This window comes from Phocoena sinus, chromosome 3 (genome assembly GCF_008692025.1).
Source record: "Phocoena sinus isolate mPhoSin1 chromosome 3, mPhoSin1.pri, whole genome shotgun sequence".
NCBI classification, from domain to species: domain Eukaryota; kingdom Metazoa; phylum Chordata; class Mammalia; order Artiodactyla; family Phocoenidae; genus Phocoena; species Phocoena sinus.
The window spans coordinates 163,464,759-163,536,847 of NC_045765.1; positions in this window are offsets into that span (position 1 = coordinate 163,464,759).

Consider the following 72,089-nt stretch of genomic DNA (forward strand, 5'->3'; position numbering starts at 1 on the left):
ATATCAGTGAGGAAGTTCAGAGATGAGGAGATTGAACACATTAGTTTCTGTGGGTAAGATAAAGGGAAAGTATTTTCCCTCTGAAGACTGCATCATTAGGGCAACTTAAATATTAGTAACTACAAAAATAGAAACTGAGCAACAATCAAAAGAGAAGAGTTTCTTTCACCCATGAGTCAATTCCTCTTATAAAATTTTTAAGTTTAAAATAATTATTTAAAATTTTAAATTGTGTATTTCATCAGAAAACTAAAATTCTGCATTTTTATTGCATAAATATCCAAATATATTCTAATACAGTGGTCCCCACCCTTTCTGGCACAAGGGACTGGTTTCATGGAAGATAATTTTTCCACAACAGTGGGCAATGGTTTCGGATGATTCAAGCGCATCACATTTATTATGCACTTTATTTCTACTATTATTACATTGTAATATGTAATGAAATAATTATGCAACTCACCGTAATGCAGAAACAGTGGGAGCCTTGAACTTGTTTTCACTTCCCACTCACTGATAGTGTTTTCACTTGCCCCTCACTGATAGGGTTTTGAAATGAGGCTGTAAGCAATTGATTTATTATGGTCTCTGTGCAGTCACACCTCTCTGCTAATGATAATCTGTATTTGCAGCCACTCCCCAGCACTAGCATCACCTCTTCAGCTCCACCTCAGATCAAAAGGTATTAGATTCTCACAAGGAGTGCACAACCTAGATCCCTCGCATGCACAGTTCACAGTTGGGTTCACACTCCTATGAGAATCTAATGCCACCACTGATCTGACAGGAGGCCAAGCTCAGGTGATAATGCATGTGATGGGGAGCGGCTGTAAATACAGATGAAGCTTCCCTTGCTCACCCACCGCTCACCTCCTGCTGTGCAGCCCAATTCCTAACAGGCCACAGAACTGTACCAGTCCATGGCCCAGGGGTTGGGGACCCCTGTTCTAATAGCAAACACTGATTTTCAAAAGAATTTATCCTAGTCATCCACACAGGAACAAAAACCTTTTTAATACATCCTCAGTAGTTGTTGATTAGTTCTGTACTAATGAATTAACCATTATCACACCTAAATTAAAAAGATGTACAAAATATCTAGTATATTTTGATAAAACATTTCATTTGATTGCAATTGAACAGAAAGTCAGATTAAGAATGTGGTGTTTATCAGAACCGCTATGGTGGTAAAATAACTCAAAATAAGATCAGACTAAAGATAGATCTTCTTCCCATTTCTTGCTTAATATAGTTAGACAATAGCCAACACAAGGATATGGGGAAAAGAAAAGGAATGACAAAACAAGGAGATAGAAAGATAACTTTATCTAAAAAAAACATTTAATTTATTTACTGGTACCCAGAATTTACCTGAGCCAAATAGATAAGAAGTTTACTATTCATTTGATAGAAATGTATTACCAATAAAACCTTAAGACTACCTTCACTGCTCAAGAATCAAAACAAAAATGCACCCCTACTTTATTCAAGTAAGAAGAGGTCTAAGAAACTTGTGCATATTCACCAACATCCACAACATTTTTGACCAAGGACAATAATGAGGAGACAAAAGTACCACCCAGATCAAAATACCCTCCCAGAAGTAAGAGAGAATAAGACAAAGGAATTTCCACTGCAAATTAGAATTAGGGCTAACTGCAGCCAGGATAGAGAGCTTTCCAATTCTCTGCCCTGGGCAAGCAACTTATGTGTTTTCTTTATTTCTTCTGTGCAAAGAAGAATTTAATTTGTTATCTATCCCACTTACCACATTCTTCCGTGTGTGTGAGAATGTGTGTGTGTGTGTGCGTGTGTGTGTTTCAGGGATATGTCTTGTCTTTTTAACTCATAGGTATGCAAACTAAAAGTTGTTAATGTTCAGATTTAATGGTAGGTTACAGCAAGTGACCCAGGGGAATGAAACTATGTAGGACATGGTGGATTGAATGAAGTTCTATGATGTCTTCCTTCAAGAGGGCATGAGTATGTGCTCTGGCTGTGTGTAGTTGGGGGAAAGTGAGTCAAATAGTTGATGTTGAGTTTGTTATTGCCTTTACTGTATGCACCTATGATCTCTCCATCATAGGTGCATACGAAAACCACATTTCTAAGGGCTTTTGAATTTAGAAAAGACCACATGACTAACTGTGACCTCTGCTTTTGACAGTAGTGCCACATGAAACTTCCAGGCTGAAGAATTTAAAGTCCCACACACACCCTTCCAATTCCCTCTGAACTTGAAGGTCAAATCTTTGAAGATTGAAGCCAAGACGGAGTCAGCCTGATTCATCATTTAGAAGGGAACTCTGTACCCAGTGGGAAATTTGTCCATGTGGTAATGAACTTGTAGATGTTAAGCAAATAAGTTTCTGGGTTTGTTTGTTATGACAGCATATCAAACCCAGACCTGTCTAATGCAATGCTATTTCTAAAATATATTTTAACAAGGCATGGCTACTAAATCCTCATAGATATTCTATGAAAACAGGTTTGGGAACTTTAATTTTATGTATAGAAAAGAGTTTATTAGATGAGGAAAAGGTTGATTTTTCAAGTGCTACATGAAGGAAGATATGAATATTTGGTTAAGTTTGTCTTGTCTTGTATCATTTTGTTCCCAGACCTTCAAACACCTGAGGATACTAGTAAACAGGAATTCTACATTGAGAAAATCATAGCTGATGGTTTCCCAGACTGAGAGAAAGAATTTTGGCTAAATTTAATTTGAACATCTAAAACTGGATTTGAGTTTTCATTGAAGTACAATCTCACAACCTTATTATCCAATGAAAAGTTTGATATCCCAGGGATAAATACATAATTTCCCTTGAGAAAGCAAGTATCCATTTAACAAAAGAGAGCAGAATACTAGTGCTGATCCACTTCCTCTGAAGCTGGCATCAGGTTTTTCACAACAATAGGAATCTCTATTCCTTGTTTTTAAATTAACTTTCCTACCAGGGTGAAATGAAAGTGACAGGAACAGGGATTCCCCCTCCTGTACATTAGACATGAATATTAAGGGCTACTATTAAATGGCATTAACTTAACCTCAGCTTACCTAATAAATACCAGAGAATGTAGCCAAGTTTGTGACCTCTTCAATCTTCTTCTCAATTTCAGGATAGTTTAAAGCCAGCGCTGTATTTGATGTGATACACACTTTCATAAGACTCATTCTCTACGTGCTGTACCTCAATAGCTATCTCTTCTCTTGAGTGAGTGGATGTTTCCTGCATGCTGGTCTCTTGAGAAAGACTGAGCTCACCAGAAATGATTAAATTTCCTCTCCTGTAACAGGGGCTTCAACAACTGCAATATTAAATTCTGGAAATTTAGCAGTCCTGGTTCCACCCTGACTGACCCTGAAATCAAAGTATCATACTTTCATGCTTTTAAGTGAACTTCCATTTTAGATGTTGACAGGAGCCAGTCTGTACTTTTCTGCTGAATAAGTTTATAAGATGTAAGTGCTCTGCAGTACAGTAGATATAAAGTATGCTCAAGGATTATGATCACAGATATACGATTTATAACTAATATTCTGGGGCTAAAATAGTCATGGACATTATTTAAAATCAACCAAAACTCCATAAATGTAATTTTTGACACTTTGGGAGGACTTGACCTCTGCATTAATAAAATCCAGATTTTTATTACATTATTTGTAATATGGAAGAATTCAATGAATATCTCAATTGTGTATCCATTTAATTGAATTAATCTAATTGAATATCATACAAATAAATTCATGAATGTAGCCAACATAATGCTTAGCAAAATTGAAAATGAAGTCTATGTTGCACTGTGTTTTTATTTACATAAAGTTGAAAAGAATATAAACCAATATTATGCATTATTATCATATACATTCCCATGTAGAAGTATAAATGCATGAGGATCACTCATATTACCCTTCTATGACTACTCATTCCCTCACCCCGTCCTTAACATCTGGTAACCATGAATCTGTTATATATTTCTATAATTTTTTACGTAAATGGATCCATACAGGATGTAACATTTTGGATTTGAATTCCTTTCCTCAGCAGAATTTCCCAGAGTTTCATCCAAATTGTTGGATTTATCCATCCTTTATCATTCTTTGATAATACTCTACTGTTTGTACCACACTTGTTTGTTTAATCATTCATCTGTTGTGGGACATCTGGGTTCATTCAAATTTTGGACTATTACAAATAAAAGTGCTTTAAACATTTGTGTAAACATAAATTTCCATTTCTTTGGATCTATATCCATGAGCAATCTATGAAGTTTCTCTGCATTTCACCCTGCATTTGGGGTTCTTATCATATTTTTAAAATTGTAGTCATTCTAATAAATGTGTAGGTGCTGTATTAATGTAGATTTACTTTCATTTCCCTAACAGCTCTGGGGTTGAACATTATGTTGCCATTTCTACAACCTCTTCAGAGAAATGTCTGTTTACATTATTTGACATTTTCTAATTGGGTTGTTTGCTTTTTATTCTTAAGTTTAGAAAGTTCTTTATAGATATTAGTCTTCTGCCACATAAGCATTTTAAAATATTTTCTCCAAGTCTATAGTTTATATTTCCATCCTCTTCACAAAGCACAAGTGTTCAATTTTGATGAAATCCAATATGTCAAATTTTCTTTCATGGAATAAGTTTTTGTTGTCAAGTTTAAGGAATGTTTGCTTAGCCCTAGATTCTGCAGACTTTTCCTATGTTTTAAATCTGAAAGTTTTAGAATTTTATATTTTATTTTTACATCTGTAATGTAGTTTGAATTTTTTGTGTAAGTTATGAGGCTTGTTTCAAGTTTCACTTTTTTTTTTCCTATAAATGTTCAATTGCTCCAGCACTATCTTTCCTCCATTGAATTGCTTTTTCACCTTTGTCAAAAATCAGGTTGGCATATTTTTGAGTCTATTTGTAAGATTTCTATTTTTTCATTGATCTATAGGTCTAAACCTTTGCCAATACTACACTGTTTTGATTACTGTAACATACATTACTATCGCATACCCCTTAATGAGGGGTAGACAAATTCCTCACACTTTATTATTATTTTCAAGATTGTTCTGGCTATTTTAGGGCTTGTGCCTTTTCACATAAATTTTAGAATAAGCATGACTACACCTACAAAAACCTCACTGGAATTTTGATAAGAATTGCCTTAAACCTATGGATCAATTTGGGAAGTATTGACATCTTTCTTATGATGAGTAATCCTATTCCTAAACATGGCTTAGCATTCCATTTATACATCTTCTTTGATTTATTACATAAGTATATTACAGCATAAATTATTAAATGTATTTATATCTACATGGTTCATTTTTTGGAAACAAATAAAAGCGGTATTAGGTATTTTTAAGTTTCATTTCTACAATGTTAATGTTAGCATATAGAATGTGATTAATTTTTGTCTGGTGATCTTGTACTCTGTGGCCATACTGAACTTAATTATAAGTTCAAGAGGTAGAAACCTTGGATTTCTCATGTAGACAGCTGTGTCATTAGTAAATGGGCGCATATTATTTCATTATTTCCAATCTGTACTTAATTTTTTTTTTCATTTGACAAGTTAGGATCTCCAGCACAATATTAAAAAGAAATGTTGAGAGAGAACATTCTTGCCTTGTTTCTGACTATATGGGGGAAAGTACTGCATATTTTCCCATTAAGTATGATGTTAGCTATAGGGTTTTTCGGGGTCTGTTTGTTTGTTTTTTCTTGTTTTTTATGACCCAGAGTATGGTCTATCATGGTAAATGGGCCATGTGTGCATGAACAGTACATATATTCTGGACTGCTGCTTTGAAATTTTTGCCAAATATTTCCAGTATCTATTTAATCTCAGTACTGAATAAGTTGTCTTTTTCTCCTTACAGTTGAGATTTTCCTGGTTCTTGGTATGAGTGATAGTTGAATATATCCTGGACATATTGAATATCATGATAGGGCATTCCTGATCACATTTAAATTTTCTATTTAATAGTCTGTCAACCTATTTAGACTTAGAATGTAGATTCTGGCAGTCTTCACTGTCTCCATTGACATCACCATTGGAGGGAGAAGGGCATTCCCATTACCACTGGGTGTGATTCAAAGGATAAGTTGTTCTGCCCATGCTCTCCTGGCAAAGATGCAATAGGTAGACTGGGCCACCACTGCCACTGGGTGTGGATAACCCCATTAAATCTTACCGGGCTTCTCCTTTAACAGTCCTTTGACCAAAGGGAGGAATTTTCTTTATTTTTCTTTATTTAATTTAAAGAATTATTTAAAGAAATTATAGGTTATTCATACAATGGAACACTTATAAAACCCTTTAAAAGTTGAAGTAGATTATGTATTGTTAGATGAACATTGTATGGCTTTACTTATGCAAAGTAAGTACATATATGTCATCTTCATGCATACATAAATGCACCTGCATAGAATAGCTCTAAAAATGTATTACATAATTGTGATGATATTTAACTCTATGGATTGAAATTAGAGTATAATTTAGGAGAGAACTATCATTTGTTATATGACTCCTGGAATTCTCACCAACTCTTAGTCAATTTGCATATTAATTAACATATACATAGATTCAGAAAATATTTATAGAATGACTTCTTCATAGCTGGCATGGGAGACAAAATGATGATACAATTGACATAACTATTGTTTTCATGAAACTAAGACATTTTGGGGAAAGAGAGCTGAACTCAGAAATAAGAAATGAAAGGATACAGTAGAAGAAAGTAGTGATTTTAGAACTCGTATTGGTTTTGAAGAAGCCCTGCCATTAGGATAGCAGAATTTAGAATTTAAGAAGAATCTAGACTAATAGAGACCTAAACCCCATTACATTTTGTTACATTTTTTACATATACACAAAACATCTGAGAGGAGATTTCAGACTGTAAGTCCATATGGAAATTGGATTAGATCCCAGAATAAGAATTTGATGAAGGAAATTCATATGGATTTGTGCTACTAACAAAACAAAAGAATATGCAAAGCACTATTGCTCATAGAAAGACATTACACATTATTGAATATTTGGCACTATCAGTGTTTTCTATCCTAATATGGAAAAGGGCGATGCACATATTTGTGAATTGTTTACTTTTATTTCAGCTCATCTGCCTTGTCCCTCAGTTACATACCTTCACATTTTCCAGGTGAGTGTTATCAGTGTCTTATGATAGCTAGAATTTAGGACAAGAAATTATTTCTAATGGAGTACATTTCAATAGCAGCAAGAGCAGCAAATTTTCCCTTCGTTTAAATTTGAAAATGTTAGGTCTCATTACATTTGTACATTGTTGGAGTCAAGGATTTATTCTGCTTACATATGTTGATGGGCCAAGGTAAGAGAGGATTTTCCTTCCATAAGAAGAGAAATATGGTTTTGAAAACTGTTTACAGGAGTAAAGGTCATAATGTGATATGACATGGGAAAAATAAACTCGATGCTATTTTTCAAAAACATTTTCAGAATCACTGTAAACATGGTCCTTTAATTTCAGTCTCTCTTTCTCTGCCTCTGTCTCTGTCTCTATTTAGATTTTACTCTTTCAGTCTCTCACTCTCTCTATATATCTATATTTATCTTCCCCAAATGAGAATGGTTATCTAAAGAGCAGCTACCTTTTGGAGTCTACTACCTAATCGAACCAAACCACTTCTGGAAGGAACCGCTATTTCAAAAATACTTTTAAACGGTTTAGACAATGTTGGAGAACATTTATTTTTCCTTTGAAAAATTATACTTACCTTCTAAACCAACTTGTTTTCTCTAACATGGAAGATGATATTTTCATTAGGCTTAATGCCAAATAAGGTTTATTATTTCATATCAAGTAATGAAAAGAATTTGGCCCCTACTAAGCTTCTTTATATGAGTTACAAATAGTTTCAGTTCAATGATAAAAAGGCAAGAAAAAAAGGACCCTAAAAGAGGCTTAAAAGAGGTAGGGGTTTATTTTTCTCACAGAGTATGTCTGAAGATGACGTTTGTTAGAGCTGTTTCTGTCAGTCTTGTTGTCAGTTGGCCAAATTGTGATTCACCTAGATTTTTCTTTATGGCTATTTGATTGTCATTACATCTTTAAACATTATATCTTTTTTTAACGTATGACAGTTGAGAACAGATCTTGGGTTATGACTCAGCAGTTTAGTGCAAATTTCAAAATGCAATGCGGTATTATGTTTTAGGAGACCTGCAAAAAACTCATGCTACTTTGTTCTTAAATTTCCCTCATAGCAAGGAAATAATTTTTAAAATGTACAAAGAAGAATGTTTAAACATATGTGCCTCTATTTTTACACTAAAAATATCTTAGAATCAACCTATGAGTCTAGTTATGAATGGCATTACATTGGGTTATGCAGTCATCTTAAAAGATATATAAAATATTAATATGAACAGGGTATATATAGTATGATCCAAATTTTACATATGTATAGTTATATATACACACAACACAAATACACAAATATATATATGTGTATATATGTATATCTACACACATACACACACATATATATATAATATTATATACGAGTCATTTTAATAAAAGTAATTAACAAAAAGTATTGGTAGGAAATATACAAATATGATGATGGCTATTATCTCATCTACCAAAACACATTTTACAGATAATTTTTAATAGTTCCTTATGCTTCTCTAGATGTTCTAGATTTTCTAAAATTAAGATCTACTATTTTAATAAATTGAAAATATTGAATGCATCAAGAAAAGTAAGGAAGTTTTACTCACAACTCTGAAAACAATTGCATTTGTAATTGTGGAAATGAAATGGCTAAAGCAATACAACCTATTGGAAGACTCAGAGCCTTGTGTCCTTGCTGAAATTAACACTCCTCAGTGTATCTTTTGTTAGATCAGTTTTAAAGCCACTTACCGCTATTTTATTTCCACACACCTTGGAAAAGTGAACTGTAACATTCATATTTTTCCTGCATGAATAGTCGCATCAGTAATCAGTATAAAACTTCGCATTTCCATAATGCAAAATATTTAAAGTGGTTTTATGGAAGGTTAATATAAATAATATATTTTAGATTTGTGCTGCTTCAGTTGGCTCTTGGCCCTTAATCCCATTATTAAAATCCTTAAATGTGAAAAGTCCACCCCTATTTATATCCTGATTTTGAAAGTAGAATCTGATAATTTGGAGGACTTCATTAGAGGTAGGGGAAAACATTTTCTCCTTTTAATGAATATAAGCAGAAACATTAGCAAAAGAATGTATATGTATCCAAGCAACAAATTTTAGAATTATAATTCCCATTTAAAAAGTCTCTAATAACAATTTATATACAGCTATTTTATATACAGTTGGCTTCCTAAATCATATACATTTGCAGCATGTGCAGTGTCATCGAGTTTACAACTCGATGGGAGCACTATTTTCAATGTTGTAACTCTAATGTGTCTGCGTTATTAAACAGCATTGCCTGGTTCTAAAGATGCAATGACCCAAACTTAGAATGATTATTCTTGTGTTCATATTTCAAAACAGTTTCTCTTGTATGACTCTAAATTTTCCTGTATGAAATGTTCAGACAAGGATGATACGAACACAGACAAATAGTACTGATCACAGCACAAAATTCAAACCACTGCAAATCACGAACATGGTCCTATTACAAGCTGTGAAACCCAAATTCTATCGGTCTTTCTCTAAGGTGGTTTTCACAGAAGTCAAATGAATGACCTACTTTTTGCTATGGTTGTACTCATAAGAACAAATCTTAGTAGAAAAAAGAAAAATGATAAAGCTGGTATTAATTGCATATTTTCATACAGAACTTAATGACTATTTGAGGATTTTCAAAACATTTATACAGTGGATAAATTTCAAAATTTCACATGCATCCTAAGTTAGAAAGATATGAGCTCTGATAATCAGTACCACCTGATTTTATATTGTTACCTGGCAAAGTCTCCTTGTCAGCTGCGCAAAGGAAAGACAAGTTACAGAGACAAAAGTTCTTTTTCAGAGAGAAAAGGCTTTATTGCAGGGTGGACGGCCAAGCAAGGAGACAGGAGGCAACGCTTAGATCTGTCTCCCTGATCTGACATTCAGGGAAGATTTTATGAGCTAAGGGAGGAAGGTTAGAATGTGGAAGCACTGATGGGGCAGGTTTCCATAAAAGGGCTTTGGAACTTGGTCCTTTATGGTAAGGTATGGTAAGGAGGCTTCAGTACTAGATCTCATTAGACAATGGACCTTTCCCTTCTGAAAGGGTTCAGATCATGTCCCAGTCCTTTGGTTTCATGGCAGGGAGAAGCTTTGGTTCTAGGTGTTATTTGAGGTAAAATTTTCTCCTCTGAGCAAGCTTCAGCTGCATGACTAACAGTTTGGTTCTGTTATCTCTGAAAAACAATTCAGTGTATTATTAATAAAAGAATAGGGCCCATTTGGGCTGGTTCTGTAATTACAGTATGGTCCAAGATTTCTAAGACTCATAGGACTAGATCAGACCTCCTTCATAATTTTCATATTATCCTGTGAATTGTTTGACTAATCATCCAGTTTTCCAAGACAAATCCTAGGGATCTAATTTTGACTCCATTCCGCTTCTCTATCCTATTCACCAACCACACACATATACACACACCCACACAAAGGCATATACACACACACATTGTTCATTTTATCACCAAGTGATAGACACAAGGAAACATACATCCCTTGATACAGGTAACGATAATAGATGATACAAATTCCTACAAAGAGCTATGAGGGTAATAAACACCACAGCCTTCTCTTTAGGGGTAGCACATTTCACTGGGCATCTGGTCCTTAGATCATCAATCTCCTTTCATTGTTCAAATTGGGTAGATTCTTTACCTCCCGAATGCTTCCTGACATTATAGGGATGGCTATCTGCAAACTGGTCCCTGATAACAAGCTGAGGGCATTTTTTGAATGTTCATCAAGAAAGTGATATAAAAGTCAATTTGCAAGGGCAAATTTTTCCAACAAGTCCAGGCTCTAGCTTTGCCTTAAATCTTTTTCTACAAAGGTCAATACAATCTTCTAAATTTCTCTCTTCCCACCCTACTATCATACATGTCTCCTGCCCTCTTTCACCATCACCCCTACTTTAGAATGTTACTGAAGACCCTTCTAGTGTTTTGATGAGGCTGACGTGGCGTGGCTGTGTAACTATTTTGAGAAAAGCCTAATTCTTTCAGAAGCTGCGATGAAATTCTTGCATCCAGCCCCTCTTAAAGGAAAGACTGTCTTTCGTAGATGAATACTCTGACAAGCTGGTGTTTCAAGTCTGAGGATATACTTGTGTGGAACCTGGTATCACCAGTAAGAGAGGAAAGAGAAGACAGGGTCTGGTGAAAGAACATGGAATTACTGGTGGGAGAGGTTAGTAGAAGAATCTTAATGAATCTTATCAAATTGCATTCTGTATGATTTGGTACTTAAATACAGTACCTTACTCCACTTCCCCTAGGAGATGATGCAGAGAATATCATTTTACAAATTCTGAATCCACTATATCATGCTGATACAGGCTTACAAGTCCACTGGTTCTCAAATGTTGGCAATCATCACTCCACCTGGACAGCTGAATAAACACACTGCTGGTCCCACCTCCAGAGCTGGATTTGGTAGGTCTGGAGTGGAGCCTAAGACTTTTCATTTCTAACAAACATCTAGCATCTGGTACTGCTAGTGGGAAACCAAACGTTGAGAACCCCTGGTTAACCTATTTTACAATTTCCATTACAGGACTCTCCTTATTTTAGTTCCAACCTCAAATTCTTACAGAGAGGCAATTTTTTTTTATCTTGACAAAAGGAAATCCCAGGTAAACATCACATTAGTTGTTGCTTCAGTGAGCAACAGTGAGCTCAAGTGTAACAGTGCCATACATGTGGTGCTTCCTAGGGGAGAATGAAATCAGAATTTAATAACAATTAAAGAAAAAACTAAGTTGAGAAAAAACTTAATCTGACTTTGATCATTTTGTAATCTCTGTAAGGAACAGTGTAGCATCACAAAACCACTTACCTTCTTAAAATTGAAATGGTGACTTTGAATTGAGCTGATTGTCATTTCACATGAGCTATTCTCAGTGAGATAACAAGGACCATCATCTAGGCTTTCATTAGTAAAAGTTGTTTACCATTCTAACTTCATCACCAGAAGCTGGCTAATCATCTGCTTCAAGTGTCCACTGTAAGGTACGATACTGAGGAACCAGATGTTTATTCTCACCACACTATATACCAAGTGCTCAGTTACTCCATTCCACAAGCTTAATAGCTTCTTGCCAGTGCAACTTGATAAAAATAGATTATAAATTTCAGTTAGCGCCTAGAGCTACATTTTCTTCTCAAATTATTTTATTACCAAAAATGTATCTTTTACTTTCAACACCTAATATTATCTAAATGCCCCAACAGAAGGCATAATTACAATTACATTTTGATGTAGCAGGATCCAATGGAAAGTCAAATTAACATGCAGCACTGCAACAAAACAAAACACAACGAAACATAAACGGGTTTTTAACAATGTATGTTTGGTCTCATCACTGCAAAATGAATACCCATACTGCTACACTGTGAAAAAATATGCCACTGCTATACCAACGTACACGTATGAAGCCTTTCAGTTGTTGCATTAGGGATTCTCGACTGGGAATGTTTTTGCTTCCAAGGGACATTTAGCAGTGTCTAGGAACATTTTTTGATTATCACAGCGGGGGGAGGTGCTAACTTGCATCTAATGAGTAGAGACCAGAGATGCTGCTAAATCTTATACAATGCACAAATCAGCACCCCCATTACTAAGAATTATTCAGGCTAGAATGTTGAGAAATTCTGAGAAACCTAGATCACTGAGTTGTAGGTCATTTGAAGCTAGAAAACTCCATTTTCAGTTTTGTTTCTGTAACATAATCCAGAGACAATGGTGTCTATATTAAAAAATACCAAACTGTAGACAATGACTGTAATATGAAATGTTTTGGGTAGATGGTTACTAACTTAACATATGTAGAAAGAGAAAGAGATGAAAGCTTTATAGTTTCCAAAATGGTTCCATTTGCACCAAGCAAATCTCCTAAAAGGACCTTGAAAATTAAAGGTCAAGAGTGTTTTTGCTGACCAAATATATCAACCTTAGAGAAATTATTAAAAGGTTAAAAATTATTCTAGTTTATGCCGAATTTTTGCAATAATAAATGCTTTGTTTTCTCAATCTGGAAGGGCAAGGACTAGACTAGATGTTCCTGTTACTATCATCAAGATGAATGAAGGGAACAAACAACAAAAAAAGAAGGCCAGCAAAGTTTCCTGACTGATTTTAACAACCTAAATACTTTTCAAATGTTCCTTTAATTTTAACTTGTACAGAAGTCTATATATATTTTTTATTTACTTAGTTATTCTTATCTAAAACATTCTCACTTGGATATTATAAATAACATTTTAAAATACTTTAGTGCAAATCATAAATTACAGTATTATGTCTCAGGTTTTTCTCACCAAAAGCAACTTTCACATATCTTGAACCAATTTCACATAATGAAAACTTTAAAATATCTAATTTATCTTATATGATGAATAGGAATTTTTAATAGATAAAATACAAGAATGCAAGTGGTTTTTAAATATGTCAGCTCCCTTTCTGCTTTTCTTCTGAATTTTATTTTCCTCTTCTGGTCTCAAATATGTCATTGCTTCCTTTCTTCTTTCATCCCTTCCTTCCTCTCTACCTCCCCTCTCTGTCCCTCTCTCTCTCTTTCCTCCTTTCTTTTTTCCTTCCATTCTTTAGTAAATGTTTATCAAGCTCCTACTCATTCCTAAGGACTGCATTAGACAGTAAAGTTGTGATGCCAAATGGACTTTCTTCATGGAACTAGAGTTTACTACAGGAGATTTCATCAGGCTTCATCAGCTGTTACCTTTAGACTACCATTCAATTAAATATCTGTGTCCATTTTAGATCAACTGCAGAAGAAAAGTTATTTTAATTTTTCTAATGATAGAGGGATAGATGGAAACATTATAGGAAATGGGTTTGCCGAGACACAGCTCTGAATCTGAAAATATGACACGTATTTTTGCCCACCAGAAAATTTTTTTTGCGGTATGCGGGCCTCTCACTGCTGTGGCCTCTCCCGTTGCGGAGCACAGGCTCTGGACGCGCAGGCTCAGCGGGCATGGCTCTTGAGTCCAGCCGCTCCGTGGCATGTGGGATCTTCCCAGACTGGGGCACGAACCCGTGTCCCCTGCATCGGCAGGCGGACTCTCAACCACTGCCCCACTAGGGAAGCCCTGCCCACCACTTTTGTGATTACCCTTTCATACATACTCTTACATGTAACAGTGGCTCGGGACATCAATACCTATATGAAGATAATGGAATGTCATGAGTTCATCTCAACACTACCTGTTGTTATTGACCAACTAGATTATTTATTCCCTTAAGGTCACGCAATTTTATGGTTCCCCATTGCTCTCTAAGCCAAGCCTCTGTTATGTGACAAAAGACTGTCAGATGTGGCCCCAGTGGTGGATGGAATTTGCCTTCCCCGACCAACTTCTATTAAAACTAGTTGCACAAATGGATACATGAGCTTAAAGCATCATCTAATTCTTCTCACCAGTAGCAGCCAACTCTCAGCTTCAACTCAGCCAAAACACCATAATCCCTTGTAGCATTGCTATTTGTCATGATATGAATATTTACAAGTTACTAGTCTAAGCACATCAGGGGAATAGCTTAGTTTACTAGGAACAGAGTTCCAAAAGCATAAAAAAAGCATAAGATAGATTGATAGTCCTGGGTATCCACATGAGTATGGAGGGATTAAGGCTTTAAAACTAGCCATCACACCCACTATATAGAACCTTTTGTTTCTTGCTAAACAAAATGTGTTTTATCCCATAGGCAAGGAGGGTATTAAGGAAAAGAGTGATAATACTACAATTATATTCTAAAGATAGCTTAGACATTGTTTGAAGGGAAGCTAGTTTTGAAACTAAGGAAAAAGTTATGAAGACATTGTGGTAGTCCAGACATGATATCTGAAAACATGGTTAGGTTATTGCTGAAGAAAAAGCTGGTAGATAGTTGATTATAAATTAGGCATATGAATGAAAACAAGGGAAAAAATTGGGAATAAAACCCACTTCTGTTTCTGTCACCTGGGAGGTAAACATATCATTAATTCAGAATAGAATTTAAGACATTAGAATTAAAATCACTACCTCTGTCAAAATGGCTCGTTGCATGAAACTCTTGGTCAGATATATAAAGCTGTACCCCATAAATATCTTCCCTGCTTGCTTCATAAAATTTCAGAAAATTAATTGAGACTATTTTTCATCTGAGTCATCAGCTCTCTTTTTTGGACAATAGATTGCTCACCTGAGCAAAAAGCTTGCTTATCAGGTAGAAGTTTATCATGACTCACTTTACCCACCCTCTCTCCATCTATACTCATCAATCCTAAACTGTCATGTCATTAACTGTCCAATCCCAATCAGTTTCCTATCTTTCAATCAATATCAGTGGCTTTTCCCAAACTCTCCATTCTGAGATTGTACTGAGATTCTGCCAAAGTAGTGTTCTCCATTACTGCATTAAGTCTAATAAACTTAGCTTTGCTTGGTCAATGATTTTCTTGGTTGCTTATTAGGTAAGAAGAGTTGACCGTCGGTACATAGAGAAGAATATTAATGCTGAACCTAATAAGTACAGGTTTGAACACTTTGATTTTTTAAGGGCCTATAAAATATTCCAGCTGACATTCCCAAATATCGTTTGGAAAAACTGATCCTTCACAAAGATAATTTTAACTGTAGCAAAATTTCAGATGGTAATAGCTAACATTTACTGAGGAATTATTATCTGCCAGGCACGGTTCTTAGTTTTTTACATGTATTAATATTCAGAACAACCCTTTGAGGCAGATAAAAATATCTCTGCTTTACAGATGAGGAAATTGAGGGATAGAAATTAACTAACTTGCCCAAGGACAAAAAGCTCACACTTTTAACAATTTTATTATGGTGTCTCTTTGTGAATGATTTATTTTTTTCTGCTTTATTTCAAAACAACTTATTTTCATATATATATATGTGTGTGTGTGTGTGTGTGCGTGTATGTGTATCTATATATGTAGATATATATATATATATATCATAGTATTTGCCTAGTAGCATCCAGAAAGTTACCATTATATCATATTTTATATAAATTCAGAGACATTTTTAATTGGTTTTAGTGATTGCTACATTTTAAAACACTCAAAGTGCTTACGTTCATTTGCACTGGGGCAATTTTAAAAGATTCATTTGACCATTGTTTTAAAAGACTTACATAGAATTTGCTTTTTCCAGTTCCCAGAAAGAAAAAGAAAGTTACATTTATGTCTAGCATCACCCACCTTACAACTGGCAGGTATACAATGGAAACCTTGTGTTTTTTCACACCTAAATGCAGGCACTTTGCAAGCAACAGAAAGCATGTATTCCTTTAAAATTTGGAGACTCTGTTTATTTCTACCAGGGGAATTGTTTTAAAGGGATTTAGAGTAAACATCAATGATCAAGAAATTATAGCTAAAAATAGGAAAAACATATATCTGACAATTACATGGATCACTTTTGTAAACTTCATCTGCAAGATCTACCCACTGACGACAACACGCTCTCTAACTTGCTTTCTGTGGTCACAGGCTTCCACTGCCACGCTTTTTACATCGGATAATAACTCTGTTCAGCAACGACAGCTGGCTTTGATTCACAGTGGGGCCTTGCTACTCAAAAATGTGATCTGTGAATCAGTAGCAGTGTTTAGAACTGCAGACTCTTAGGGCCCAACTCCAAGATAGACTCATTCGATCAGAGACAGGATCCAGAGGCTATTCCTATACACATTCAAGTTTGAAAGGTACAGCTACAGGCACAAATGTAGATAAAAATCCTGTTTCTCTTTGAAATATTTGATAGTATCTTTGCTAGTATCTTTACACCTGAGCTAGCAATAAGTAACAGTGATCTCATGTGGTCACGTCACTTCAGAAACAATATATTTGGGTTGGATTAATTGAGAATACGTTACGCTTCTACGCTAAAAGCAGAATTTATTTTTCTGATTATTTTACATAAAATTATATTGCCCGAAGTCATCCCCAAGTTCTCACATTTTATTAACCCACTGACCACAATCTCTTTTCAAAAGTTCATCTATTCCATTCATTATGAAAAATTATTTTGTCTCACTATTAAGTTTGACATTTGAATTTAAAATGTCAGTATATGCAGAGACAAGAGCCTGTGAGCTGTCAGAACATGCCCTTCATTTTATTTAAAAGTAATGAGAATATTGTCGCTTTGAGGTTCTGTTAACATTTTGTAAAACAGCAAATAAGAAACTTTAAGAGCAATAATACACTAAAAAAATAATGTGAGCATTGACCGCTTTATCTCACAGCAACTAATGGCACCAAGACCACATAATACTCATAAAAGTCAGTAGTGCAAATATTTTTGTAGTTATGAGAAAAATAAATGGCAGACATTAGGCATCTATGTACCATCTTTGAAAAGCAAACATATTATCATCAATATGTTACTGTGATGGAGGACATAACTAAAAAATTGTCTTTTTTCTAAATATAGCATGTCAATAATAAGCTTCACTAAAATCCATCTTCTTATGGCTCTATGGAAATTAGTTTAATTATGTTGTCTTTTACCTGACAGAGACTTCTGTCATTCAATTTCATTCCCTTGGATCAATAGAGCTCCAAATTAATATTCTTATCTGTTTGCTTGTGTTGGGTTATTGCATAATTTCTTTCATGATTTTCAAAAAGGAATAGACTAGCTACCCTTCAACCAAATGCCTTTTCACCAGTGTTCCTAAAATGCTTCCCAAACTATATGTTTTGGATAGTTTTATATTCAAATTGCCTGTTCACAGCTTCTGATGCGAACAAATGTTGAGACCATTTATAATTTAAATGCTTATTAGTATTTTGCACTAATAGTCCTTTCATCTGAAGAGATTTAAGTACTTCATAACGCCATGTAAGCCTCAGGTCGGAGACTCCCACTGAGATCAAGAGAGAGCTGAGGAATAATATCTAACAGCAATTGAAGGAGATTTAAGTTAGGAAAAATAAATTGGCAAAATTTTGACAGAGTTAACACACCTGCTCCCTCTGTTATCTGATTATTGAGTTTCAAACCCACAGGTAATCAGGACTACATGGTGTTTTATTCTAAAATGCCAAAAAAAAAAAAAAAAAAACAAACCTCTCATGTTTAAGAAGCTAGTGTTGTCCTAACTTAAGACAGACCCTATGCTGTTGCTTGATCTGCATTGCCATATTTTATTCTAAACATTTTAAGTAAATATGATTTGCTTCCAAGGGGAGTCAAAAAGCCTTCATATAGGAAATAAAATAATGTAGGCCTCTTTAAAATTAATTTTGTTTCTGCTAAATATAGAGACAATACAAACTGAACAATATAAACTAAAAATCAACCTAACAACACCAAGAAGAAATAATCACTGTTAACATATTTGTGATACATTATAGATGCATCTACACACATTAATATGCATATATTTTTAAACATAAATTAAAATAATCTGTAGTTTTGAGCCTGGTTTTCAGTTCCCTTAATACATTAATGATACTGTTAACAGTTTGCTTCTTCTCCATGTATCAACCCTCTTCTCTCTTCTTTTTTCATCTACTTTGGGCTCCATCAAATTTTCATCATTAACACAAACTTTTTTTCAAGTACCCCGTATACACGAATAATGGCCCCCAAAGTCATAAAGTCCCAATTCCTGTAAAAGTAACCTTTTTTAGAAAAGGGGTTTTTGCCAAGAAAATTAAGTTAATAATCCTTAGGGAAATTTATCCTGAATTATCCAGGTGGGCCCTAAATGCAAAGACATATATTTTTATAAGGGAAATGTACAAGGAAATTTGACACACACAGAAGATGTGAAGACAGAGGCAGAGATTAGAGTGATGCAGCCACAAGACAATAAAGGTCTGGTGATATCAGAACCTGGAATAAGCAAGGAACAGTTACCCTCCAGAGCCTCCAAAGGGGAGAGGACATGCCGACACCTTGACTTCAGCCCAGCTAAACTGATTTGGGACAGCTGACTTCTAAAGCTGTAAGATAATAAATGTGTGTGGCTTTAAGCCACCAAGCTTGTAGTAATTTGTTACAGCTGCCACAGGAAACTAAGGCATACCTCCAACATTTTCCCTTTCTTCTTCCATTATTTGCACATTCAATACCCAGTCTTGCCCAACCACCTATATCCTATGTGCAAGCCCTTAAGTAGCTGAATCCTGCTGGCAATGGCCTTCAGCAGATCTGATTGGTGTCCCAAAAACTATGTTACCCAATGGACCATATGGTGAACTATGTTACCCATAATGGACCTGCAACATTCCCTGGTCACTTTTCTACTAAATCATTGCTCTTACACTGCTCAACTAGCTTCCATCTTTAACACTACACATGTTTTGCATTACATTCTTTCCTGCCACAGCACAGTCTATTCAACTCTAAAGCAGAAATATTTGTAAGTAAAAAATAGCATGAAGTCTTCAATTCCTTACTTCCAGTCCTCTTCCTATGTCAGTCTTACTTCTATTTCCTCCATTTCATTGAAATTTTTATTGAAAATAGCAATCCAATGGCATCATGTTAAATCTAAAGACAATTTAAAACCTTCCTGTCAGTGATGTGGAAATAATTTCTCAAAAATTCAAAATCTCTTTGATTTAAGTTTAATTAAAAATCTAGTTGAACTCAGAGGTTACATGGTTTCTCTGTTTTGTTTTTCCAGAAAATTATAAGGATTTGAAAATATCAGTGGAGTTGCTTTTGGAAATACTACACATTGTATTCAATATTTTGCATCATTTAGAGAGAAAAGTTAATGAATAAGTCTTGTATCTATTGGGTACCAGTTTAAAAAAATGAAGTTTAATCTCTGTCTATTATGTTTTGTGATGCCATGAAGTTAAGTTCCTGTATAAGCCTTTAATTGAGAAAACTTCCTGTAATACTGAAACACTCATTATTATTTTTTTAATATTTCAAAGGGCTCATTTTAAATTTTGAATAACTAGTGGTTATTTTAAATAACTTGTTCACTAGAATATTTATGTAACTGTGAGCTTTTTTCTCTTTATTGTTATTACCACAAAGGTCACAGTAGGTAAATTTTTACATACTCTCCTTTTAATAATTACCCTCTAACCATGAGTTGAGAGAGCTAAGTACAAATAACTCCCATAAGAGACATAATATGCACTCTGAAAATTAGGAATATATCTAAGGCTATTGTTTTCAGAAATTTACCATTTGATAAGCTAAAAAATGAACCCATAATATTACTTTAAAAACACAATGCAATACCCTGAGAAAAACCATAATTCAAAAAGAGAAATGTACCACAATGTTCACTGAAGCTCTATTTACAATAGCCAAGACATGGAAGCAACCTAAGTGCCCACTGACAGATGAATGGATAAAGAAAATGTGGCACATACATACAATGGAATATTTCTCAGCCATAAAAAGAAATGAAATGAATTATTTGTAGTGAGGTGGATGGACCTGGAGTCTGTCATACAGAGTGAAGTAAGTCAGAAAGAAAAACAAATACCATACGCTAACGCATATATATGGAATCTAAAAAATCAAAATGGTTCTGAAGAGCCTAGGGGCAGGACAGGAATAAAGACACAGACGTAGAGAATGGACTTGAGGAAATGGGGAGGGGGAAGGGTAGGCTGGGACGAAGTGAGAGAGTGGCATGGACATATATACACTACCAAATGTAAAATTGATAGCTAGTGGGAAGAAGTCACTTAGCACAGGGAGATCAGCTCAATGATTTGTGACCACCTAGAGGGGTGGGATAGGGAGGGAGGGAAGGAGAAGCAAGAGGGAGGAGATATGGGGATATGTGTATACGTATGTATGGCTGATTCACTCTGTTATAAAGCAGAAAATAACACATCATTGTAGGCAATTATACTCCAATAAAAATGTTAAAAAAAAAAAAAAAACAACTACCATATGACCCAGCAATTCCACTACTGGGCATATTCCCAGAGAAAACTATAATCCAAAAAGACACATGCACCCCAATGTTCATTGCAGCACTATTTACAATAGCCAAGACATGGAAGCGACCTAAATGTCCATCAGCAGAGGAATGGCTAAAGAAGATGTGGTACCTATATACAATGGAATATTGCTCAGCCATAAAAAGGAACAGAATTGGGTCATTTGTAGAGATGTGGATGGACCTAGAGATGTCATAAAGAATGAAGTAAGTGAAAGAGAAAAACAAATATCGTATATTAATGCATATATGTGGAATCTAGAAAAATGGTATAGATGATCTTATTTGCAAAGCAGAAATAGAAACACACATGTAGAGAACAAACGTATGGATATCAAGTGGGAGGGAGGAACTGGGAGATTGGGATTGATATATATATACACTATTGATACTATGCATAAAATAGATAACTAATGAGAACATACTGTATAGCACAGGGAACTCTACGTAATGCACTGTGGTGACCTAAATGGGAAAGAAATCCAAAAAAGAGGGGATATATGTATATGTATAGCTGATGCTGTACAGTAGAAACTAACAACATCGTAAAGCAACCATACTCCAATAAAAATTAATTTTAAAAAACTTGAATGAAAATAATAAATTGAATAATAAATTAAAAAAAAAAACAATGTCCACACTTCAGAATTTTATACACTCCTTCTTGGTTTCTCTTGTCAAAAGGGTTAAAATCACATTAGAGAGTTAATGAAAAACTTAATTCAGAGCTTACCAAAGTAACGGAGTCAGCTACTAACAATTCCCTTCAGGCAGAGATTTGAAGGATTTCAAAGAAGAGTGAGTTTTTGAGAGTAAAAGGAGAAAATTTAAGACAGGCTTTGATTGGCATGTGTTACTTTAGGATAAAATTATCTATTGGATTGGGTTTTTGAAAAGAAAGAAGTTTCTGATTGTCTTTCAAGTACATTTGGCATGGATTATAAGTTCACTACATCCTTGTGCATTAGTGAAGCTTTTCTAGGCTGCACAGGGTAAGGTGGGTTTTCCTGTTTCAACTGAAAGAATATCTGGGGTCCAAGCATTGTATAAGCAGTTCTACACTCTGATATCCCATTCTCCTTACTTTCTCCTTAGTTCTCAAGTCAGTATTATTTATATTTTGTGTGCTTCTGCTCATTTCCACAATTTCTAAATTTGGGGGCTACTTGGAGATTAACCTTTTTTTTCTGTCACTTTATAATCTCACCCTTGGAGATTTTATTTATTCCCATTTTTCTAAATAACATTTATGTATCCATCTCTAACTAAGCACTCTCTTCTGAAATCCAGCTACAACTGCATATGCAACATTCACATACCAAGTGCATGTATGTCCACAACTTAGCTATTGATCAAAATAATCTTGACTCATCCTACAGCCTTGCCCAGATGAGTCAATGGCACCAGTATGTCTTAAAACAGTTTTAAATTTACATAAATATTGAGCAGATAGCACAGAGATTTATTATATACACCCCCCAGCACACACACACATATTTTCCTGTTATTAACACCTTGCTTTAATGTGATACATTTATTACAATTAATGAACTAGTATTTATACATTATGATTGATTAAAGTCCATCATTTATGTTAAACTTTACTCTTTGTGTTGTACAGTTAATGGGATACATAATGTCATGTACCCACCATTTCTGTATCATACAGAGTAGTTTCACCAAGTATTAAAAAAAAACAGAGCTAGACAATAATTAAATAGGTCAAATCATTTTATTCATGAACTCTTGCAATAGGATAAAAAGACCTAGCATAGAACTGAGTTTAATTCTGAATACAGCATGGACAAATGGGGATTTATGGTCAAGTAGCAAGGGGAGGAGGGATCAGTGGACGAAAACTTATAAGAGGGAAATATCAAGGGCAAGAAGGGATTCTGGCTAAACCAACTTGACAATATTCTTGCTGAAGGCATGCCAGTGTGAGCAGACAACAAGGCTGGGGGATAAGAAACTGACCAAATATCAAGGGTTATCAGATAACAAGTTGGGGGATTCTCTCTAAATGCACTTAACAGAATTCGCACTATAACTAGGCAATGAAGGCCTGACATGTATGGATGCCAAGGTTGAGAACTGGAGAGCTTAGAGGAGCTTGACTACAGTTTGGTTAAGGAAAGTGTCTTTGTCACAACTCAGTGGTCTCCTGTGCTTAAGCTCTTCATCTTCACACCACCACCCCTGATTCCCAAACCACTGGAAATCACTGATCTTTTTACTGTCTCTACAGTTTTGCCTTCCTAGAATGTCATGTAGTTAAAATCATAAAGTATGTAGGTGTTTTAGACTGTTTTCTTTCATGTAGTAGTCTGCTTTTAAGGTTTCACCATAGCTATTCATAGCTTAGTAGCTCACTTGTTTTTATCACTGAATAATATTGCACTATATATATGTGTGTGTGTGTATATATATATGTATATATATATACATGTACCATAATTTATCCATTTGCCTATTGAAGGTCATCTTAGTTGCTTTCATTTTTTTTTTTTTTTGGCAATTATGAATTAAGCTCCCATAAATGCCCCTGTGCAGGTTTTTGCCTTGACAAAAATTTTCAAATCAATTGAGTAGACACCCTGTGGCACGATTGCTGGATTTATGATAAGACTCTATCTACCTTTGTAAGAAATTTTCAAAGTGGCTGTACCACTTAGTATTTCCAACAATGACTGAATGAGAATTCCTGTTGCTCCATATCCTTGTCAGCTTTTAACATTTTCATTTTGGGGGATTTTAGCCATTCTAAGAGATGCACCATCATATCTTATTGATGTTTTAATTTTCAATTTCCTAATGATATTTCATGTTGAGTATTCTCTTTTATACCCATTTATATACATATACTCAAAATATATATTTTTTTTCCTTGGGTAGGTGTCTGTTCATACCTCTTGATCATTTTTTAATTGAGTTTTTTGTTTTTCTTATCATTGAGCTTTTAAGTGTTCTTTGTATATTTGGATGCTCTTCCTTTATCAGACACGTGTTTTGCAAATATTTTCTCCATATCTGGGCTTGTCTTTTTATTCTAACAATAATTTTCACAGATGAAATTTTCTTTTAATTTTAATAAAGTTCTACTTATTATTGTTTTCTTGCATGGATTGTGCTTTTGGTGTTGTTTAAAAACTCAACTCTAATCCCAGGGTCCATAGATTTTATCCTATGCTATCATCTAGAAGTAGTATAGCTTTGCATTTTACATTTTAGGTCTACAATTTATTCTTTTTGAGCTAATTTTTGTGAAAAGTATATGATGAGTATTTAAATTCTTTTTTTTTAATGGATATCCCATTTTTTCAGCACCATTTATTGAAATGCTATCTTTTCTCATTTGAATTGCATTTGCTCCCTTGTCAAAGATCACTTGACTATATTTGTGTAGGTATACTTCTGGGTCTCTATTCTGTTTCACTGATTTATTTGTCTATTCTTTTGTCAATCCCATGCTGTTTTGATACTGTAGCTTTGTGGTGAGTCTTGAAATTGGGTAGTGATAATCCTTCAGTTTTGTTCCTCTTCAGTATTGTGTTGCTATTCTTGGCCTTTTGCCTTTCCATATAAACTTTAGATTCAGTGAGTTGGTATGATAAAATAGCTTGCTGGGATTTGGACTGGGACTGGATAGAATCTACATTAAAACATGGGAATAAAAAAAAAAATAAATAAACATGGGAACAACTGTTATCTTAAAAATACTGAAGCTTACACTCCATGATCAAGGGATATATTTAGAATTTTTGTGATTTCTTTCATCAGAGTTTTGTAATTTTCCTGACATAGATTGTATATTTTTGTTAGATTTATACCTAAGTATTTTATTTCTTTTCTTGCTAATGTAAATGGTATTGTACTTGTAATTTCAAATAACAATTGTTAGTATATAAGAAAGTAATTGACTTTAGTATATTAACCCTGTGTCCTAAAATCTTGCTGTAGTTGTTTATTAGTTCCAGGAGTTTATTTTTGTCAATTCTTTTGGATATTCTACACAATCATATTATCTGTAAATACAGTTTTATTTCTTCCTTTACAATCTGTATATCTTTAACATCATTTTCTTTTCTTACTGCATTAATCAGGTCTTTTGTTATGATGTTGAATAGAAATGGTGAAAGGGGATATCCTTGTCTTATTCCTAATCTTAGGGGAAAAGCATACCATTAAGTATTATTATGTTAGTTGCCAGTTTTACATAGATTCTCTTTATCTAGTTGAAGAAGTTCCCATCTATTCCTGCTTTGCTGAGAGATTTTATCATTGTTGCATGCTGAACGTTGTCAAATGCTGTTTCTACTGTTGCCAAGTGGAGCTGCATTTTAGAAATTTGGGTGTATATTATTTGTATGAATGTTTTATCTTAAATATTTGAGAAATACAAAGATGAATCCTATTAGTTTTTAGGATACTTTATGAGGTAACTAGTAAAATATTTTTATTAAATATAATAAAAACTAAAATAATGAATGTGTCTTTTATATACTGGATTTGCCTTATCATGATTATAGGATCTTTTTTAATTGTAAAATATGGACCATTTGTAACCTGCTATTTGAGGTAAAATAGACGTATATCTGATATTTGATCAAGAGATGAGTGTTTGTTTTTGTTTTTTGTATGAGACCCTGATGGTTGGAAAATTTTTAATGCTGGAGTAAAATTAATCTCTTTAGGATAAACTCTATACAGAAAACATGTAATTGATAAAACACTTACTTTGGTCTTTTGATTGAATTGTAATCCATACACAATAAAATGCACTGATTTTAATTGTATCATTTAATGACTTTTTAAAAATATACAACCACCAAAATCATAAGACAAGACAATTCTATCATCCAGAAATTTCACTTCTGACACTTTGTAGACAATATTCTCCTCCACACAGACCTCCAGGGAACCACTGATTTGCTTGCTGTCACTGTAGTTTTGCTTTTCTAGAATTATATGTAAATGCAATTATACCATATGTATTATTTTGTCTGTTGAGGAACTTTCCTCAACATAATTCTTTTGAGATTCACCCATATTTTATAAATAGAGAAAATACTTTTCTTTATAGATTAAATTCAACTTTGGGAAAGTGAAAGAAATTAAGCAGGAAGCCCAGAGGTAGTCAAGATTTGTCTATGCCTCAGTATCAATTTTCCTTATAAACTGGTCACTTTGGGTTTTTTTTGCTTTTTCTTTTTTTAAATTTTTATTGGAATATAGTTGATTTACAATGTTGTGTTAGTTTCATGTGTACAGCAAAGTGAGTCAGTTATACATATAAGTACATGCACTCTTTTTTTAGATTCTTTTCCCATTAGGTCATTAAAGAGTATTAAGTAGAGTTCCCTGTGTTTTACAGTAGGTCCTTATTAGTTATCTATTTTATATATACTGTAGTAGCGTGTATATATCAATCCCAATCTCGCAGTTTATCCCTTCCCCCCCTTACCCCTTAGTAACCATAAGTTTGTTTTCTGCATCTGTGACTCTACTTCTGTTTTGTAAATAAGTTCAATTGTACCCTTTTTTTAGTTTCCACATATAAGCGATATCATATGATATTTGTCTTTCTGTGTCAGACATACTTCACTTCGTTGACTGCAGACGGGCACATTAAGTCAAGAACTGGAGTTGGTCAATTTGGAGCATATCAACTTACAATTAAGCAAGCAGACATTCAGATAATTCATTACAATACTTTTTGTTCCTTTAAAAATTTTGTCATTACTTATTCATTTTTATTGATCAAGTTTTACTGTTTTACTGATTGGGTCACTTCCCTTTGTCTTGACTTAAACCTTGGCTATCTTGCCAGCAAAATGTAAGATTATGATATGGAGTAAACAGAAAGCAGTCTCAGGAATGACACAGATGATGGAAATCCAGAGGTGCACTTTATCTTTCCCTTCAGTATAACTGGAGCTTTTCCACTTGGCTCTGTTAAAACATCAAGCTGGTATGATCTGGCACTGGGACGACTTATGAATTGTAAAACTATATAATGACAGGTATGTTTTTGAGATTGGAAAATAACTTCAGTTTATATGCTGGTGGTAATTATCTAGTAGAGAGGAAAAAAATAATGATGATGATGGTGCCATGTGTATGATTGGGTGCAGGGGTTTGAGAGCCAGAGCTGAGGTGCTGGTCTGTGATAGGAGCTTCCAAAGCATTTTATCCATGCTGATAGGCAGTGAACTCAAACACAAATGCAGATGGTGGGAAGCTGTGGTGGGAGGAGCTGATAGAAGTTCTTTTTGGCTACTTCTTCATGAGGACGTGCAGTTATTAATAATGACCTTGGCCTTGAGGGGCTGAGGTAGGCTGGAGGATAGAGCATTACCATAGAGATGATTCTAATGCTGAGAGGCTTGGGGCATTGAAATCCCTGAGCACTGGATCAGGAACAATGTTACATGAGTCACTTCTTGCACATTTTAGCTCTTGACTCATTTGGGTCTTTACTGTCCTTTTTCACTGTTAATTTTACCTCAATTATACTTGCAGCATTGTGGAATCAATTAAATCCCAAAGAAAATTTTTCAGCTTTTTCAAATTTCCATTTTACAAGTGATAGAGTTAAGATTTGGAGAAGGTAGCACATGAACAGTAGCAGCCAGGAGTGTTTGTCTTCACATCTTAACACTTAAGTTAGGGTTGGTACAATGTTATATCTGTCTGCGGATCTGAAATCCCCATGTTACCTCGGGTGCTGATAGCAGCCACTGTAAAGTGCTTATGACTCGGACTTCTAACCTTGACATGAGTGGTGATGTATGATCAGGAAAGTCATTCTTCCTGTGGATCTCACATTGGCCCCATCTTTTTAAGGCAGTGATCATTTTGTATGTCTCGGAAGGATAAACTTTACGTGTCTTGTAAAATTTTGCTAATAAATTATGAGGAGAAAATATAAACTCTTCTGTGAGTAAAACTGAAGATATCCAGCCTTTTTACAATTGATTTATTTTCTCTGTTAGAAACCTTACCTTCTACTTAACTGCCACCGTTTAATTAAAGAGAGTCTGTAAGCTAGAATTAATTGATTTAGTAACCGAAGTTTTAAAACACTGCTGTATTTATTTAATGGTTTTATCCACCACAAACTAGAGATTTAAAATATATCATTAAATGTAATGATCAATAATGTTAAAAGATGGACATTAAGCTTTATCTAATAATTTCAAGGCACTGTTATCTGAAATTTTATTTTTTGTAAGAATTCTATGGTACTAAGTTTCTTATAATGGTTTTAGTTTTATGTTTAAACTAAAAACAACAGTAGAATTTAGTTTTAACATTAACAACAGAGCTTTTAGATGTACAGTAGGCCTTGAAAAAGTGTTCCTTATGAAAGAATGTGGATGTCATCCGTAATAGATGATTTTGGGGAAAGAATATCTCATGGTTCCTTGTTTTCTTTCTCTTTTCCTTTTTCTTTCCTTTTTCTTTTTCTTTTTCTTTCTCTCCCCTCCCCACCTACAATGTCCACAACCCCTACCCTTCTCTGGATATTTTAGGGAAATGCTCAGTTCCTGCATTCTGCTGTGTGAAGTCTTAGCTGCTGGTATCACAGACAATTAATTGTTGTAGAACAAAAAGTGAGTGGTCCACACTAATAATTATCCTGCAAGCAACTGAACTACTATTTTAATGGTGCTGAAATATCACTTTCCTTAACAATTGAAGGAAATGACTCTGATGTCAGCTGAGGAACCACTATACTGTCCATAAAGGAATACCTTTACATTTTGTTACAATACGTAAGATTTAGTTAGCTTGTGCGGAAGAATCAAAATCCCATACCCTTAGTCTGTGGTTAAAAAAAGGAAAACGAGACTTTTCTGGCTGACTGGCTGTCTGAGACCAATTTTTGATTTGTTGGCAGTAAACCAGTGTAAGTAGCTTCATGTGAATGGGGGAAATATAGCATATTTTGGAACTGACTTCCACATATCCGGCCAACTGAGCTATTTTTGATAAGATATCATGAGTGGGAAAGGGAATCAATCAATCAACAGCTCTCTTTCTTTTTCCAAAAGCAGTTAAAAGTGAGAATTATTTGTAAACATTATTCTCGTTTCCAAATCTTTTACCCACAACAGAACGATACAGATTTACATCCCGAGAAATTAGCATAGCATATTAAGAACTCAGCCTCTAGAATTTAAACCCCCTTGTTTGGAATCCTGATTCCACCTTCTATCAGAAGGATGATGCTCATCAATTTACCCACACCCTCTGTTCTCCTGTTTCCTTATTTGTAACAGTTAAAGAACAATATGATCGCTAATATTGAGGGTTGTTTTAAGGATCTGAAGGGATAATATGTGTACTTCGAAGAGTCCTTAACACATCGTAAGTGATTTTTTAAATGTGAGCTATTATTATTTTCCCAAGAGCATTTGCCTCCACGAGCCCAGAGCAAGTATTATTGCACGTACAAGAAGTGTAAGCTGATAAAAAGCAAACTTCCGGTTCTCGTATAATAGAGAAGCACAAATTTAACTTGCACCACAAATCAGTTGTCTGAAAATTGGGAGCTACTCTATTTTATCTCTGTCTCATCTGGTTTTTCATCTGAGCTGACACTGACAGATTAGAAAAAAAAACAAAATAAATAAATATACAAGTTGAAGTTAGTCTTACATGATTTTTTAAAATTTTTATTGAAAGACAGTTGATTTACAATGCTGTATTAATTTCAGGAGTGCAGCAAAGTAATTCAGTTTTATATGTGTGTGTGTGTGTGTGTATATATATATATATATATATATATATATATATATACACACATATTCTTTTTGAGTTTCTTTTCCATTTTAGGTTATTACAAGATACTGAGCAGAGTTCCCTTTGCTATACAGTAGGTCCTTGTTGGTTATCTATTTTATATATAGTAGTGCGTGTATGTCAATCCCAAACTCCTAATTAATCCCTCCCCCTCCTTCCCCCTTTGGTAACCATAAGTTTGTTGTCTATGTCTGTGAGTCTGTTCTCTGTTTTGTAAATAAATTCCCTTGTATAATTTTTTAGATTCCACATATAAGCGATATCATACGATACTTGTCTTTCATATGATTTTTTAAGTGTAATCTTTAGGTAAGCATCAATTGCTATGGAAAAAAGAATAAGTCCTCCAGCTCTGCCCTCCACACACACACCCAAAATAGATTCAATGTCTGTGGCCAGACCTGACCCTGACTTTGTTCTAGTCCTTATGTATGGCCTGCTGGCATCTGCTTGCCTCTAGAACTGTATCCCTCGGTCCCCTGAGCATGGCTTGGCCCCCTGGTCTGAAGGGTGAGCTGCTGTAATAATTTTGTCTCCACCTGGAAGTATCCACTTGGGCAATGGCCACATCCTCCATCTTCCAATCATCCAGCACCCTCACCTCCAACCTCTGCCATGGGTCACCCTTGCCCATTAATCCTAACACTCTAAACTCAGGGACACTTCAGCAAAGATAATCTGCAGGTCCCCCTTCTACTGGCCACATCACTTTGTTTTACGGCAGCTCCCCATGTTGGTGGTGAGATTGCATGCCCATTCCTCAATGTGAATCACTTATCCAATACTCTCCTCCCTTTCCTCCAAACCTCTGACTGTTTAGGGGCAGAGGGTATTGGGAGACACCCCTCTGATATCCTATTCCCTCAAAACCAAAGGGACATGGAAAGAGGCTGGTTCTTCCTCTCCTTTCCTCCCCTGTGTCCACTCCCTCTCAAAAACCTGACCTGCCTATCACGGGTCAGACTTTTTCTGATGGAGAATATGTGTGATTTTGCTTTTGTTTTGAGCATTAGGGCTTCAGCCAATGAGTCTGTGTGGGGATTGTTCACCATAATTCAAAGCAAGTAAGTGTACATGTCACAATGTATAGACAAATATTTTGCAAGACTATTTTATCTCACTAACTTGGAAGAAGTCCATATTAAGTAGTTAATAGATATATCTATAAAATAATGTTTTAGTGATATATCGCTATGTGATTTGGGGCATGCAATTCTCAGAGAAACTCAAAGAACTGAGAAATATTGCCAGAACAGATCCTTTTTTTTTTCTGTTTCAATCTATGTGCCAAATAGCTTCATGCATATGTTTTAAAATTAAACAAATCAGAAATGAACATACAAAGAAATAGAATAATGCTAAATTTAGTCTGACTTTAGAAATAAATAAATTAAAATAAGAAATGGATATTGAATTGATTTTTAAAAGCTCCATCTACCTCAGTTAATAATGCATATCAATAACTCATTGTTGTGTTTAATAATTACATTTCAAAGCTTGAAATATATTATGTTGTGTTATCAATTGTTTACAAAAAATTATAATATTAACCAAATCAAGAAGAAAATAAAAAACAAATCCTGACATTGATGCCTTTAATAAAATGTATTTGGGCAAGTTACTTAACCATTTAGTACCTCAGTTCCCTTCTATCTAAGATGTGGGTAACAATACACTGTAAGTCACAGAGTACAGATATGTAATGAGTTAATGTATGTATTATACATATACTGGGACACAGCATGTGCTAATTTAAAATATTAAACCATATTACAATTACTGTAATTATATTACTATTATTAACATAGTTGGTAAAATGTTAGTTTTATATTGCTCTTATAACCAATTATCAGTTTGTTAGTGGTTTAACACAACATTAATTTGTTATCAACAGTTCTGCAGTTCAGAATTTTAATACAAATCTGAACAGATTAAAATCAAGTGTTGACAGGGCTTCTTTCCATTCTGGAGGCTCTAAGGGAGAATCCAATTCCTATGCTTATTTATTTTGTTGACATAATTTAATTCCCTATCATTGTAGGACTGATGTCCTTGCTTTCTTGCTGGATGTCAGCTGAGGGTCATTCCAGCTTCTAGAGACCATTAAATTCCTTGGTTTATAACCTGCTTTCTCCATCTGCAAGGCCAGCAATAGCAGTTGAATCTCACTCACACTTTGAATCTCTCTCCCTTTTTATTTTTCCTTCTATTGCATGTCTCTCTCACCCAAGCTTCTGCCTTTGTCTTTCACCTTTAAGAGCTTTCTGATTGGATTGGACCCACTTAGATATCCCAGAATGCACTCCCATTTCATGCTTATCCTTAATCACTTCTATGCTTTTTACCATGCAAGGTAGCATATTCATGATTCCAGGAATTAGGGAGTGATATCTTTAGGGGTCTATTATTTTGCCTACCATATAGAAGATCTAAGTATTTTCATTTGTGTATTGATGTGGCAATAATTGAGAGTTGGTACCAAAACATTAAGGTTTATTATTCATGTCATGATGTGGATCTGTGTATTCTCATTAAAGGCTTGTATTGTTTTCATAAAGACCTGAGTAAGAATACACCACTCCAATAATTGTTACATAAGGTCCCTTTCTGTATTTAGTCTAAGACTTTGTCAGAAGTAAGACATAATTAATATATAAACATTTTAAATATATTGCAAAATTGAAGACAACTCAAAATATCAAAATAATAGCAAGATAAACAACTATAGAACCCAATTTATCATTAAATTCTGTTTATGAGGAATAGTTAATGGATGGGAAATGCTTATCATATATTAAATTTGACAGGATCAAGATACCAAATTATTCAGTTATGTGCCCATTTTGTTAACTCAAATACATACAAAGAAAAAGATACAAATAACTTTCACCTACATTGGAACTATGATTGGATTTCCTTTTAATTTTTTAATACTTTTCAGCATTAGTCATAGTTTCTATAACTAGCTTAAAATTTTTAAACAAAGATTGTTTCCTTTTACATGAGCTGAAAAAAATGCTGCCTCTTTGGCTTTAACATTTTCCCAAGGAATTATCACATGAGAAAACATCTCTATGTCTCTTCGATGGTGAAGTGTAAGAAGTATGGTTTAATTCCAGAAAAGTTTGATTAGGTTCATGTGTAAATAGTACCAATTCCCATTAACCAGTATGACATTTACCAAGACATTCTTGTCATCCAGTAGAAGTTCCTACCTTGAGGTCACAATCGAAGATTTTGCTATTAAAACTATTTATGTCTAACACATTATGGGCTACAGTGTCATTCATACACAGTATTTGTTTTCAGTAATATCAGTATTGTTTCTACTTCATGTAAACTAGTCCTGCATCTTAGAGAAGTTCAGTGGATATATTTTCAAAATTATGTGAGTTTGAAGAGTCAGATCAAGAATTCAAAGAGTTGCTTTTCCCAGGGTCATGGAATTGACTTCACAATGACCATAAATGAAGAGAAGTTCACATACAAGAGAAACCTTGAAGGAGAAAAAAAAAGAATATATAGTAGGGAGAATAAAACAAGAGAGAGAGGGAATACTGAAAATGGCTCTAAGATTTCTAGTCTAAGAGATTCAAAGGATGAAGAAGAGGCTGTGCAGAAAAGATGGTGTGAAAACTTTGAATTGCTGTTTACCTTGTGATACTCAGATAGTGTGGCTGTCTAGGTAAATAGGATAGTAAAGAACAAAGCAGTGCCCAAACTGATGAAAAAGATTGGGAACAAAAAACAGCCATAGGGAATCCTGTGATTAGATGCACCCAAGGCTAGATGGGTGTGAACAGCAGAGAAGTCCTGAGCATTGGAGAATCAAGAGCAGCAAAGGCAGAGTCAGCAAAAACATGTCTTTTCGGGGTTAGAACAGTCAGAAAATAAATCCATGAGTGAGAGTGCAAACACTGATTAATTTATCAAATATATGCTGCTCTATCTTGAAACTTAATTCAATACCTTCCTTAGCCACCTTATCAAGAAGAAAATATTCATTACTAGAACACAGTTTTTTATGGCATAGATAAGGAGAGAAAATAAAAGAGAATACTTCCCTTTGAAATGTGTGGTTTGTTACCATATATAATGTGATAAAGAACATAAAATAGGCTGTTAAATCATTCCATTCTCTCCAGCGTGAAGCCATTAGCCTTAATTGTCGCACAATTAGGTTCAGTTTTTTTTAATATCACCAGTTGATTTTTTTCCATCCCATTGATATATTTGACATAATACATCTTAGACCCTACTCACTGGTGATTTAATGTCTATCACTCAAGTTAAAATAATTTTGTTTCAAATGCAAGAGGCTTTGGTTAGCCTGACCCTATATTGGTGTTAAAGTTAATAGCAAATAATATCTTTTCCTATAATCTGTCACAAAAATAAGTATGGCCCATGTAGGAGCTGGCTTGATAAGTGTTCTCTGGTCCACATTCTCTTCATTAATTTATAGCCCCACTTTTCAAGAAACTGTTCAAGATTTTGAGCATTTTTAAATATTTTATTAGGAAAATTTCAAGTGCACAGGAAAGTTACAATAGTTTTGTAATGATCACTGATATACTCACCATATACATTCTACAAATAACATTCTACTGTATTTGTTTTTTTCCATATATCTCTATGTATCATTCTGTCAATCCATCAATTATCCTAATTTTTCAATGGATTACACAATAAATAGCAGAAAAAATCGTTTCCCATTAAAAACTTATATGCCTATTATTAACTAGAATTCAATATTTATTAGGATTTTTTGTCTTTATGTAAAATTTACATAAAATGAAATGCATACATCTTGAGTGTACAGTCATTGTATTTTGACAAATGCATACAAATGCATAGAAAATTTTCAATATGAGATGAAAAGGAAAATCAGAATGTAGAAAAAACAGAATGTTGAAAAAATAAAAAAGAAACAGAACAGCCAAGAATGATGAGACAATTTCAAAATGTATGATATATGCATTACACTAGAAGAGAGAGAGAATGGAGTAGAAGAAATATTTGGATTAATAATAGTTGAGAAATTCCCAAAATTAATGACAGGCACCAAACCATGAATCCAGGAAGCTCAGAGAATGGTAAGTGAAGTATGGGGTGAAGCCACGTAAGCATGTCATATTCGAATTGCAGAACACCAGAGATGGAAAAAAAAAAAGCTTGAGATAATTCAAAGGAGGAAGAGGAGAAAACACCATACTTATAGATCAGTGAGCATAAGAAATCCAGTGGATTTCCTGTCAGAAACCATGCACTCAAAATAAATTGACTAAAAGATTAGATTTTTAGGTTTTCTCATCTCACGCACACACACACACACACAGAAATGGTAACTATGGTGAGGCTATGGATATGTTAATTAGCTTGACTACGGTAATTATTTCTATATATATATCACATTGCTCACTTTAAATATATACCATTTTTATTTAAAAAACTAAAAACTCATAGAAAGTGTTTTAAAAGAAAGTATAGTGAAATATTTAAAGTGTTAAAAAAAAAACCTAGAATTTATACCCAGTGAAATTATGTTTCAAAAGTGAAGAAGAAATAGTTTTTCAAATGAACAAAAATTGAAGGAACCCCATCTCCAGCAGACCTGCAAGAAATGTTAAAAAAAAAAATCTTCAAGAAAAAGTAATATGATACAGTTAGAACCTGACTGAGACTGCCTTCAATTTCCCCTCAACTTGACTAAATTTAGATAGGTATCTATCTGAGGATAGGCTCCTGGCTTACCGTTTCTTAGAAAAGTTACTTTAGAAAACTTGCAATTGTAAATTCTTCCTCTGACCCTTTAAGCTATAAAATTTCTGCAAAGGAGGAACATCTTTCTTGAAGACCTGGGAGTAGGACCCCCTTTGAAATGCAGCCACGAAGAAAGATGGCACCCCTGTCGCCCAGTCTCAGTGGGTGGGTAGGAGACTGAGAAGCAGCAGTCAGCACACACAGACGCCTAATCACACTGTCCAAACACCCTTCCCAACGTCCCCCCTAGTTCACCCCAACATTTAAAAACCCTCCCTATTGTTTTAGCTGAGTTGGTCACTACCTCTCTCCCCTATTGCATTAGTCTTAACTAAATTCTTCCTTGCTGTTTTTTTTTTGTGTGTGTGTTTTCTTTTCTTGCTCTTTTTAACAAATGTCCAATTGCAACTTTTCTTTTAAAAAACTCAGATCCATGTGATGGAAGACGGTGTAGAAGGACTAAATTAATGTGAAATAAAACCTTGATTTTTTAATTTACTCTTAACTAATTTAAAAATAACTGTTGTCTATTTAAAGTGATACAAGTCAAAAATATTGGATAATTATTGCATACAAATAAGTGAAAAGAATGGCAACAATATTATAAGGGGTAAATAGGAGGAACTGGGATTGTTCTAAGGTACTGTATTGCACATGAGGCAACTACAGTTATTTGAAGATGGATTTCTATTAGATAAAAATGTATATTGGAAATTCCAGAGCAACCACAAAAATATTAAAATAAAAAAGTATGCTTTAACATGCTAAGAAAGAAGATAAAATGGAATTATATAAAATGCTCAGGTGAAACCAGAGAGGACAGAAAAAGATGAAGAATAAAAGGAAACAAAGAACAAATGGAATGAATAGAAAACATTTACAAACATGGTATGTTAATCCAACTAAATCGATAATCATTTTAAAGGAAAATAGTCTAAAGGCACCAATTAAAAGAAAGAGATTGTCAGAGTAGATTAAAACAAGCAAAAGTCCAAATATATGGTGTCTACAAGAAACCCCCAGTGTAGGAGAAGCTCATGTATGGCAGGTGGAATTGGGTTAGCTAGGTTTTGTGGTCTCCCTATGGATTGACAGAGTACCACATGCATGGATTAAATAAGAAACATTTATTTTCTCACAATTCTGGAAGGTAGAATTCTGAGATCAAGGTGTTAGCAGGGTTTATTTCTCCTGAGGCCTCTCTCCTAAGGTGGTCATGGTTGTCCTCTCCTCCCAGTGTCTTCACATTGTCTTCCTTCTGTATGAATATGTGTCCTAATTTCCTCTTTTTATAAAGACCATAGCCATATCGGTTTACGGCTCACATTAACAACTTCATTTTAACTTAATTATCTTTTTAAAGAACTTATCTCCAAATATAGTGACTTTCTGAGGCACTGGGGGTTAGAACTTCAGCATATGAATTTTGCAGGGGCACAGTTCAGCCATAACATTTGGCTGATCTGAATAATTGTATGGGCTGCCTGGGATAGGGTCTATCTCTAGCTGTCTGGTACCTGGTCCCGCAGCAGTTAGGGCAGGCGCCTAATGGCCTGCATATGAGAACCCATTTAATGGCTATTGCTGGAGTGTGGGTTTAATCAGCTGCTCAAGAAGAGGAACTTGATGGTCCTCTGATCAGGGCCTCAAAGTTAGTTCAAGAATTTTTTTTTTTTTTTAAAAAAAGCTATATTACAATATTGTACTATTTTGGGCAAAATATAGAAATCTTTGGAACATACACAGTTATTCATCCTCCATTTCTTTTTTACCACCCTAATCACCACCCTAATCTCCCTATGCGTGTGTATTACGTTTGAATGCATTGTTTAATTTTTTTCATTTTGAAATAATTTAAGACTCACTTAAAAGTCACAGAAATAGAGGAGAAAATTCTCAGGTTCCCTTTACCCAGCTTCACCAGATGGTAATATCTTACACAACCACAGTACAATTATGAAATCCAGGAAATTGACATTGGCTGATTTTTTACCTGTCCTCATTGATGTGTGCATGTGTGTAATTCTATAATATTTTATATCAGGGACAGATTCTTGCAGCTACCAGCACAATCAGGATAGACAATATTACATCAGCCCAAAGAACTCCTTTGTGTTAACCCATTACAGTCACATCATCTCTCCATGTTTAAACCCTGGCAACACTATTTATCTTTTCAGGAATGTTATACAAGTGGAACCATCTACTGTATAACTTGTAGAGATGGACTCTTCTCATTCAGCATAGTGTCTTTGAAAGTCATCCAAATTATTGTGTGCATCAATCAATTACTCCTTTGTATTGCTGAATAGTGGTATACTATTGTATAAATGAATCACAGTTCCTTTGTTCTTTCATCCTTGAAGGATATTAAGAAGTTGCTAGTTTGGGGCTATCACAAATAAAGCTGATATGAACATATGTATTCGGGTTTTTCTCTGACTATAAGTTTTCATTTCTCTAGGGTAAATATGCTGAAGTGAGATTGCTGGGATGTATGATAACTCTATGTTTAGTTTTATAAGAAGCCATCTTCTTCAGACTGACTACACATTTATATTTCCACCAGCAATGTGTGAGAGATTTCATCACTTCACAGCCTCGCTTGTACTTGGTAGAGTAACTTTATTATTTATTTATGTTACCCATTCTGGTAGGTGTGTGGTGATACCTAATTTTTGCTTCAATTTCATTCCCCTAATGACTAACAGTTTTGAATAACTTTTCATATACTAATTTGCCCACCAACATATCCTCTCTGGTTATGTGTATTCAATTTCTAATTGGATTATTTGTTTTCTTAGAGAACAATTTTAATATTCTGAATACAAATCCTTTGCTGAATATGTGATTGGTCAATATTTTCTCCCATTATGGGGCTTAATAGTGTCTTTTTCCTAGGTAGTCTAATTTATCAATGTTTTTCTTTTATGGATTTACAAACTTAATCATAGGTCACATAGATTTTTCTCTTACAGTTTCTTCTAAAACTATTAAAGTTCTAGATTGAAAATTAATACTAGGGCTTCCCTGGTGGCGCAGTGGTTGAGAGTCCGCCTGCCGATGCAGGGGACATAGGTTCGTGCCCTGGTCCGGGAAGATCCCACATGCTGCAGAGCAGCTGGGCCCGTGAGCCATGGCTGCTGGGCCTGTGCGTCTGGAGCCTGTGCTCCGCAACAGTGAGAGGTCTGCATACCACAAAAAAAAAAAAAAAAAATTAATACTAATAACCAATTTCCAGTGACTTTTGTGTAAGACATGAGGCTTATGTCATGAATTATTATTTAGCCTATGCATGAGCAATTGTGTCAACCATACATTTGAAAAAAGACCACATTTTTCTTTATATCTATTTTAAAATTCAGTTGTGCATACTATTGGGGATTTGTTTCTCATTCCATTGATCCATGTGCCTCCGTATCCCTATGCAAAATCACACCTTTTTTTTTACCACAGTAGCATATACTGTTGTGATCCCCCCAAATTTTTTCTTTCTGTTTAAAATTATTTCAATTGTTCTAGTTATTTTTCCTTTTCATATGAATTTAGAATTAACTCTATGTACAAAAATTCGTCTGGGATTTAACAGGAAATGAGTTAAACTAAGCATTCCCTTGTATTCCATATATTCAGGTCTTCTGATTTCTTTCATCAGCGTTTTATAGTTTTCAACATGTAAGATCTTGTACATGTTTTGTTAGATTTATTTGAAACAATTGTAAATCATATTGTTTTTAGTTTTAAAAGGTTCAATGAAAACATATAGATGGAGTGAGTTTTTTGTATGTTGATCTTCCATCTTACAACCTTACAAAAATCACTTATTTGTTCTAGAAGATTCTGTAGATACCTTAGTATGTTCTACACAAACAGTACTGTTGTATGCATTTAGGGACAGTTTTAGCCCTTTCTCTCCAATATGTATGCATTTTATTTTCTTATCCTGCCTTATCTCACTGACCTTCTTGAAAAGGAATGATGAGAATGGGCATCCTTGCCTTTTTCTCAGTCTTGGAAGGATGACACTCAGCACTTCACTGTTAACTATGATGTTAAGTGTGGGGTCTTTTGTAGATGCCCTTTTAATCAAGTTAAAGAAGTTCCCTTCAAATACTTGTTTATTCAGAGTGTTAAAGTGCATATTAGATTTTGTCAAATGCATTTTCTCCATAAATTCATACAATGTTTTTTCTTCTTTTAACTGCTAATATGATGGATTATACTGATTGATCTCTGAATATTGAACTAGCTTTCCATTCCTGGAATAAACTCCACTTTTTATTTTCATCTCCAAATCTCTTTCAGATGTATTAATAATATTTCCCTTTTAATAATCCTCTCAAATGAAAAAAGGAATAATTTCCTTAATTAATTCAGGTTTTTGGCTAATTTTTAAAATGTGAATTAAGTTGCTAATCTTGCCTGAAATAAAGTTTAGATCCTTATCCCCTTATCAATATTTCACAGGCAATTATTTCTGGTAATTTAATCTCTTAGGGTTTCATTAAGATATAACATTTATTGCTTAAAAGCATTCAATAACACATCTGATGCTGGCTTAAAACCATTCTTTTACTTTCTCTGCCATGTAACATGTATAACATAGACGTCTTTAAACCAATGTATGATATGCTTTCATTTTCTTCTCAACATACTAGTCATTATAGTTCATTCAAAATAAAAGAACTGTTTGATGCTCCAAACTGAATGCTGCCATCAAAACCAATATACATAAATAATAAACCTTGGCATATATGCATCTTATAATCATTAAAATAATCTATGCACAAGATTTCATTAAGGCATAAATAAAATTTTTAAATAAGCACATATGAATACAGTTACTTTGATGAGTATGCTGAAATAAATTGTCTTTGTGAAATTCTAAACAACGTAAATAAAATATTAATTTCAATTGACTGTATAATAACCTGTTATATAGGAAAAATGAATTCAAGCTATCATTTGCACATTAAGGATTTCTTCTACAGTCCTGATAGGGAAACATATTTAACTTTATGGATTTAATTTGAAATTATTTGTTTACTGTTGAATTTGATCATTTTTCCCATATACAATATATTTTTTATGTTTTTTACTTATAATTATTAGTATTAGTATAAGAATTAGTATTTAAACAATAATTATTTTGTTATTACTATTATTATCATTATAAGTAATAATGTCTTTTTTTCTCTTTACTTTTTGACAAGGTCAATCCTTTAAATAATCAATATCCCTCTTTTTGTAAATATGAATTAAGGGCTCAGTAAATTTTGCTGAATATTTGGTGTTATGAAAATCAACTAAGATAGATATATAGTAGTCAGATTTAGTTAATGTGACAGAAACAAAAAAACTTTCCATCAATTATGATTTATGATATTTATGAAAACTGTAATATATCAGTGATTTTCAAAGTATGGAAGAAACTGAAACAAGAGGAAAAGTCCTCTAAGGAAATTATTAGAATCAGTCAGGAAATGTTTAACACATCTCTTATGACCCATACATGATTATATTCCACACCCCATAACAGCAGTAATAAGAATCATAATAAACATAACACAAGTGTAAAACAAAGCACATCTAGCCATTTTATCTCATAATGGATCACTGTTACTGATTATGCTCATTGTCAGATTAGAAAAATTGTTTCACTAGAAGAAAAATTCTGTAAAGCTTTTAGTAACTGGTTATTAGTTATATTTTTCTTTATCAGAGTTTCCTCATCTATAAAATAAAGACTAAAATAAATAGCTGTAAGGGCTCTTCCAAGATTAATAATATTTTACTGTACTACTTTTTTTTATTTCCTGATTCATCACATACAGCTTAAAAGTTAACAAGAAATGTTAAAAATCCTTTACGAAACTTTTAATGAAGTGATTATTAAGTGTGATCAGCATAAAATATTTATTCTTTTCATTATTTCAGCAACACAGGAGGTACCTAGAAAGATGTGTTTCTGGAATTGGATGAATTGTTAGTATATAGCAAAAAAAAACCTTACAGTTGGTTGTGATGGTTAATTTTACATGTCAACAGGGCTAAGCCATGATACCCAGATATTTGGTCAAATAACATTCCAGATGTCTCTATGAAATATTTTAGATGAAATTAACATTTAAATCAATGGAGTTTGAACAAAGCAGATTAACCCCATAATGTGGGTGGGCCTCATCAAATCAGTTGACGGCCTTAAGAGGAAAAGACTGAAATCCCCAGAGGAAGAAGGGATTATGCCTCCAGACAGTCATTGGATGCAAGCTGAAACATCAACTCTTCCCTGGATTTCTAGGAGCGGGTGATATCCCCTGGTTTGCATAGCATGCAATTAACATGATTCTCAAACACTGATGTGGGATGAAGTATAGGTAGAAGAGGGTGTGCCAGTTTATGCAGTATCTCCATAAAGGCAGTGCTAACTATGAGGAAAGTTATATTTGTTTGTTGCTGCTTACTTCCTTTGAGGTACTAATGGAAGAAAGTAACTGTGTTGGTCAAACAACTATAAACTCAGGGCATGTTATGACAGCCAGAAAACCTCTGTATTACTTTCCTAAGTAATACTTTCTTAAGTGCCACAAACTAAATGGCTTAAAACAATAGAAGTTAATTCTCTCATTGTTCTAGATGCTTTAAGTCTGAAATCAACATCTCGGCAAGGCCATACTCCCTTTGAAAACTCAAGAAAGATCTTGCATTGCATTTTCCTAGATTCGCTGGTTTTCTCTTCATATAAGGATACAAGTCATTGAATTAGGATCCACTTTAATCCAATATGATTTCACCTTAACTAATTATACCTTCAAAGACCCTATTTCCAAATTAGGTCACATTCTGAGGTCCCAAGTGGACATGAACTTTGGCAAGACACTATTCAACCCAGTATAGTTATTATGAACAGTATTGAAAGAACCCTATTTCTTATATCTAGGAGAGTGACTATGGTGGAAATTAATTTCAAGATTGCATTTTGAGGAAAATAAATTACAAAGAAAGTTGAATTCACACCCTGGCAAGTCTCTTTGTGGTAGACAGAATTCTGAGATGACACCCAAGATTTCCATTCCTGGTAGGCATACACATTCTTCCAGGTATTCAATCAAACACTAACTTAGGTACTGCTATAAAACATCTTACAGATGTTTTTAATGTTCTAAGCAAGTTGAGCTTAAAAAAGAGATTATTCTTAGTAAGCCTGGCCTAATCAGGTGATCCCTCAATGAGACAATTCTTCCCAGTAAAAGATATTTAAAGCAAGAGAAGTATTCAACACAAGGGAGGTTAGCCATTGCTGTCCTTGAAGATAAAAGGTCCACATTCTTCAAGAAATGTGACAAGCCTCTTTGAGCTAAGCTCTGCTACCAGCTGCCATCCAGCAAGGAATCAATACCTCAAGCCACAATGTCAAGAAACTGAATTCTGTCACAACCACATGTGCCTGAAAGAGGAAATTTATCTTCAGATGATAGCACAGCCTAGTTGACACCTTGATTTTAACGTTGTGAAAACCTGAGCAGAGAATGCAGTTAGGCCTGCCCAGATTTCTGACCTATAGAGTTAATAAATGGGTGTTGTTTTCAGTTCATAAATTTGTGGTATCTTGTTTGCAGCAGTAGAAAAATAATACTCTCCTTCACTAAAATTCTGATTTTGATGAGGAATTAGTAAGACCTAAAGCCCTGGATATGCTTGAAACCCCAGAGCCCCTAACTTTTGAAACATCCCATCCACTTTGTTGGTAGATATCAGGCCCCTGCTTCTCTGAAGACCACAAAAAGTCCTATTCTCAAGTGAATGGTCTGAAATATGACAGACCATGATATTCCTAAGAATGAGATAGATAGGCAGACAACAAGGATGTTGATTGACCCATATTACCCAAAATGATCAAGATCAGAGAGCTGAAGTCTTATGAGTCACATTCACTGAAAAATTGCAATTCTTTACATTATTCGGAAGTTGCTATTCTTATAAAGCATTGAAAGAGTCTTTTAAAAGCTTAGTTAAGGAATCAGCTTCGGGGAATATTCTATTGGATTATAGGACTGTCTTTTAAGTAATTGTATATATTTTTCCACTAGCAACTGTGTAATGCTATGGTGCAATAGACAGAATATATAAGCATGGAGACCAAGGTGTGAAAGTAAGAATGGTTTCTCTCATCATTAATTCTACTAATGCACTAGGAGAATTTGTGCTTCCAGTGCCTGCAATTTTGGCCTGCTAGCAACTTGTGTCCCTAAACGAGGGATGCTTGTATGAGGAAATTCAATGATGGTTCTTCTCATTGTAAAGCTACAATTACTGCCTAGTCATTTTTGGTTCCTCATGTTTGTAAGCCAAGCACATAGAGAATTAATTATCCTTGCAGAGATATCAGAGCATGATTATCGTAAGGTGACAGAAGTGCTACTGATAAAGAGACCAAGGAGGAGTGTGTCTAGAACTCAAGGATTTCCTGGATATTGCATTTCTGGTAATAATTGTAAATGGGGGAATTTTACAATTATTTAATTACTATAATTAAAAACTTCAGCCTGACAAGGGCAATGTAAAGAGGATTCACATGGAGATTGGGGTTATCCCACTGGGCAGAGCCATGGGCCAATGGAAGTGCTGGCCTTGGGTTGAGGGATGTAAGATGGACTGTAGAAGAAGAAGGTCATGATTTGCAATTGTGGCTCCAGGAGACACTGCAGCATAGGGGACCGTGGCTTTTTCCCTTGTTCGTACTGTAGTGAGTCTTTTATTTGTACTCATTTATAAAGGGTGATCAGCCATCAGTTGAAGAATCTTGACAGGATATAACAAACCGAATGTTGTGCATGAGAACCTGAGCATTGCAAGAGTTGACTGGGAGCAGATACTGGCTTTACCAGCCGTAAACAAGAAGTAAATCCATAAAACATTGTAATAAAATGCACTGCATGGAAGGAAAAAACCCAAGATTAATAAACAGCATAATCAATGTTGAAGGAAACAGTAATAAATCAGGAAACAGGAGCAAACTTTCAAATTACTGGTCTTCAACTTACAATGGGATTACATCCCAATAAACCCATTGTAAATTAAAAATATTTTACATCAAAATGCATTTAACACACCTAACCTACTGAACATCATAGCTTAGTCTAGCCTACCTTAAGGGTGCTCAGAACACTTACAGTTGGGCAACATCATCTAACATAAAGCCTATTTTATAATAAAGTGTTTATTATCTCATATAATTTATTGAATACTGTACTAAATGAAAACAGAATAGTTGTAAGGGGGCAGAATGGTTGTAAGTGTATCACCTCAGAATGGTGTGGCTGACCGGGAGCTGCAGGTCACTGTTGCTGTCCAGCTTCACCAGAGAGAACTGAGCCACACATCACTAACCCAGGAGACAATCAAAATTCAAAATTCTCAGTATGGTTTCTATTGAATGTGTATTACTTTTGCACCATCGTAAAGTCAAAAACCCTAAGTTAAACTATTGGAAGTCAGGGACCTTCTGTAGTTTAATTTATATTCTAAGAGATATATGAGAAGATATTTTATCCTCAAAAAATAATAGGTTAAAGCTTATGCACAACAAAACAGTCAACAAAATGAAAAGTCAACATATGGAATGGGACAATACTTGCAAACCATATACCTGATAAAGGGTTGATATACAAAATATATAAACTCATATAATTCAATAGCAAGAAAAAAATTGATTAAAAAAATGGGCAGAGGAACTGAATAGATGTTTTTCTGAAGAAGACGTCCAAATAGCCAATAGGTACATGGAAGAATGCTCAATATAGCTAATCACTGGGGGAATGCAAGTCAAAACCACAATGAGATACTGCCTCATACTTGTTAGAATGGCTGTTATGAGAAAGACAATGATAACAAGTATTGGCAAAGATATGGAGAAAGGGAACACTTGAGCACTGCTGGTGGGAATGTAAATTGGTACAGCAACTATGGAAAACAGTTTAGAAGTTCCTCAAAGAATTAAAAATAGAACTACTGTATGATCCAGCAATCCCATTTCTGGGTATATATTCTAAGGAAATAAAAACGGTATCAAAAAGATATCTGCACTCTCATGTTTATTGTAGCATTATTCACAATGGTCAAGGTATGGAAACAACTGAAGTTTCTGTCAAGAAATGAATGGATAAAGAAGATGTGAGATATAGATATACATACACACACAAAGGATATACAGACACACAAAGGAATATTATTCAGCCATGAGAAAGAAGGATATCCTGCCATTTGCATCAACATGAATGGACTTGGAGAGCATTATGCTAAGTGAGATAAGTCAAACAGAGAAAGAAAATTACTGTATGATATCACTTATACGTGAAATCTAAAATAGCCAGACTTGTAGAAACTGAGAATAGAATGGTGGTTACCAAGGGCAGAGGATGAAAGAATTGGAGAGATGTCGGTCAAAGGATATAAAATTGAAGGTAGAAGATAGGTTCTGGAGATCTATTAAACAACATTGTGTTTAATAATACTGTCTCATATACTTCAAATTTGCTTAGAGCTTAGATCTTAAATGTTCTGGCCACAAAAAAGAAATGATAATTATGTGATGTGATAGATTGTTAACTAATGCTATGGCAGTAATCATACTGCAATGTATAAATGTATCAAATCAACAGGTTGTATACATTAAACTTACACAATGTTATATGTCACTTATATCTCAAAATAATACTTGACTCTTAAGAAGCTCTTAATTTTTTTTAAATAATAGGGTTATATAAAGAAGTCATTTGAAAATAAAGCCAAGTTTTTTAAAAAACCTGCAAACCTACAATTAAACAAAAAATGTTAGAATTAAATAATTTCCCATAAAATAATTTCCCAAAAAGACAAAAATGAAAATGATGTATGAAGCTTTAAGAAATACATAAGATTAAACTAGGATGACAAAATCTCTATTAAAAAGAAGGAACAGAAAACATAGATGAAGAATGACATCAAAGTGTAACCAAGCAGGATTCTATGGAGACTTCCTAGAAGAGACACTCCCCAATGTCCTCTTCCTGCCTCTTGTCTGTATAAAAACTATGTCCTCCTAGGCCTTCTCTGAGTTCCAAAGAGAGAAGAAATGCAGAAAAAATGGAAAATAGTCAAATAAGACAAAATTAAAATAGTTTAGCCATTAAACAAAGTTAACGATCTTTAATTCCTCCCCAAGGGCTACAGATAATATTCTGAGCCATGTCCTTTGAGCTGTTTTGCAGATACTGAAACCCCCACCAGGTGAAAGAAGTTAACTGTATGCTGCCCACAGGCATGTAGACCCCAGGGTAGTTGGAGCCAGAAGGTTGATCATGTTGACTCCCAATTACCTCACCACCAACCAATCAGAAGAATGTCCACTAGCTGATCACACAGCCCCCCTCCCTCACACTGTCTTTAAAAATGTTTCCCTGAAAGTCTATGGGGAGTGCGGGTCTTTTAAATACAAGCTACCTGGACTCCTTGCTTGGTGTCTGCAATAAACATTGCACTTTTCTTCACCACTATTCAGTGTCAGTAGATTGGCATTACCATGCACAGCAACCAGACCCAAGTTGGGTTTGGTAACAAAAGGAGTAATAAAAAAAATTCCCAAACCTTATATCTAGATAAAAGTATTTGTAGTTAAGTGCCCTGCCATGTAACAAACAAGATAAATAAAAAATGGGCTATCACCTTGAAACGTCATGTTGAAATTTCAAAAAGTAAAAGTTAAGGAGAAGATACTAAGGGCTTCCAAAAGAAGAATTAGGTTATTGGCAATGAAATAAAATCTCAATTGTCAGCACTGAACCCATCAGCAACACTAGGTTCAAAGTTCAATTGAAAAATATCTCCAAAATTCTGAGGAAAAATTATTTTGATGCTAGAATTTTTTTACCCAAATTATGATTTAGGTCTATAAAACTTAAACATTTTTTTTATTTTGCCAGAGCATTTAAATATATTCCCACATATCCATTTTGAAGATAAATTTGCTAGAGCAAATTTGAAAAAAAAATAGAAGAAGCCATGGACTCAATGAATCAATGCACTTAATTAAATGCAGAAGATAATACAAGAAATCCCTAGATGACAGATACACATCAGGCAGGGAAAACAATCAGTTTAATTTCAAACAAAAAATAAAAAATTCTTTGAAAAATTATTCATTTTAAAATATAGAGAGCTAATAATAAAGTTAATGCAGTTGTACAAATCCTTACCTGTAATGGTATAAGCCCAAATCCTCTGCAAACTGAGTTGTTCTTTAGCTCATTTGGTGGCATACTCTGTACTGATGGGAAGCAACATATTATAATCTGTATTGTGATAGTTTTCATGTGTATTCATACATTTTATTTAATAAATATTAAAATTTTTGAGCATGGAGATATTACCTTCAAAACTACTTTCTAAAAATCTGAAAAATGTCTGAGTTCCAAGCCATGACTTGTCCCAAGGTCTTCAGATGAGAAATTGAGGAACTGTAATTATAATGGTAGCTCAAAAAGACTGCATTCAGATTTGCAGATTTATACATAAGAAATAACTCTAATTGTTACACATTTCATGTGCATGGCCATGAAGGTCACCTGTTCACTACATTGTTACTCAGATGACTGATTTGCTTCATCTTCATCCACCAAAGTACATGATCCATCAGTGTAAGTGTTATTGTTTTGTACATCATTGAGCTAATACAATGCATAGGTCTATCAAATCAGACTCACACCTTGGAAGCTGTACCAGTCTCAAGGAACATTAATCATTTCAAAGATACAGAATCAAGAAATGCAGGCAAAGTTTAGATATCAGGGACACAAATGTGGTTCTCCAGGATTTTTCTGTTGGACATGTGCTCTCTGTCCCAGGGCATGACCTGGGACACATCACACAGCATTTTAGGTTAAAAAAATCTCCATTTTATGCTTGGTTAGAACTTCCAGGAAATTTCTCAGGGATCCATGCTCCATAGGTCCTATGTTGGTTTGCTGTAGCAATGCTAAACCAGAAACAACTCATTAGAAATATTTTTACATAAAGATACTCCTCCTAGCAAATACTGTTAGTCTACTAACCATAAGATCAGTTACCAGTGTGTTTATAATGACATTAAGCTGCCAGCTGCCTTCTCTCTGAGCATCCTCATGGCAAAGATAAATGAATGGATTTTACAGGCCACCTACTTGACTCCTTTCCACCTGCTACTTCCCTTGGTGCCTATAGCATTGCCTGACACATGGTATTCTTCAAATAATCATCTCCTTAGTGACTGAATTAAGTGAATCTTACCAATAGCTTTTGGCAGTATGGAACGCTATGTTCAGAAGGAAACTGAGGACCATATCTAGATTCCAGTGAAATAGTATAACATCATTTGGTAGCAACATCTAAACATGTCAACACAGAGGAGAATTGTGAAATCTCCTTGTCCACACACTTATCTCCACTGTTTTTCTAAATAGACTGTAGTCTCCCTCATAAGGAATAATCAATCAAACTGATTTAGTACCTTAATGTCAACACCAAGAATATACAAATTTTGAAAGCGAAAGAAAAAGATGATAGCTTTTGAACTTCAGTCATCAACAGGCTATGATTTCCTTAGTTCCATTCAGATTTCCTATTTCTGTATTTGTAAGGATATCTTATTATTCCTATTCTTTGGTTTGTTCTTAATTATCTTCATAAAATTAATGGGACTGATGATTGTTTCCAGTGGGATTTAGATGGACCTCATTCATATTCTGTATTATAATTTCAAAACTAGTTATCTGCAATCATCTGTGTTAGTTTACTAAGGCTGTCATAACAGAGTACTATAGACTTGGTGGCTTAAATAACAGAAATTTATTTTCTCACAGTTCTGGGAGGCTAAAAATCCCAGATTAAGACATAGGTGGGGTTGGGTTTATTTTGGGACCACTCTACATGGCTTGTAGATGGCCATCTTTTCTCTGTCTTCACATGGTCTTTCCACTGTATGTGTTTGTGTCCTAATCTCTTTTTTTGTTTGTTTGTTTTTGTTTTTTTTGTAGTACGTGGGCCTCTCACTGTTGTGGCCTCTCCCATTGCGGAGCACAGGCTCCGGACGCGCAGGCTCAGGGGCCATGGCTCACAGGCCCAGCTGCTCCACGGCATGTGGGATCTTCCCAGACCGGGGCACGAACGCATGTCCCCTGCATCGGCAGGTGGACTCTCAACCACCGTGCCACCAGGGAAGCCCCTCCAATCTCTTTTTATAAGAAGGCAAATCACATTGGATTGGGACCCACCCTAATGATCTTATGTAACTTTAATTACCATTTTAAAGGCCAGAACTCCAAATACAGTCATATTATGAGGTACTAGGGATTAATACTTCAACATATGAATGAGATGGGGGAGCACAATTCAGCCCATAATATCACCCAAGGCAAAGAATTATCATGCATTTTACAGTAGAGTTAGTTTTTCAGCAGTGTTTTATTCTACTTGACGTTAAGGAAATTAAGTATTTTTTTTTCCGCATGGAAAAGTATGTTTTATTCTTCAATAAGATTCATTTGTGAGTGCATGTGATGTGTTCTTTTAGTAAAGCAATTCCTGTCCTCTGGCAGGAGTAGATTATTGACAGTACTAAATTATGTTAATAAAGTTATGGCGGCAGAAATCTATGGCACATAATGTGACTCAGATTGCTAAGAACTCACCATTTGAACTTATAAATCTCTGTAAAAGATATTGTGGGGAAAAAACAAAACCATTTAGGAAATCCTTTCCCTTGGTAAATTTTAATCTATGTAAAGAAAAGATAGTAGTTTCTGGAATTATTAAGAATTAAATGATAACCAAAATATACCAAAATAAAACAGTGAAAATTAGTGAGCTGCTAGTCTCTGAGTCGTCAATGGGTTTTGAAAAGTTGCCCAAACTTGTAAAGAAAATGTTGTTTAGTGAATTTTTTTTTTTTTTTTTTGCGGTACGCGGGCCTCTCACTGCTGTGGTCTCTCCCGTTGCAGAGCAACAGGCTCCGGATGTGCAGGCTCAGTGGCCATGGCTCACGGGTCCAGCCGCTCCGCGGCATGTGGGATCTTCCCGGACCGGGGTACGAACCCATGTCCCCTGCATTGGGGTACGAACCTGTGTCCCCTGCATCCCCGTCTCAATGACTGCACCACCAGGGAAGTCCCTTATTTAGTGAATTTTAAAGGAAAATTAGAATGCAATTATTTTCTTTGATGATAGGGTGTTACAAAAATGCTGACTGCTGCTAAAAAATTGTCTGCCTATGTTGGTATCAACAATCTAATATTTTCCTGAAGGATTCTTATCTCAGCTATACTTTTTCTTTAGAACTTTGTATTTAAGAGATCAGTGCTACAAAAATTCACATCTATTTTCTGTTATTCAAAAATTTACAGGACTCCAAAATATTCCAACATTTGAAATGCACAAAAGGAACTGATGTATCTTTAATATGTGTACCATGTTATATGTTTGTAAGCAAGGATCTATTAATTTCTTCAATCTATTTTTTTCTTTTCCTTATGCTGCATGAAGGCCTAGATCTTGTCTGTTTTATGAATTATAGTAAATAACATATCAAAGAACTTACCTAGCAAGTGAGATTATAAATTAAAAAATAAAAATCTTTCAAACTTCCAGTTACAGTTTAAATAAGTAAAGAGACAGAAAGCCATCATTCCACTAAAACAATAGTAAAAACATGAACAAACCAAAAATTAATGACTTTTCATAAACCCTGAGGTCTTGGGACCAATCACCATCATTCAGGCACCTGCAGAGAGATACAGGATCCAAGAATTTATTTCCTGGGCAGAAGCCACAGGACTCCACATAAGCCAATAAGAGGATTAAATTGGAAATTCTGACAAATTGCTGGAGGCTGAATATGGGCCAGCAAGAGAATGAGAAGCAATTGGGACATAGGGACATTTTTGCAGATCTTTCCTACAGGAACACCAGAAACCTCTCAAAACTTGGCCCTGCAGAAAGTGCCCACTGTCCATGGTACAGGAAGTGCCCATAGGCCATGTAGAGGATGAATAAATACATAGAAACCTTTCCCTTATGAAACAAAAGGTCCAACCTGCAAGGGAAAGAAAATCAACAAATATAATGGTGAAACTACATTGCAATTAGGGGACGTGAACTCAGTACAGCCCCAGCCTCCAGTCTTACTGAAGGATGCAAAGAAGCCATAATCTACAGAAAAGAGGACCTAAAGGACAGGCACTGGGAATACTGGAGGAATAGTTATTGCTGCTGCAACCCAGAATGGGATTAGGACGCCAGTGGAAAGTCTTAGCCCTGAAGGCAAGCAGGAGCACTTGTGAGGGTCAGACCCTCATGATACAGCTCCACTGTGTATTCTGAAGACTAAGACTTAAGCAGGAGATTAAAGAGTGCCCTTCCTACATCCTATAACCATGTTTATAAACGTCCACCAATAACAGTAGATTATAGCTAGGAGACCTACAAAAGGTAGACTTTCATGGAGAAAAGGGAAGCCCCAAAACTGGAAGAGCATCTGGAAACAAGATTAACTAGAGAAGTTTGAAAACTGTGGTTTCCATACCAACAACAAACTCAGCTCAAGCACTAGGTAGATTAACAAAAACTCCCACAGTAAAGTCCTATCTACTAAGGTATATACACCTCTGAGCAATATACTCAGTTTTCAAAAAAGAAAAATTGCAAACATGCTAAAAGGCAAGAAATGTACAGTATAAGAAGACAAAATAATGATCAGAGCCATATTCAGATATGACATGAGCACTAAAAACTATCTATCCGACAGGGAATTTAAAATAGTTAAAGGCAGACAACTTGCAGGACTATATGAGTATTATCATTAGAAGACAGAAGCCATAGAAAATAACCAAAAGGAAATGGTAGAAATTAAAACAGAGTGGCAAAAATTTATAATACTTTCAACAAGCTCATGCAGAGGTTTGATGCAGTGAACTTGAAGATTGGTCAAAGTTACTCACATTGAAATGTAAAGAGAAAAAAAAGTCAAAAACACAAAATAAAACAGCCAAGAAATGTAGGATAAAATAAAATGGAACATTAACATCTTTGCAATGCCAAAAGGAGAAGAAAGAGAGATTCTAGAAGGAAAACTATTTAAATAAAAAAATTACCAAAATCTTTGCAAAAATTTTTACAGACAACAAACCACAGATCCAAACAGCACAGATCATACAAAACAGAATAAATACTAAAACAAAACAAATAAACAAAAAACTACCTCCAGGTATACTATAGTCAAAGTACTGAAGACAAATTTACATGCAGAAAACCTTGAAGGCAGCCAGAGATGGGAGGGAAGAGGACCCTTAACAGATAAATAAGAACAAGAATTACAACAGACTTCTCATTAGAAACCATACAAGAAAGAAGATACTGCCCTGAAATCTTCCAAGTGTTGAAAAAATCTGAGAACCAGATTTTATATCTATAGAAAATATTCTTCAGGAAAAGAAATAAGAATTTTCTCAGATAAACAAAAGCTGAGGAAATGTGTTGTCAAATATATTGATATATATATATATATGTTTATATAAATATATAAAAATTAGGTCATAGATCCAAATGTAAAATCTAAAATTATAAAAATTTTAGAGGAAAATAAAATAGAGGCGATAATCTTCCTGACCTGTGCTTAGACAAAAAGTTTTTAGACCTAACACTAAGAGCACAATCCATAAAAATAAAAAATATAAAAAAAGATCTATTGGATTTCATTGAAATTTTAAATTTCATTTCAAAAGACACTGTTAATAGAATGTAAAGACAAATAAATCTTGGACTTGGATAAATGTTTGCAAAGCATTTACCTACAAAGGACTTATATGCAGAATGTATAAACAATGCTCAAAATTCAAGTAAAAGGAAACAATACAATCCAAAGATGGACAAAAGAGTTGAGGAATAACTTTAGTAGGATATACAGATAATAAATAGGCACATGAAAAGAACAGCAACATCATTAGGGAACTGCAAATTACAACTTTAATGGGATGTCACTGTATACTTATTAGAGTAGCTAAAATAAAAATTCCAGTAATCCAAAGCTGGTGAAACTGCAGGACAGCTGAAGCCCTCACACAATGCTGCTGGGAATGCAAAATGGTACAACCCTTTAGAAAAACACTAGCAATTTCTTCCAGTGTTCTGTATACACCTATCATATGGTACAATGATCTACTTCTAGGTATTTACCCTAGAAAAGAAGTTATATTCAAACAAAAACCTATACACAAATGTATACAGTGGGTCTATTCATAATAGCCCATATTTGAAACAACCAAAATATGCTTCGACTAGTACATGGATACACAATGGAATATGAATCAGCAATAAAATGAAGCAAATATTGATAGTCTCATATAAGTTGGATGGATCTCAAAGGCATTATGCTGAGTGAAAGAATCCAGTCTCAGTGTGGTTCTAGTTTTTGTCAAAGGTTCATGTTTGGGCAAGTATGTAGCTAGGGGATTATGTATCTGTGAAGAAGTTTTCTGGAGTGATATAAATATCCTCTTTCCTATTTGGTGGTAGTTACACAAATCTATACTTGTGGTAAAATTCACAGAACTGTATGCCAAAACAAATCAATTTTAATGTTTTATTTATTTACTTATTTATTTTTAAAATGTAAAAAGGAAAAACAATTAAGGGAATTAGGAACAGAGGTAACATTGACAAATGGACTTAGTTGATTTGGAAGTATGTTTCACAGAATCCCATCATCTGTAAGATTCCAGGTTGGAGTTGGTTAAAAGAAGATTGTATGAGGTTTAGAATGAGGATGTGAAACAGTCATGGACCTTTTCCAAATGCCATTGCTGTGTGGTTGTTTGGGGGCAGATCCCTGTGTTGCCAGCAGGTTCCACCTTGTTCTTTCTCTCTGCCACACCATGCCCATCTCTTATTCCTGACTCTACCCCCTGTTGACCAACAATGACAGCAGACCAATCACCAGAACTTTGGGTGCAGACCTACAGTAAGAGTAGTCTAACAACTACTAATAGACTTCTCAACCAGCCATCTTCAGTCAGTCCTATTTGGTGCCTCTACATAAAACATTTCTTTATTCTGTTCAAAAATAGTGTACTGGTCTTATAGTTGAGAAATATTTATAATGATCTCTGTTTCTTAAATGTTAAGCTGATACATATTAGAAAAAATAGAACCCAATAACTATGGTAGAACAAGAAAAACTGGGTGATACATAATTTTAAGAAAGCTAAATCATAGCCACCCCTGCATATTTAGTCTTGAGCTAGAAGAACAAATTATTGAAAAAAACTACTGAGTAGTTTTAATTTCAATTTGCTTTTCTCTTGACGCCATTGATACTACCTAAAATGTTTATCAAATTATGATTTAAATATTTAAAAGTATCTACTGGGCTTCCCTGGTGGCGCAGTGGTTGAGAGTCCACCTGCCGATGCAGGGTGCAGGGAACACGGGTTCGTGCCCCAGTCCGGGAAGATCCCACATGTCGCGGAGCGGCTGGGCCCGTGAGCCATGGCCACTGAGCCTGCGCGTCCGGAGCCTGTGCTCCTCAAGGGGAGAGGCCACAACAGTGAGAGGCCCACGTACCGCAGAAAAAAAAAAAAGTATCTACGAAAATGTATTTTGTCCCACAAAGAACTTCATTTCCATTATTTTATTTTCTTTTTCATCTATTTTTTAATAATTCCTTGTGATATGGAATATTTTTGATATGGAATCTAGTTCATTCCCAGTATCTTTATTGAAAAGTGTCTGCCTTCAGATAAAACACTGGTAGATTTTAACTTAATTTAGCATTCAAACAGTAGAAGACTAAATGTATTAAGGACCCAAGTGAAAAGTTTCCTGGCACCTTTTTGTCATTTCATTATGATTTTGCCTATTCTCACAACAATAAGTGATCCATTTGCCCTGCCGTTTAAGCTCTGGCTGGCCTTTGTCTTCTTTTGGCCAAGAGAAGGAGATGAAAGTAACTTTGTGATGATCCATTGCCTAGGACCACAAGGTCCTTTGCACATCACTTCAGTTGCTTAGAATTCTACCCTCCACCATGATAGCAAGACTGGACTAGCTTGCTGATAAAAAATCCTGTTGGGCAAAAATTAAGTTTTCCCAGATGACACCCTTCTAACTGGTTGGTCCCCAAGTAACTTACCATATGGTTATAGACAATGAGCAAGACCAACAAGGCTGACCCAGGTCAGCAGAACCCTAGGCTCATGGTTGTTTTGATCCCTTAGGTTTTGTGGTTTGTTATGTAGCACCAAAGGTCAAAAAATATTAATAATATACTTATTAGCAATCTATTTTGTCAGTAATTGTTGCTACCCTCAATTGGAAGCATGTATCTATGCACCAGGGACTGGACTCCATAATTCTCATAGAGGTAAGTTTTAGAGAATCTAATTGTCCTGGATCATCTACATAGTAAGTGCTACATCCAAATTTTAAGCTCAAAACTCCACCAATTCTCTTTATTCTGCATCCTTCTACCTCTTCACAGCTAGAAAAAATTCAAGGCCTAGGATAAAATTTTAATAGAAAATACATCATCCCTTTTCCTGAAATGGAAAATATGTTATCTTATCTCGATTATTCTTAGCTCTGCTTAAAACACATACCCACACATTCTTTTTAGTGGCAAGAAATTAGTAGATAGTTAAGGAAGTAAATCAGTCAAAATGGTGTGACTTTGTCAAAAAATCCACAAAGGAAACTAGCAGAAGCTTTACATAAACTAGCTTAACTGACTTTACAATGCTTCCTTTGAAAAGAAGAAAACCAAACACCTCAAAAGCTAAAAATCAATCCTTCAAGAAAAATCTCATGCTTTTCCTACTCTACCATACTATCTTTCACTTAAATTAATGTATTTAAAATTTTTTTTCATTGCTCTATTCCTTGTTACGTGAAGCCATATGTGGTATAATACTTTTATAAATACATTTTAGAAAGTGAAAAACATCTCTACCACAGCAAAAAGCTTTTGACAATTCTCTCTCTCATTTTTTTTTTTTTTTTGGTATATAATTTCTTTTGCTTACCTTGGGAACTTGGGAAGGCAATTAAGAAAAGAAATAAAATATTCCCTGCTTTCTTTTAATAGTTTCACAAAGGCCAAAGAAACTATCTGGCTTTCTCTAATTTACGGATCATTAAAAAGTTGCCACTTTGATGTGTATACAGAAAAAATGTTTCTCTAAAAATTGTTCAGAGTTTCCTGGATCTGCCAAAAGAGAACAAACAGAAAGAGATGAAGATGTGAGAAGTTTCAAGTGGCTAGTGAGAGATTTAGAAAATGAGAATTCTCAATAATGCATTGTTCAAATTTTTTTGTCAAACATGATGACATTGTAATATTTTCCTTTATTGTTTCAATAATTCAATCACCAGAAAAGACCCATTTTTTTCCAAAATAAGTGGTCATGAGGATATGACCAAAGAATGGATTATTTATTGATGTATACAAAGCCAAAGTATAAATAATTTGTTATCTCTGCTCCCATAAATTTTATATTTTGAGCTAAAATCCTAGTTTCTATTTATTACATTTTGCTCTGCTTATATTTTATTCTGGAAAGCACAGCCCTTGCTTTCATTCTATTATTGTAATTATTATTGTAAGTCCACTTCTTCAGATTTCGCTAGGGATTGCAGTACAAAGAACATTTACCTCTCTCACTATTTAAAATAGTCCTTAGCAGCTATTGCCCTGGTACAAAAGCTAGTTAAATTTAGACTTTTTTTTCAATTCTTCCAGTTAACTTTGGGCACTTACCTTTTAAACTATGCTGTTTGGAATATGAATGCAGGCCAAATATTGCAACTTTACATTCTCTTGTTAGAAATGAGGATGAGCCATTATATTTTCTGTGTTTTAGCAAACTGCGAACGTTTCCACGAAACAAAATGCACACATCATTAGAATTCCTCACTTAAATATGTACTAGGAAGATAATTCTACTGCTGAATAGCTACAGCTATTACTGTTCCAACAATTTAACATTTCTCTTCAATGTAAGACTTTATGTATTTTTCTTCTCTGACTTATGAGTTGTTAATTTCTGTAAAAATACTGGGACTTTCTTCACAGCAAACAAGAATTGGAAAACTGGCTCAGCATTCTGTTTGACATATTAAACTTTTGCAAATATTATTAGAATAAACAATGGCTTTTGATAATATAGATAAGGTACTTCTATTTTGTTTCATTTATATACTGTAAAATGATCATAAAAATGCTTTAATGTTTATTTTTTAGAAAAGCAAAAACAATAAGAATTTAGCTCGGAAGGTATTAATAGAATTTTGTGATTCTGTAAACAAATGTTGAGAAAAATGTCATAGATTTACAACTAATATTACACACATGTATTACATCTTAATTTTATGCTGTTTATAGTAATTATTTAATTTTCTTTTAATATCATAAATTGCTAATTCATTATGGAAATAAATATAAAACTAACATTTTATTTTAATAACTAAAGCAGTGAGAAAAATGGGAAAGTGCTAGCAGAACCGAGTGGTCCAGAAAATAACTTTTGGAAAAAACTGTTGTAGATTAAAAGGTAATATTTAATATATATTACGATTCAGGTGCTCATTCATGTCTGATAAAATTGTTTTCAACTTTGTGTATAGGTACACTATGCTGAACATAGTGGACCAACTTAGTCTAAATTTTTTTAAAGTATTGTTAGTTTTTGAAGTTACATGAACAAAAATGGCATTTCAAGTCATTAGATCTATGAATTCAGAGGCCACATCACTATTTTCAATGTCTAAAATGTATTCATAAAAGGGGTCCAATGTAATCAGTTGATTAAAGAAGCCACAGTGATATGACAAAAACAACCCTTTTGAGAGTTGGAAGAAAGAAATGTGCTCTATGTTCATTCACTAACAACCTATGAGACCTTGGGAAAATGAATGGAGCTCGTTCCCTAATTTTTTCCTGTTCATTAAAAGAGGAAATTTGACTAGATGATCTCTAAGGCCTTTTTAAATTTAAAATTTGAAGCTTCATCACTGCTGCCTCTTTACTACTCATGAAAATGAAATACATATTTCTCTACATGCTGGGATTTTAAGCCACCTAAGAAGCAAGGGTCCATATTACCCTTGTTATCTGCTGAATCCCAATGCCCATCTCAATACCTAACACAGCAGAGGTGAGTCACTCAAAAAAAGCTGCTGAGTAAATGAACAAATGTATGAATTAATAAATATTTTCTCCCAATGGCTATGTTTTTCTTGTCATGAAACAATCTGGACTGCTGGCTATTTCTCCTCATAGTTTAATATCACTCTAATTTTTGTCATTATTATCAGAATGTTTGCTGTCCAAGTATAATGAATAAAAGTTTCACCAGTAGTTTAGTTTTCTTTGACAATATGATGTGGGTAGCTGTGACTTGCCTGACCCTTATTCACAAGCTTTAAAATTCCTAGAAAAATGTATTCTGCTTAGGAAACAGAAAATTACTTAAAATTGTTAACTACAAAAAAATGTGGACCATCCTTCCACAGTAAAATGAACTAGAAATTTTAGAACAACCCTTTGCTCAGCACCAGAGGTAAAGTATAAACAGCATTGGAACCAAGGCTATGAAGCATCTCCAGGACAACATCTGGCAAATGGAAATCGAAAGAGAATTGATTTTCAATTCTGAAATAGGTAGCTGAGACCCTATGTGTATGAGCAGCATATGTGACAGTCTTGAAGGATGAGAAAGCTCTAAGTTGAAATTCAGACCCATCTACATTGGAGCCCTCCTAAACAGTCTGCACTTTAGGTGGCGGCCCTGAAACACTGCACCGCAGAAATAAGCATGAACCAGTTCTCTCCCAAACTCAAATCTCAGTCCCTTAAATTGGGGTTAGGCAGCCTCACAATGCTAGTGTCCCTAAGAGGTGCATGACAGAAGCAAATGGAACTCACCTCTAGAAGTTAGTTGTACTTGGCTTCCAAAGTTTTCATAAAACAACTTTATTATATGCAATGCTTGGCACATAATAACAAAAGAACCAAGTTAGCAGCAATTTTTTGTTTGTTTATTTTCACAGAGAAGGTGACTCTTTATCTTTCTAACAATAGTTTTTATTTTCAGATAAATTCCTCACTGAGTATATATTCCAAAGTCTTACTTTGCTCTCTATTCCTTCATATGTATCTTAATCAGGACACAAGCGAATTATATAAAATCTGAGCTTGGCAACACTAGAAAAAAATTTTTAACGTCTTTATTGGAGTATAATTGCTTTACAATGGTGTGTTAGTTTCTGCTTTATAACAAAGTGAATCAGCTATACATATACATGTATCCCCATATCCCCTCCCTCTTGCATCTCCATCCCACCCTCCATATCTCACCCCTCTAGGTGGTCACAAAGCACCAATCTGATCTCCCTGTGCTATGCAGCTGCTTCCCACTAGCTATCTATTTTACATTTGGTAGTGTATATATGTCCATGCCACTCTCTCACTTTGTCCCAGCTTACCCTCCCCCCTCCCTGTGCCCTCAAGTCCATTCTCTACATCTGTGTCTTTATTCCTGTCCTGCCCCTAGGTACATCAGAACCATTTTATTTTCTTTGAGATTTCATATATATGTGTTAGCATATAGTATTTGTTTTTCTCTTTCTAACTTACTTCACTCTGTATGACAGACTGTCACTACACCTCACTACAAATAACTCAATTTCATTTCTTTTTATGGCTGAGTAATATTCCATTGTATATATGTGCCACATCTTCTTTATCCATTCACCTGTCAATGAACACTTAGGTTGCTTCCATGTCCTGGCTATTGTAAATAGTGCTGCAATGAACATTGTGATACATGACACTTTTTGAATTATTTCTCAGGGCATATGCTCAATAGTGGGATTGCTGGGTCATATGGTAGTTTTATTTTTATTTTTTTAAGATACCTCCATAGTGGCTGTATCAGTTTACATTCCCACCAACAGTGCAAGAGGGTTCCCTTTTCTCCACACTCTCTCCAGGATTCATTGTTTGTAGCTTTTTTGATGATGGCCATTCTGACTGGTTTAAGGTGATACCTTACTGTAGTTTTGACTTGCATTTCTCTAATGATTAGTGATGTTGAGCATTCATTCATGTGTTTGTTAGCAATCTGTGTATCTTCTTTGGAAAAATGTCTATTTAGGTCTTCTGCCCAATCTTGGATTGAGTTGCTTGTTTTTTTTGATACTGAGTTGCATGAGCTGCTTGTAAATTTTGGAGATTAATCCTTTGTCAGTTGCTTCATTTGCAAATATTTTCTCCCATTCTGAGGGTTGTCTTTTCACCTTGTTTTTGGTTTCCTTTGCTGTGCAAAAGCTTTTAAGTTTCATTACGTCCCATTTATTTATTATTATTTTTGTTTTTATTTCCACTTCTCTACTCCTAGAGGATCAAAAAGGATCTTGCTGTGATTTATGTCATAGAGTGTTCTACCTACGTTTTCCTCTAAGAGTTTTAAAGCGTCTGGCCTTATATTTAGGTCTTTAATCCATTTTGAGTTTATTTTTGTGTATGGTATTAGGGAGTGTTCTAAGCTCATTCTTTTACATGTAGCTGTCCAGTTTTCCCAGCACCACTTATTGAAGAGGCTATCTTTTCTCCATTGTATATTCTTGCCTCCTTTATCAAAAATAAGGTGACCATATGTGCGTGGGTTTATCTCTGGGCTTCCTATCCTGTTCCATTGATCTATATTTCTGTCTGATACAAGAATTGCTGCTCCAGCTTTCTTTTGATTTCCATTTGCATGGAATATCTTTTTCCATCCCCTCACTTTCAGTCTGTATGTGTCCCTAGGTCTGAAGTGGGTCTCTTGTAGACAGCATATATATTGGTCTTGTTTTTGTATCCATTCAGCCAGTCTATGTCTTTTGTTTGTAGGATTTACATTTAAGGTAGTTATCGATATGTATGTTCCTATTACCATTTTCTTAACTGTTTTTGGTTTGTTATTGTAGGTCTTTTCCTTCCCTTGTTTTTCCTGCTTAGAGAACTTCTTTTAGCATTTGTTGTAAAGCTGGGTTGGTGGTGCTGAATTCTCTTAGCTTTTGTTTGTCTGTAAAGTTTTAATTTCTCCTTCGAATCTGAATGAGATCCTTGTTGGGTAGAGTAATCCTGGTTGTAGGATTCTCCCTTTCATCACTTTAAATATGACCTGCCATTCCCTTCTGGTTTGCAGAGTTTCTGCTGAAAGATCAGCTGTTAACCTTATGGGGATTCTCTTGTATGTTATTTTTCCCTTGCTGCTTCTAATATTTTTTCTTTGTATTTAATTTTTGATAGTTTGATTAATATGTGTCTTGGCATGTTACTCCTTGGATTTATGATATATGGGACTCTCTGAACTTCCTGGACTTGATTGACTCTTTCCTTTCTCATATTAGGGAAGTTTTCAACTATAATCTCTTCAAATATTTTCTCACTCCGTTTCTTTTTCTCTTATTCTTCTGGGACCCCTATAATTCGAATGTTGGTGCATTTAATATTGTCCCAGAGGTCTCTGAGACTGTCCTCAATTCTTTTCATCCTTTTTTCTTTATTCTGCTCTGTGGTAGTTATTTCCACGATTTTATCTTCCAGGTCACTTATCCGTTTTTCAGCCTCAGTTATTCTGCTATTGATTCCTTCTAAAGAATTTTTAATTTCATTTATTTTGTTGTTCATCATTGTTTATTTGTTCTTTAGTTCTTCTAGGTCCTTATTAAATGTTTCTTGTATTTTCTCCATTCTATTTCCAAGATTTTGGATCATCTTAACTATCATTACTCTGAATTCTTTTTCAGGTAGACTGCCTATTTCCTCTTCATTTCTTTGGACTGGTGGGTTTTTACCTTGCTCCTTCAACTTCTGTGTTTCTCTGTCTTCTCATGTTACTTAACTTACTGTGTTTGGGGTCTCCTTTTCACAGGCTGAAGGTTTGTAGTTCCTGTTGTTTTTGTGTCTGCTTCCGGTGGCTAAGGTTTGTTCAGTGGGTTGCGTAGGCTTCCTGGTGGAGGGGACTATTGCCTGTGTTTTGGTGGATGAGGCTGGATCTTGTGTTTCTGGTGGGCAGGTCAACATCCGGTGGTGGGTTTTTGGATGTCTGTGACCTTATTATAATTTTAGGCAGCCTCTCTTTTAATGGATGGGGTTGTGTTCCTGTCTTGCTAGTTGTTTGGCTTAGGGTGTCCAGCACTGTATCTTGCTGATCGTTGAGTGGAGCTGGGTCTTAACATTGAGATGGAGATCCCTGGGAGAGCTTCCGCTGTTTGATATTATGTGAGTTGGGAGGGCTCTGGTGGACCAGTGTCCTGAACTGTGCTCTCCCACCTCAGAGGCACAAGCCTGACACTTGGCCGGAGCACCAAGACCCAGTCAGACACACGGCTCTGAAGAAAAGGTAGAATAAAAGAAAGAAAGAGAAAAATAAAATAAAATAAGACACACAGCTCTGAAGAAAAGGTAGAATAAAAGAAAGAAAGAAAGAGAAAAATAAAATAAAAGTTATTAAAATAAAAAAATAGTTATTAAAAATAAAAAATTGAAAAGTAATAAAATAAATAAGAGAAAAAGAAGAAAGAAGAGAGCAACCAAACCAAAAAACAAATACACCAATGATACCAAGTGCTGAAAACTATACTTAAAAAAAAACAAAACAAAACAGACAGAACACTAGGGCAAACGGTAAAAGCAAAGCTATACAGACAAAATCACACAAAGGAGCATATACATACACACTCACAAAAAGAGAAAAGGAAAAAAATATATATATATCATTGCTTCAAAAGTCCACCACCTCAATTTTGTCATGATTTGTTTTCTATTCAGGTATTCCACAGATGCAGGGTACATCAAGTTGACTGTGGAGATTTCATCCCCTGCTCCTGAGGTTGCTGGGAGAGATTTCCCTTTCTGTTCTTTGTTCACACAGCTCCTGGGGTTCAGCTTTGGATTTGCCTTGCCTCTGCATGTAGGTCACCCGAGGGCATCTGTTCCTGCCCAGACAGGACAGGGTTAAAGAGCAGCTGATTCAGGGACTCTGGCTCACTCAGGTCAGGGGGAGGGAGGGATACAGAGTGCAGGGTGAGCCTGCAGTGGCAGAACAGGCTGGTGTGACATTGCACCAGCTTGAGGCATGCCGTGGGTTCTCCTGGTGAAGTTGTCCCTGGATTCTGGGACCCTGGCAGTGACGGGCTGCACAGGCTCCTGGGAGGGGAGGTATGGACTGTGACCTGTGCTTGTACACAGGCTTCTTGGTGGCAGCAGCAACAGCCTTAGCGTCTCATGCCTGTCTCTGGGGTCCGCAATGATAGCCGCGGCTCACGCCCGTCTCTGGAGCTCATTTAGGCGGTGCTCTGAATCCTCTCTCTTCGTGCACCTGAAACAATGGTCTCTTGGCTCTTAGGCAGTTCCAGACTTTTTCCCGGACTCCCTCCTGGCTAGCTGTGGTGCACTAACCCCCTGCAGGCTGTGTTCACGCTGCCAACCCCAGTCCTCTCCCTGCACTCCGACCGAAGCCTGAGCCTCAGCTCCCAGCCCCTGCCCACCCCGGCGGGTGAGCAGGGAAGCCTCTCGGGCTGGTGAGTGCTGGTCGGCACTGATCCTCTGTGCGGGAATCTCTCTGCTTTGTCCTCCCCACCCCTGTTGCTGTGCTGTCCTCTGCAGCGCTGAAGCTCCCCTCCTCCACCACCCAGAGTCTCCACCCGTGAAGGGGCTTCTAGTGTGTAGAAACCTTTCCTCCTTCACAGCTCCCTCCCACTGGTGCGGGTCCTGTCCCTATTCTTTTGTCTCTGTTTATTCTTTTTTCTTTTGCCCTACCCAGGTACGTGGGGAATTTCTTGCCTTTTGGGAGGTCTGAGGTCTTTTGCCAGCGTTTAGTATGTGTTCTGTAGGAGTTGTTCCACGTGTAGATGTATTTCTGATGTATTTGTGGGGAGGAAGGTGATCTCCATGTCTTATTCCTCCGCCACCTTGAATGTCTCCTAGAAAATTTTTAAGAATTGTGCTCGAGCCACTCTTTAGTATAAAAAAAGTACTACCATCTTTCTGATATGACAGCATTTTTGTTGCTGCTGGAATAAAATAACATTGTCAAGGGAAATATTTTTTTTCTAATAAATTTTGACATTATTAAAATAGATATCATTGGAGGTATTCTGATCTACATTTCAATTTGTTTCTGCTGACAGCTTTTAAAAACTGTGTATTGATATTTGAAGAGGGAAATCCTATGAACTCTTAAAGAAAAATGTCCCTAATATTTTAATGGCACATTTGGGAAACCATTTTGTAGCCAGTAGGTCATATAGGCAGTGTGGTCAATATACTCTTCTTAAACAGAAATGTATATGGCAGCAGATATTGAAAAATGTCTTCTCTTTCAAAAGAATTTCCAAAATAATATGATTGAATATTTTTTCTAATTTTAATTTAAAAAATTACATGTGAACATCAGTAGGGTGAGATTATAGGAGAAAATGTTGCAGACACATTAGCTTTTCAGCATCCAATCAAGTTCTTGAATTGTAATTAATTGGCAGTTAGGATGCTGAGTTAGATCAGAAGGGAAAGGAAAGGAAGGAAAGTGAGGGTAATGGAAGAGAAGAAAAAAAAAGAGAAGACGAGATGGGAGGGGAGGGGAAAAAGAGTAAATTTTGGTACAGACATGGACAAGAGGACAAAAGAACAAGAGGCCTTGGCTCTCAAGGACTTCAGGAGGAGAGTGGGGAGTGGTCCGGGACAAAAAGGCTGAAGGTGCTGCAAAACCTTTGCTCCTTGAGTAGGGGGAAGCATCCTGATTTGTTGGTAAGTGAAAAGTGCTGAAACTTCCCCCGTTATCTAGGGGTGATCTTCCTATAGGGCTATTAGTACCTAAACAGCCAACAGCTGGCACTTACTCTATGCTGGGCACTGCTCAAAGCCCAAGGCCAGTCTATGAGATTGTACAGGTTGGACCCATCAGAAATTTGCCATGTGAGTGGTAACTTGTCACTATAATTCAGCTGCTACTTTGCAGCCAAGCCTTATACCTGGTTTCCCAACTAAGGGACCTGAGATGGGCATCTTCCTCTACTTTATACAAAGATGATATACAGCAGTAGTGACCCTACCTAAGTGTCTGATACATGTTAACTCATGTAATCTTCCCAACAGCAAAGATATAGAGCATAATACTGTTAATAATATTTGCATAGCACTTACTATATTGTCTCAATAAAATCTAACAATTATGAAATATCAGTTAATTATCAATATTCCCATTTTACAGATGAGATGCATGGTGTATGAAGTTGGGAAACCCAAGCCTAAATCCTTGCTCTTAGCAAGGACTTTCTTATCCCCTCTCACTTGTTTCTTTTAACCCCATTCTCCATCCTGTCCTTCCACCCTTGCTCCTTTTCTCTCTCTTCTTTATGTCTTTTTACTTTCCTATCCTTTATCATCTCTCTTTCCAGATCAACCTGTCGCAGGCTAACATATTCATTGAATCTTTCTGCATGACGGTTCTTGATTCTTAAAGAGATGATTGCTCTCTTTCCAAAATCACAAATATATAGATTTTAATCTTCTATTAAATTCACCTCCTGTTTCTATTTCTGTTATTGCTAGCAAATGTTTACACACACCCACACACATCTCCCAAGTAAATTAGTTTATTAATACAGTGAAAAAATTAACCTAGGGTTTGGTTACTTTTTATCGAAGGATTAAAAAAACTGTAAATGTTTTATAAATATAAACTCGCAATCAGAACACATTGCACCTGGTTTAAAAGACTTTTCACATGTTAATCTCATACAAATTAATATAAATGTCATCTTTAAATGGAATTTGATATCTATTATGTTTTCCAGGAACATCTCAATGATGAAAAGAAACTTGGACATATGTTGTCAGGTATTTAATATTGATTGAATTCATTTTAGCTTCATTCACTTTTCCTATTCTGTAGCAGCTAATCTGGGGGTAATAAGATAATTAACAAATAATGTTACAAGATCTACAGATTTCAAAAGATGCTCCAGACTTGATGCCACATGCCATGGTTGAAACAATTCCTGGTTACCATCTTTAGTGAATTCAAGGAGTTAATTTACTATCTTATTAAGATTAATTAGGTTGCTCACTTGATTCGATTTCTGCCGTAGCCTTTCCTTATCATTCGTCTCCTCCTGAAAGATGTTGGTACTTCAAGATACCAATTTCAAGTATAGTTTTCAAATGTGCAGTTTTGTAATCTAAAAAATAATTTTGAATTATCATGGCTTAAGATGTAAAATGCACAGGTATTTTCAAAGCAAACTGACCCAAATAACCATTAACACCCTTTGATATTCATCACAGCCTGAGTCTTGGACCCACACCTGGCTTGCCATGGCCTCTGGGTGTTAACACCTGGCTGGGGGCCCCTGACTCTTCACCAAGAGTGTTTCCTTCTCTAGAATACAGGATTTGCTTGTAAGATTTAAAAAAAAAAACAACCCAGCTACCCACAGTTTGTGGAATGTCTTCTAGTAATACTTTATCCTCATTTTTAAAAAAATGAAATAAAAACACTTTTGTCACTGACATCACATCATATTGATCCATATTCAAGATCAGAAAGGTAGCAAGTGTCAGCACAAAGCTATATTTTAATATTTTTAAAAAGAGGTTAAATATCTCACAAATAATTTATTCTTCAGAATCAAGCAGGAAGAGAGAACCTTACAGTCGGTGCACAGATTAAAAGAGGACAACTGTGGTGTAAGAGGAGGCTGGAATTTTTCAGTTTCAAGGCCATGACCATTTAACAGTTGTTAAAGATGATATATCTCATTCCAGGTCTTCCTGCGGAGCATTTTCAAAGAACCACAGCATCAAATAGACCCATACAACCATGCACATATGATTTGAATGAATAGAATTAAACAACAACCCAAATATACAACCCCAAAGATATGTTTTCTATAATTAATATACAACCCCAAAGTTATGTTTTCTATAACTGGCATTTTCAAACACACACACACACACACACACACACACACACACACACACACACACACACAATTTACATGATGCCCCATAAACCCATGTCAAAATCTTCAAAATCAATTAGAGTGCAAATAGGTATATTGTTTAAATATTCAAAAATTTAGATTGTTATGCCACTGTATTTTCAGTGTCATAAATGTCATGTAGGGGATATGTCCATATGGTCCTCTCCAGTTCTGAAGGAACTTGCTAACAATTGGGGGGACTGACCATGGTGACTCTACAAAGTGCTGCTAGAAACAACATGTACAGCCTTGAAACACACTCAGAGCTTGCATTTTCTACAGATAAAATGGTATTTTATGTGAACGACTAGAGTAAATTTTATGAATACAATGGCAGATGTTTTATATGAAATTAATTTCCCTGGTGTATATTCAAGACTTATTAAGGTTCACATTGAGAGAGAAAGAGAAATACTCACACCTACCTCACCACTCCTCCCTCACACACAAATAAGGACCATTAGTAATTTTAATTTAATTGTCTTTCAAAAGTTAATTTCCTTTGAAGAAAGTACAATTTGGACAAAAGTATATATTTAGACAAATGAATAAATTTATTTATTTTAAAATTCTGAGCACTAAAATGTCTATGAAAAAAATATATTTTAACAACCATTTTTCCAGATCATTTTATATTAAGTGATTAAATGAAAGCACAAATTTTACTTTATTTTTTATTGAAGTAGAGTTGATTTACAATGTTGTGTTAATTTCTGCTATACAGCAAAGTGATTCAGTTATGTATATATGTATCAATGCCTTCCTTTTATAATATTCTCTTCCATTATGGCTTATCATGAGATACTGAATATAGTTCTCTGTGCTGAAAGCATAAATTTTAAAGTAGTAAGTGAAAGTTTTGAAAAATAAGGAATTAAATAGTTTGAAAGACTATGGGCACTATAAAACAATATTAAATTTCAAGAGCATATGATTGCAGCGTTTATTTTTTAGTTTCTGGTTTTTATCAGATTTGAGGCACTCCATCTCTTCAAAAATTCTCTTAGCCTATTTTGGTCACATGTAATAAATTATATACACATATAAGCACAATCTGAAATTAATTCCATACAAGTTTATAACAAAGGAGACAGAAATATTTATTAACTCATAGAATAAAACAAAAAGATTAATCATCCAATAAAACTCCCAAATTTATTAATTATACTTGATATAATGTCTACAGCTTCGATCTTCTAAATTATGGTCTTCAGACCTCTTTAATTGCACAGGCACTCAAAATTCTTAAGTGACATTACAGACAAGCTAGTGGTAAAATTTGCCTCAGAGATACTTCATGCTTTAACTTGAAAATATACTTTTAGAAATTGTTTTATAATAATGCAATTTCAAACATATTATATTACCTTTTGAAAGAGTAATTAATCATTTTTTGAAAACTCAACTCCAAATTTTTATTCTTCTGTGTTCCCTTGTCCTTAAATAATTTGAATAATTGTATACTATTAATTTGGATCTTTTTCTCTTCTCCCCAGTGAGTATTTTCAAACAGCAAACAGTTCATTTTTCCATAAAAAGGTGGGATATTCATTACTTGTCATGACAAAGTTCAAAATTACACAGACAAAATAGATTTTTATCCCAATTGTCAAAGATGTTAATATCTATTTACACACCCATGTCCAGTTTTAAACATTCATTGTTGTCTAAAATTCAGCAGTATTTGTTTTCTTATTATAAGATTCATACCGTATGAATTCATAATATTATGAAAGAAGAATGGAAGAAGAACTAATCATTTTCCATTGACCCTAGTAAGACTCCCAGGTAAGACCCCATAGTAAGACAGCCTACAGCTCTTCTTCTCCACCCATCTGCCCAAACCCAGCTTGTCCAACCAGGACTGATAAACCCTGGCTCCAGTCTTGCTACCCATTGCATCTTGTTCTGTGTCTTTGGCAACCCAAGAGTCTCCATACTTTACAAGAATTTAAACAGTAAACAGTTTTCAGAAAAAAAACTGAACATTATCTTAATCTATCCTATAAAATTCTTATACTCATTCCCTCCACAGAACCCCATCTTAGAGCTGTTCTCATTTTGCAATGTTTTAATAAAGCCTTGAGCTAATGGTTTTAGGTGGATTCTACTCTTTCTACATTTATAATACTCTACTTTTTTATTAAGATTATACACACTTAAAATTTATAGTTATAGCTAGACAATATTCCTTAACTTAAAAATTGAAAATACTGGTGACTTCCCTGGTGGTACAGTGGTTAAGAATTTGCCTGCCAATGCAGGGGACACAGCTTTGAGCCCTGGTCTGGGAAGATCCCACATGCCACAGAGCAACTAAGCCTGCAAGCCACAACTACTGAGCCCACACACCACAACCACTGAAGCACATGCCCCTAGAGCCCATGCTCCACAATGAGAAGCCCATGCACTGCAACAAAGAGTAGCCCCTACTCTCTGCAACTAGAGAAAGCCCACATGCAGCAACGAAGGCCCAATGTAGGCAAAACATTAATTAATTAATTATTTTTTAAAAAATTGAAAGCACGGATGAAAAATATATCTATTCATTTCTAAGAAAACTACTATAAAAGGAAATTTTAGCCACATTGCTAAGAGCTTTGTCACTCTGGTTTCTCCTTAGAATCTCAAAGTTGGTGCAGAAAGCTCTGAAATAAAAAAGAAGAGATAAAATTTTGTAACCCAATATAATAGACGACTCTAGGGTTTACTATATCACACATTACGTGATTCATGAGTTTCTTTTCATATCTGCACAAATTACATTATTGTCTGTGGTTAAAAAAAGAAAACTCACCCCTAAATGCAGTTTAATATTATATTTAATTTATATATCGATTTATATATAACAAATGTAATAATTATATTTAATATAGTATTTATAATAGCTATATTATTTATGTAAAACATCCACTATGTAATGCATAAACTGTATGTAATATACTAAATATTATGTTATATTTTATATACAATATATTTTATTTATCTTATATAATGTAGAAGATATGTTATATAAGTATTATACATTGTATATTATATATTGTGTACACTATATATAACATTATATACATCCCTGCATTTTTATTGTATTTATATATAATCTATTATATATTATGTACATATCATATAGTATATATGTTATATAATTATATATATAATTTTAAGTATTTTTATGGAATGGTAGAGCTGTAAATAAGCAAAATTATCAAAGGTAAAGCATAAATACATAGTGAAGGAGTGTGAATCAAAAAAAAGGAAACAAGATAAAGCTGACTGTTGCCCTGAGAGAATTTGCTAAGCCCGTTCTTTTTAAGCACATCAATGATCAGACACTTCTAGAACATCTCAGTCAGAGATACCAGATCAAAGTCTCCTTATGATGCCAGAACCCAGCACACAGTTATGCATGAAGTGTAAGTTCCCAATTCCCACACACACCACCACCACCATCTCAAAACACACTGGCACACGACAGACACTCAAAACCCACAAGACATTCTGTCTGATCTGGCCTAGGTACTGGATGGAGGAGGTGTCTTTTCTGAATACTGATGACCACAAGCTAACTTTCATGAGGATTTGGTCCCAAATGAACCATTAAACTAAAATGTAAATAAAAAACAGAAAAAGAAGAATGTTTTTAATGAAATCCAGGTGTAATATACTGGAGAAGTAAATAAAACTCTTTGGAGGAAAGTGCCTGAAATCATCCCTCAAATAATTTAAAGACGAAATGAATGAAATCACAAGACACGGGAAGAAATAAAGCACACTATCAAGAGTCCACAGAAAAAGGCAAAAGAGAACTATTAGAAATAGAAAGTCTTATTAAGAGTATTAAGTTCAAAATATAAATAAATAAGCATCTATAACACATTTAAAGAAATAAAAAGGAAACTGAAAATACATGTGTGGAACTAGCTATTATATGGAACTAGCTGTTATAAACATGAACAAAACTATCTGAATAAAAGAATCTTTATAAAAATATAGAGAGGGCTTCCCTGGTGGCACAGTGGTTGGGGGTCCGCCTGCCGATGCAGGGGGTGCGGGTTCATGCCCCGGTCCGGGGGGATCCCGCATGCCACGGAGCGGCTGGGCCCGTGGGCCGTGGCTGCTGGGCCTGCACGTCCGGAGCCTGTGCTCCGCAACGGGAGAGGCCGCAGCAGTGAGAGGCCCGCGTACCACAAAAAAAAAAAAAAAAATAGAGAGAGACAACTTATAATATCTGAAATTTTAAAATTCAATGGATATGATAA